This window comes from Salvia miltiorrhiza, chromosome 1 (genome assembly GCF_028751815.1).
Source record: "Salvia miltiorrhiza cultivar Shanhuang (shh) chromosome 1, IMPLAD_Smil_shh, whole genome shotgun sequence".
NCBI lineage: Eukaryota > Viridiplantae > Streptophyta > Magnoliopsida > Lamiales > Lamiaceae > Salvia > Salvia miltiorrhiza.
This window is the reverse complement of record NC_080387.1, coordinates 46,936,888-47,007,338: the sequence shown is the minus strand read 5'-3', so window position 1 is coordinate 47,007,338 and position 70,451 is coordinate 46,936,888. Positions and strand designations below refer to the sequence as shown.

Here is a 70,451-nt window from a genome sequence, read left to right as displayed (position 1 = left end):
GGTAATTTTCTTTCTTGCGAAAATGCTGGGAGTATTTTGAGGAATGTTTAATGAATTTGTTATCTTATAACATTCGGGGCTTGGGGAGTGTTGCGAAGCAGAGAGATGTTACTGATTTGGTGAAAGGGCAGAAGATCGATTTTTGTTGCTTACAGGAGACAAAGATGGAGGTGTTTAGGGACTTGTTCTGTAAATCTTGGTGGGGGTCTAATTATACAGACATAGCGATTAGGAATTCGGAGGGAAGGGCTGGAGGAATTGTTTGCTTGTGGAATAGGGAGGTGTTCGAAGCCTCTAGTACGTGGGATTTACCGGGGGCGGTGGTGGTGAATGGGAGGTACAAGGAGGGTGATATCTTATGTTGCATCATCAATGTGTACGCACCAGTCGGCTCAGGGGAAAAGCGGATCTTGTGGGATGCCTTAAGCTCAATTGTGGAACAAAATACGGATAGGAGTGTCTGTATCTTGGGAGACTTTAACTCAGTTAGGAGGAAGGATGAACGTGTGGGCAGTGGGGAGGCGTTTGGAGTGGCTGATGCAAGAAGTTTTGAAGAATTTATCCGGGGGAACGATCTGGAGGAAATTAAAACTCAAGGTCGGAAATTTACCTGGTACAAACCAAATGGAAAGTGCAAGAGTAAGATTGATCGCTTCCTCGTTAATGAGAATTGGCTGGCTGCTTGGGAAGGGACGTCGGCACGAGGACTTCAACGTTCAATTTCGGATCATTGTCCGATTATTCTCACTACAAGATCGGAAGATTGGGGACCAAGACCTTTTCGATTCCTCAATGCATGGGTGAATCATTCGGAGTTCGAGGAGATGGTCAAGCAGGTGTGGACGGTGACTAATGTGGGGGGATGGAGTTTTTTTGTGGTTAAGGAGAAATTGAAGAAAGTCAAAGAGGCCTTGAAGGTGTGGAATCAGACTTCTTTCGGTGACATTGACTACAAAATCCAAGAACTTCAGAAGGAACTTCAAGAGAAGGATAAGGTGGACGAGCAGAGAGGTCTTGAAGAATCAGAGGTGATTAGGAGAAATGATATTCAAGCCCTGCTCTCCCTTCAACTCAAGAATAAGCAGATGATGCTGCAACAGAAAGCCAAACTTAAATGGCTCAAAGAATGAGACACAAATTCGGGTTTTTTCCATAGGGCAATTCGTGGGAGACGGATTAAAAACGAGATTGGCGGAATGCTCTTTGAAAACTCATGGATATCTAAACCGGAAGAGGTTAAAGCAAGAGTGAGAAATCATTTTGAAGTTTTTTTCAAAAGGAAAGAACGACAGATGCCTGATTTCCCCTTGGACTTCATGAGGAGGAGAATTTCAAATGAAGAGAGGCATTGGCTGATCAGGGATTTTCATCTGGACGAGATTAAAGAAGCAGTGTGGAGTTGTTGTGGAGACAAGAGTCCGGGACCCGATGGATTTAACTTCACATTCTGGAGAGCGGCGTGGCACGTGGTTAAAGAGGACTTACTCCAGGTTTTGAAAGAATTTCACGAAAATGGGAACATACCGAAAGGTGGTAACGCCTCTTTTATTGTTTTGATTCCGAAGAAAGAAGGGGCTGGGTCGATCGATGATTTTCGCCCAATTTCTCTTATCACCAGCATGTATAAAATTGTGGCTAAAATCCTGGCTGACAGATTGAAGAGGGTTATGGGGTCGATCATTTCTGATAATCAAAGTGCGTTTGTCAAGGGTCGCTTCATCCTAGGTGGGGTGGTTATCCTGAATGAAGCTATTTTTGAGGCAAAAAAGAAGAGAGTGGGCCGTATTTTCTTCAAGATTGACTTCGCAAAAGCATACGACTCTGTGCAATGGGATTTCTTGGATATGCTTCTCAGTCGACTTAACTTTGACGGACTTTGGAGGAAGTGGATTAAAGGGAGTCTGGAATCTGGAACGGCAAGTGTATTGGTGAACGGGTCATCGACGGGAGACTTCAAAATGGAGAGAGGTTTGAGACAGGGTGACCCGTTGTCACCTTTCCTTTTCCTTATCGTGGCAGAAGGCCTCAACGAGTTCATTGAAAGAGCAGCGGAGAGGCAGCTCCTGGTTCCGGCGAAGATTGGCAAGGACAAAGTGCCCATTTCACATCTGCAGTACGCGGACGATACTATCTTCTTGTTGGAGGCAGATGACAGAAATATGGAGAGCGTGAAGAAACTCCTGATTCTCTTCCAGTTTGTCTCGGGTTTAGCGGTAAATTTTGACAAAAGTTGTCTTCTGACAGTGGGAGTGGATGACGCAGTTGAGAGGAGATGGGCATCGCTCCTCATGTGCAAGATCGGATCCTTTCCGTGCAACTACTTGGGTACTAAAGTGGGGGGGCGCAGCAATGGTGTTGGAGATTGGAAGTTTTTGGTTGAAAAAGTTTCAAACAAAGTGGCAAGCTGGAAGAAGAGACATCTTTCGCTGGCAGGACGAATTACTCTAGTCAAGTCGGTGTTGCAATCCATCCCGGTTTATCAATTATCCCTCGCTTTCATACCTAAAGCGGTGATTAAGGAACTTAATTCACTGTTCTCAAAATTTTTGTGGGGAGGAGGTACACAGACGTGCGGTATCACCTGGTTTAAGTGGAATGCCTTGTGCCTCAACAAGGATTCAGGAGGTCTGGGGTTTCGGAATATTGATTGGTTTAATCAGGTGCTGTTAAGTAAGTGGCTCTGGAGGTTTTTGGGGGAGGGGAAAGCTCTGTGGGTAAGGGTGATCAAATCGCTTTATGGGGAGCTAGTGTGGGGGGAAGGGGGAGAATGTTCGGTGGCGGGAAGAGGTGGACAGAAAGGGTGGTGGCAAAAAATTGTAGATAAGGGAGGAGGAATGAGAGATCGGTGGTTCATCAATAATTTGAGGCGAAGAATTGGGGATGGGCTTGAGATCAGCTTCTGGGAGGATGTGTGGGTGGTAGACAAACCCCTTAAGTTTGTGTTTCCGAGATTGTATAATTTGAGCCTAAACAAGAAAAGGCTGGTTGGTGAAAGCGGGTTTTGGGAGGGAGGGTCGCGGGTATGGAGGTTGGAGTGGAGGAGGGAGTTAAGGGAGAGGGAGAAAGGGCTTGAGGAGGATCTCCGGTTGGTGATTGCTGATTTTGTTCCTTGTGTAGGTGTAAAAGACGGATGGAACTGGAAGGCGACACCAGATGGATGCTTCACAATCAAGTCGGCATATGAAATTGTGGCAAAAACAAGAATGGAGCAACAAGTTTTACCTTTGGAGATGGCAAAGGTTTGGAAGGCCTCAACACCAAATAAAGCCAAGGTGACGGCATGGAGATGTCTTAGAAACAGATTGGCAACATGTGATAATTTGAGTAGAAGAAATGTTCAGATCAGCGTGGAGGAGAGATGGTGCAATGCATGTGTTTCTAGTGAGGAAACGACGGAACACCTGTTCCTCCATTGTCCGAAAGCAGCGGCGGTGTGGGACCAGATCTTTCAATGGCTCGACATCAAAACGGCAAATCCGAGAGGTATCTTTCAACACTTCATTTCTTTCATTGCGGCTGGAAAAAAGAAGAGAGAAAGAAGACTGCTTAAAGCTTTGTGGGTTGGAACAGTGTGGTTGCTCTGGGAAAGCAGGAATGGTAGTCGTTTTCAGGACAAGGCTTGGGATATTGATAGACTTGTATTACAGATTAAGGGGAGACTTTGGAGTTGGAACGAGGCCTACAAAATAGTGGAGTTAGGAATTCCTTTTACTTCTTGGTGTTCCAAAAACTTCAAACTTGTTTTATTGTTTTGATTGGCATTCCTGATGCCTTGATCCCTTTTCTTTCAATAAAAGTTTTACTTTACTGATCAAAAAAAAAAAGTAAACCCAAATTTGAAAGTAATTTTAAAATAGTGTGTTCAAAAAAAATATAATTAAAATACTAATAATGGGCCCATCTCTAGAAATTTATTGATTCTAGAAAAAGAAATTAGTAATTACTTGAAGGTGGTTTTGAAATTTCTCCCAACTTGATAACTACGAGACCTAAGTACTACGTATTAGAGTGCATTTACTTTGATGAATAAATTTATTATTGAAAAATGAGGGATAATAAAAATTTATGTTTTTAAATGTCTCATTTCTTTTCCAATATTTGATACAAAAGAGAAGTTCAACATTTTTCCTTCATTATTTTCACTTTAAGGATGAATAAAAATTAATAAAAAATAAAGTGAATACATTTATTGTGGACGAACGAAAAAATTAATAAAAAATTAATTGTGGACGAACGGAAAAAACAAATTAGAAATATTTTTTGTGGACGGAAGGAGTATAAAATTGTAAAAATTAACTATCCATTTTTAAACTTGTTTTTCAAGGAATATTATTATTATTATTATTAGGCGGATAAGTTGAAATCATAGTACAAATATACCATTTAGAGCACAGCGGATGTAAGAATTCAACTCACACAGGCTTAAAATTAAGAAGTGGCCCAAAAAATTTAGAAGAAAAAAAATTGTTACGTTATATTTGCTCTGGAATTTTTTTAAGGGGATATTGCTACATTTCAATCTTTGGAGTTTATACTTTCACATCTTTCCAAACCCAATACACACTTTCGTGGAATTTCTTTCATTTTTTTTTTGGAAGCAGAATTTCTTACTTACATTTCTATTTTGTAATAGTGACAGGATAGTGTGATCTTTATTTATGAGTGTATTTGGATTGTTCCAATTTGTACAAATAACTTGCAAAACTACACGATTATTTGTGGAGCCCATAATCTCTTGCTTAATTGAACTAAGAGACATGAAAATGACCTTGGATTGTTTTTTTTTTTTTTGGGTAAGGAATGACCTTGGATTGTTGAATGTAAATAAATATTCCATAGGCTTATTCTGGTTTAAAGGACTAAAAAGTATTGTCACCTCAAAAGTTAGATTTTTATTTTAGCCATCTTAGCTTTGCTAAGGGGGCATCCATAATTAATCATGAAATAAATTAACTTTGAAAAAGACGGATACTCGAATAATACCACATATAAATCATTACGTATGTGAATTGGCACATTAAATATGTGTCGGCTGTAGCATTACCGATAAATTAATTAATTAATAATCTTATACCCCTAAAAAATAATTTATAAAATTAGGTCCGACTGTGTGCTAAATATAGAATGAAAATAGGAGTAATGTATGCTGCCTTTTTAATTTTATTTTATTCAACGAAATATTGATCGAATTCTACAGTGGTGTGTTACAGTCGCTGCCCCATCTACCTCGCCTTCTCCATTGAATCCACTCCAATTCCATCACACCTCCTTGATTTTGCCTCTTTCCTATGCCGATGTGATGTGCACACCAAGAAATGGGGCACCAGCATAACAGCCACCACCACCACCACCCCACGGCCACCGATGGCGGCGGCGGCGGCCTGTCGCAGCGCGTCAACAGCCCGAGATTCTCCGGCCCGATGACCCGCCGTGCCCACTCTTTCAAGCGAAACAACAGCAATAGTAATAGCAACAACAACAGCAATAACGGCAATAACAATAATAACAACTCCTCGCACAACACTCAGAGCAGCAGCAATAACAGCGCCAGCCATCAGCATGAGGTCATCGACCTCAATCTCAACTCCCCCAGATCTGAATCACCGGTTTCCGGCGAGGGGGCGGAATCGCTGCGCCCGGCCCACGTCAGCAGCGTGGCGCAGAGGGTGCATTTGAGGAAGAAGATTTCGTCTCTGAGCGTGGATTTGGGAGGATTTGGGCTCGAATTGAAAGGCAAGAGGAAGTTGGGGCAGTGGATGTTTCTCATGTTTTGCGGGATGTGTTTGTTTCTGGGTGTTTTCAAGATTTGTGCGACGGGATGGTTTGGATCTGCCATCGATAGACTTGGAAACAATCAGGTAGATTCTTAAAGTGGAACTATCAACTTGTTCTTTGTTTCTTTGTCGGTGTCATTTTATGGTTGATATTTTGTGGGAGATAATATAGCATTGATGATGATTTTCGTAGAATCCGAATGAGGTCGTTTTCTCTTCAAATTCAGCTTCGGCTTGTAGCTACTTTATAGGCATATTGATTCATTTTTGCTTGATTTGGGTTCTTTAGCGTCAGTGTGGTAAAAGACTCGTGGCATCGAATGTAAAAACTAGAAAGGATGCATCTAGCTTCGTAGCTTTCGGGTTGTGCTTGTTTGACTTCACTGATGATGTATCACTGAATATGTATTTCTTACTAAATGATTAAAATCGGCATGCCACCTGAAAAAAGCTTAGAGAAAATGGAAACTAAGTGCTTTCCGGTTGATAGGTCATTCTTGTACATAAACGGTATATGGATCCATAAATGGGTGATGACGAAGATATATGTTTCTTCATGGGGATGACATTTCCTTCTGTCTTTTCAATTATTCCCACTTGAGTAAAGTCCTTTTAAGTGAATGCTTTGTTATGAAATAATGTAGGTGGTTTTTTACAGCTGAGCAGAACTGTCATTGTTATTAATACTTTGATAAAAGTGTGGAAAATTGTTTGAGAGACCATTCGGAAAATCCGGTTTGTTAGGGCAGTTATGCTGATTTTAGCTAAGAAGGTAGCTCAAATCAAGTTCCAGATTATCTCAAACAACGAAATCGTGATGCATCATGCATCTTTTTGATATAGTTGATATTTAACTTTCACCTCTTCATCTAATTTGTAGTTTAGCTCAAAGGCAAACATCAATAGTTAATGAGTTTGTATTCATGATAATCACAGTAATTTGGTTATGGAAACTGCTGAAATTCTTCAAGGTATTTTGTCTTCATTTTACTAATTCTTTATCATAGCAAAGATGCACCTTCCTAGCTAAGACTGTCTTACATTATGGTCAAATTTTGTATGTCTTAGTTAACACAACACACATGAATATTTGTTCCCTCTTTGAAGTGTCATAATTTTCTTTCAAGTCCCATACATAAATCCTTTTCTGCTAGAATACCATAATCATAAATAGAATTTGATGGATGTGATGCTTTCCTGTAGAGGAGAGTGTCTATACCCTACTTAAGCCTGTATGTGGAATTTTTCTTTTTATTCGTATTACTTTGTTGCCTTACTTATGTTAGAAAATTATGCTGCCTGTGATCCTTTTCTGTAACTCTACCAGGACATGTATGACTCCACGACAACTCATTTTAGTAAACAAGATGAAGGCACTCACACATTTAGATACGTGGATAAAGAAAATGATCATGGGAGGAGAGAAGTTGAAGTCGAACGAACTGTAACAATGATGGCTTCAGGTGTAGTTGATGGTCATGATAGAATGGCTGATGTAAGTCTAAAGCTCTATATATCCCTTTTAATTTAGGGTTGATACTAAAGAATACAGCAGATTTTTCCGTCTTTTTAATGGGACTATGTTTTCCAGCATTTAGAGATATGGTCTGATCCTGATAGTGAGAATTTTACTCGATGCCTTGATCGACCAAAAAGTCACAAAAGTAAGTCATGTGTAGATTGTTACTGATCTTGCGTGCATTTTTTTACCCTGTCACCTGTTTCACTCGATTTCATTCTTTATATTTTATTTTTTGGACAGAGCTGGATTCCAGGACAAATGGCTACCTCCTGATAAATGCAAATGGCGGGCTAAACCAGATGAGATTTGGGGTCTGGTTGTTATAAATTTTCATGATTTAGTGTGTCCCTTTGAAAGATTCTGTTCTCTTTAATCTGATGAACAGATAATTTTAGAGTGCAGATCTGTGATATGGTTGCTGTTGCTAAAATATTGAAGGCCACGCTCGTCCTTCCATCTCTTGATCACTCTTCATATTGGGCTGATGAGAGGTGATCTTCTGTTTTTTTGCCGTTGATGATGTATTATTATGAGTCCTGTTTCTTTATCTAGAATAATAAAATCTACTTTCTCTGTTAGACAAACAATTTCTTTCTTCCAGCAATTTTTTCTATACTTGTAAGAAATTAACACATTTTAAACGAGCTGCAGAAAGTATACTAGTTTTGCAATAATGCAATCAATACTCTTTTGAAAATGCTTTAGTTCATTGTGACTTCATAGCTATATAATTATGAAATTTCTCTGTTGTGGTGTCCAGTGGTTTCAAAGATCTATTTGACTGGCAATACTTCATCGAGTCACTACAAGGTGATGTCCATGTAGTTGATGCATTGCCATCTGAATATGCTGGAATTGAGCCTTTCTCAAAAACTCCAATATCTTGGTCAAAGGTACGAAACTATAATATTGTTGTCTGCCATGATAGCCTGTCGTGTGGCTGCATTTTCTTGTGGTAGATTTTCTCTTAAGATACGATAAAGCAAGTAATTTAGAAAAGTTCTGCTATTAATTAGCATTTAGAGATGTGATTTTCATGTGAAGCTTGAATTGGGATAGCCTGCTGAGATCCATTCTTGCAGTTTCCGTCACATGTGAAGAAAGGGGAAAAAGAAAAAACAATACAAAAGTGACATTTAAGCTGAGATTTTGTTAGAAATGATAGTTTTCATGCCAAAAAGAAAGTTGGAAATTTAAGCCTCCCAAGTTATACCTAGACCTGTTAAGATTTTGTCTACAAAGCTCATTTTCACCAAGAGGGACTCCATAACATAAAACAGAAATTTTATGAATGGAAAATTACTTCTAGTGTGCTGCAATTGGCAATCCTGGTCTGGATCTCAATAATCCTCTGCCAATCTAAACATCGCTTTCTTTTTCTGATTCTTGGGCTGTTTTCTGCACTTAAAAGGTGGATTCATGATGGAACCTTGCAGATTTGAGATCCTCATATGCGAACTTATACATTTTATTTCTCTAAAAACAGGTTAGCTACTATAAATTAGATGTCCTTCCACTCTTGAAGCAGCATAAAGTGATATACTTTACTCATAGTGATTCCCGGCTGGCCAACAATGGAATACCCCCTTCTATCCAGAAGTTAAGATGCCATGTAAATTACAGAGCACTAAAGTATTCTGCTCCAATTGAGGATCTGGGGAAAATTTTGGTATCAAGAATGCGACAAGATGACAGTCCATATCTTGCACTCCATCTGAGGTTTGAAGTGGCTATTTATGACATTATGTTGAAACTTATAATGTTATTTTTCCAGTTTTAACTTTAGTCTGACACGCAAGTTAAAACTCTTCATAATTTTCTATCTTAAAACTAAGTCTTTTTGACTGAGCTGAAACTTGTTTTAGCTCACTACTAATTTAGAGCGAAACTCGAAAGCAACATAATCTAAGATGAGAGTCCTGGTTACTTTTACAAGTAACTGACTCAAGTTGTCGTGAATACTTCTGTTAGGTTTTCACTACGGAATTTCCTGTATCCTAGATTTAATGAGTAAGCAAAAGGCTTTGCAATGTTAAAGTTCTTTTTGTTAGAGTACCTTTGGTCGTCCTTTGTATAGTATATGCATTTATGATTTAGGGATATTAGTATGCCACTCAGATTCTTACTGCCAGATTTGATTTTGAGCTTTTAATTAATTTTCTTGCAGATATGAGAAGGACATGCTGGCTTTTACAGGATGCAGCCATAATTTGACCAGTGAAGAAGATGATGAACTCCGGCAAATGAGGAATGAGGTCAGCCATTGGAAGGAGAAAGATATCGATGGTGCCGAAAGAAGAAAGCTCGGTGGCTGCCCCTTGACTCCAAGGGAGACTGCGCTCTTGCTTAAAGCACTAGGCTTCCCATCGAGCACCAGGATCTACTTGGTGGCCGGTGAAGCTTTTGGCAATGGAAGTATGGAATATCTTAATGAAAACTTCCCCAATATCTTTTCCCACTCGTCTCTCGCAACAGAGGAGGAGCTAAACCCATTCAGGAATCACCAGAACATGTTGGCTGGTCTGGATTATGCCGTTGCTCTTGAGAGTGATGTCTTCGTTTATACTTATGATGGGAATATGGCAAAGGCGGTACAAGGTCACAGACGATTTGAAGGTTTCAAGAAGACTATTAATCCAGACAGGTATCTCCAAAACCTCTCATCATTCAAACAATCTGTATCTGTAGTGAAACCCTTCACGAATCATCTACGTTCCTCTCTATCAGGATGAATTTCGTAAAACTGGTTGATAAGTTGGATGAGGGAAACATTACTTGGAAGAAGTTCAAGTCCAAAGTGAAAAAGCTTCACGAGGAACGAACTGGCGGGCCGTATATGAGGGAGCCGGGCGAGTTCCCAAAGCTGGAAGAAAGTTTTTATGCAAATCCCCTCCCTGGCTGCATCTGTGAGAGAAAATCCTCGAGGTAGAAAAAGCTCGAATGGGTCAAGTTTTTTGCTGCTCCAAATGCCGGCTTTCTCCACGAGGGAAATTCAAGGAATCAAGAATTGGACTGAATCTCTAATGGGGGCGCTGTCGACAACTTAATATACAAGAGACTGGGTTGCTGCAGGTTGGTCAACTATTCTAATTGAGTTTATGGACCAAGAGCCATATAGATGCATTTAATTGATTGCAAACTTTCCACTGATTTCTTACAAGCAAAATCTCAAGTTGAACAATTCTTACACCATATTTGTTGTAATATCATGTGGGAATAGGGATCAAATACTTATGATATTATAAATTACACAAATTGAGTATAATGTTATTTTAGATTATACTACTTCTCTTATTTCTTTCTTGGATCAAATACTTATTGTACTAATAAACTACTCCCTCCGTCCCATTATTAATGGCCTGTATTCCTTTTTGAGCCGTCCCAAGTAACATGGCCTGTTTCCCTTTTGGGCCATAATTAAGGCTTAATTAAATTTCTTAATCAATTCACTTTTACACTCTCTCTTCCCTACCCAGTCATTTTACTCTCTCTCTTCCCCACCCACCGTCTATCTCTCTCTTTTCCACACCCATCGGCTCTCTCTTTCTCCTCGTCTCTCCCACCCTTCCCTCTCGCGGCCATCCGCCGGCGCCATTCGCCATCACTTCCATCTTCCTTCCTCCGCCGTCGCATCTAAAGATTTCTCCAGATCCGTTCACCGTCCGTCCATATCCATGCGCCGCCTCCACCACCTTCAACCCTTCACACCGCCTCTGTCTCCCCCAACCGCACCGCTACTTCCAGCACCGTGTCCAGTTCCTCACCACGCCAATCCGTCCGCTATTAATCCCATTCGAGTCAAACCCTAGCAGCGGCGCGACGCTAGATCTATCCGCCTTCCCCCTTATTCAAGGGAAAGAAGAAATGTTGTTGATATATTTGTAGCAGAAATGTTGCAGAAAAGTTTAGTTTTGACGCTCGATTTATAGAATTGATTATCCAAAGTTGTAGGTTTTCTCTAGTTAGGCGCAAACTGCAATGGGATACCTTTGTTGATTGGTAGGAATTTCTTGTTTGTCTTTTTTTTTTTTGCTTTTTTTGTAGAATGAGGAGGTTAAAAGTTATGTTCAGACCTCTGTTTTTTTTCTTACTTTGGAGATTTTGAGGTTTGATTTTTGAAATTTTGTGGATTTGAGGACTTTGAAATTTGGTTTTTTGGGGAAGTTGCCGGCGCTGGATTTGGTGAAGTCGCCGGCGCTGGAGACGGTGGATTTTCGGCGATGTTGAACTGTCTGTTGAATTTAGCTCGAGGGGATGAAGATAGTTAATTAACAACAACACTAAACATCTAATTCCCTTTATTCTACTCTTCTTAATCTCCGTGCCGAAAAGTAACGTGCCATAAATAATGGGACGGAGGGAGTAATAATCAAGTCAAGTTATTGCGTTTTCTACAGAACACAACTCCTGGCGCCTGTTTCAATTTGTGTGTATCCTTTATCGAGGTAATTAATTGTTAAATGTTTCGTATGGTTCATAGTGGGGCTGAGCGAAGTATCTGAAAATTGAATAGCCCAATTGAACCAAATCAAAATACTGAACACAAAAATGTGGGTATAATCGGGTGTATCATATAATTAGGTTGATCCGCATCTTGACCCAAATCGTGTAAATGATATTATTCGATTATACAAACGACACTGCCTATAATTGACACTATTCGATTATATAAATGCCAGTGTAACATTTTAAAATGTTATAGTGTCATTTTCAATCTTATAGTGTCATTTAAAATATTATATTGACATTTATAATTTTATAGTATCAATTACAAGAAGTGTTATTTATATTTCTGAATAGTGTCAATTATACACAGTATCATTTACAATGTTATAGTTTCATTTATACGCAGTATCATTTGTATAACAGAATAATGTCAATTACATGCAGTGTCATTTGTATAATTGAATAATGTCATTTGCATGATTTGAGTCAAGCTGCGGATTTGGATCAAAATGTGGATCAGGGTCTGAGTGCTATCTGATGAAGCATCATCTAACAAAATTTATAAGTATTGTGGGGAAATAGAGTTTTAACCTGAGTATCGATGATAAGAAAAATCGGTGATACTCAAAGAACTAAAACGTCAGAAAGTAAGAACACATCTCAGAAGTCTATCTCTCCAAGTAAAAGTTTTATATATATTCTTATCTCCCTTACAAAAATGAATACAATGCGCTATTTATACGACATATACAAAGGGGTAAAGTAGTAACTTTCATGAATGTTCACGTACACATCATGGTGTCTAACTAACTATATCTTTCAAGAGCACTAATAATTAACTAATTGGTCAGCTTTTGTCGGGCGTCAATATCTTTCCAAGATTGATCTCCGGTCGTCGTGGTTAGATCAGCGCTAGCATGACCCAGCTCTTGGCGGCCATGTTGCTCCTTATCTCCATGTATGTAGTCAGTCAGCGTTGGCGTCTCTTCCTTTTCGTTTATCATTGCAATATCCATATCTTTCTTTTGGGAACCTACTCTTTCGTTGATTTCTTCCAACATTAGCGATATCTTTGAGTCTCTTAAATTCCCTCTCATCATCTTCAAGTCCTTTGGAACCCAGCGCTGGCCTTGCACTCTCCAGGGTCCAGCGATGCCCTTAATCTCCCCATGGATTGCTACTGCTCCCAAGTTCTCCTGCGATATATTCATATGTATAAAGAAATATTTTTTTTTATCAGTAAAATAAAACTTTTATTGAAAGAAAGGGATCAAGGCATCAGGAATGCCAATCAAAACAACAAATTAAGTTTGAAGTCCTTGGAACACCATGAAGTAAAAGGAATTCCTAACTCCACAATTTTGTAAGCCTCGTTCCAACTCCATAATCTCCCCTTAATCTGTAAGACAAGTCCATCAAGATTCCAAGCCTTGTCCTGAAAACGACTACCATTCCTGCTTTCCCAGAGCAACTACACAGTTCCCACCCACAAAGCTTTGAGCAATCTCCGATCTCTCTTCTTTTTTCCAGCCGCAATGAAAGAAATGAAGTGTTGAAAGATACCTCTCGGGTTTGCCGTTTTGATGTCAAGCCATTGGAAAATCTGATCCCAAACCGTCGCAGCTTTTGGGCAATGAAGAAACAGGTGTTCCGTCGTCTCCTCACTAGAAACACAGGCGTTGCACCATCTCTCCTCCACGCTGATCTGAACATTTCTTCTCCTCAGATTATCGCATGTTGCCAATCTATTTCTAAGACATCTCCATGCCGTCACCTTGGCTTTATTTGGTGTTGGGGCCTTCCAAACCTTTGCCATCTCCAAAGGTAAAGCTTGTTGCTCCTCTCTTGTTTTTTCCACAAGATCATATGCCGACTTGGTTGTGAAACGTCCATCTGGTGTTGCCTTCCAACTCCATCCATCTGTTGAACCTACACAAGGAGCAAAATCAGCAATCACCATCCGGAGTTCCTCCACCTGCCCTTTCTCCCTCTCCCTTAACTCCCTCCTCCACTCCACCGCCCACATCCACGTCCCTCCCTCCCAAAACCCGCTCTCACCAACCAGCCTTTTCTTGTTCAAGCTCAAGTTAAACAGTCTGGGAAACACAAACTTAAGGGGTTTGTCAGCCGCCCACACATCCTCCCAGAAACTGGTCTCCAACCCATCCCCAATTCTTCGCCTCAAATTATTGATGAACCATCGATCTCTCCTCCCTCCTCCCTTATCCACAATTTTCTGCCACCACCCTTTCTGTCCTCCTCTACCCGCCACCGAACATTCCCCCCCTTCCCCCACACTAGCTTCCCATAAAGCGATTTAATCACCCTTGCCCACAGAGCTTTCCCCTCCCCCAAAAACCTCCAAAGCCACTTACTTAACAGCACCTGATTAAACCATTCGAGATTCCGAAACCCCAGACCTCCTGATTTCCTGTTGAAACACAAGGCATTCCACTTAAACCAAGTAATACCCCCCCTCTGTGATCCTCCTCCCCACAAAAAGTTGGAGAACAGTGAATTAAGTTCCTTAATCACCGCTTTATAATTAATTAATCTTTAAAAAGGTATTGTCAGCGTTGATGCATATTTCACTCCCCATCACTGTCAGTTCGGTTGTACCCAAGACCACCTCAATATTGAATGCCATTCAGTTCAAAAAAAAAATCTTCCAAAAAAAAATCTTCAAACTTTGATTGATTCGGTTCGGATTGGTTTCAAAGCCGAGCAAAACAGAAATTCGAATAGTACGTATAATATTTATTTTATTTAAATAATTTGATTCTAATTCTAACTTTACAGGATTCGATCTTTATGTTTTACATAAATGGGATGAAAAAATATGGCATGTAAAATTATATTTTCTGATAATAATCAAATTTCAGGTAATTTGGTTTGAATGTTTTGGACAATTCGATTATGTTGAGTTTTTCTTTTTCTTTTTTAAAAGAAAGTAATTGGATTAATTATAATTTATAGCCTGAACTTCCAGTTAATTTCGATTTGTAGTCTCAACTTTGATTTAGTTTTTGTATGTCATGAACTTTGCTCATTTAAAATTTTGCGGAAACGCCACAATCACATCGAAGTTGTGACAGTAGATGTTCTTTGTCGAAATTACGCTTAAAACGATAATCAATCTTCACAAAACTAGAGTCTCATAATGTGTTTCATACTAAATGAGATTTCCAAATGCAAATATCTCATCGTCATCAGACAACTGTTGTGGTGGGAATTGTGCCAAAAATTGGCATCGTAGCACTACTTATAGGCGCGATTTTGACCACACTAGTGATCTGACAACGATGAGTTACTTACTGTTGGAAATATCCTCATTTTATAATATATTAGGCTTCAGTTTCTCCTATAGTATAGAATACATTATGTTCTTGTTTCACGACGATTGATCATCGTTTAAAGTGTAATTTTAGCAAAGAACATCTATTGTCACAACTATAGTATGATTGTGGAATTTTCAATATCAAAAACATTTTAAACAGATCATAATCAAACAATTTCTCAAAGTTTGAATCATATAAATAATAAAGTGAAACTGAGCTACAAAATGAAATATGCTAAAAGTTAGGGCTATAAACTACAATAAATCGAAACTTACATATTCGATTCGATTCGATTTCAATAAATAAAAAAAAAGATCTGAAGCTTACCCTAAACTCATAGATATAGAGGCGTAAATTCAGTACGCATAGGGTACCCAACCTGAAAAAATCGAGTACCCGACCCCAATCTAACTTAAATCACACCACCCGATCCCGACCCAGTTTAGTTAGTCAGGTACCCTTACACCCGATTCGGGCAAACCTAGCCCATTTCCTAAGCCTACTCCAATACACCTTTTTAAACCAATCAAGTACCATAAATAAACAAAAATCTCTAAACAAACACAAAATCTCAGATTCAAGTGAACCATAATTGTAAAAGTTGGTGAGAAAGAGAAAGTAAAAGTTAAACTAGTTTGAAAATAGTTGGACATGAGCTCCACTGTTTCTAGCTCTGTAAAATAGACTCAACAATGTCACCAAGAGCTGCAAGCTCTGCCTTCTCAATCAATCCAAATTCCTGCATTACATCAAATCACACAATGACTCGGTTAAGCCGGAAGAGGGACATGACTACTCGAGAATATGCATCAGAGTCATGTATAAACCTTACCGATGTAAAGAGCACGAAATGCTTGAAGCAAGTGTTGAGATGAGCTTCTTCTTCCAGGCTCACAATCCTCTGGAAATGCGAGTGGTAGATATGGGCATACACACGGAACAGCCGCTTCAATATTGTCTTCACGACATCATGAAAGTTGGGCGGAAATGGCACTCCTGCAGCCAAGAAACGACGTTTCAGCATGATTTCGAATAGAGCAAGGCAGTGAGCAACAGATGTACAGTGTAACATGCCGAGTACTCACCCAGCTTTTGAGGAAAAATGGACTCATCATCAAGCTGAACTTCGATCCAATCCATTAAATACTCAACGTATTTTGGAGCAGAAACGACAATGGGTTTCTTTATGGTGACTCCATCAGCCCATCTGTACTCGTACCTGTAGAAAAATGAAAAAAGTTGCAGTGTGTGTATGTCTTCAGTCGTTGCCTAAACAGGCGACATATCTCTACATTTGGTGATCAATTTGCCAACATATTTCAATCCCTTATACTGCTGAGAAACTGAAAAATCCTGAGATGCTTTAATAAATCTTGCTGCCATTTATTAAGGAATATATCCTTAACATTGAACACGACGAAATGGAATACGGAATACTTGGATAATGATGTTATAGTAAACACTTTATGCTATAACATATTAATGTGTAGAAGTTCAAAACAATAGAAAGTAATGGTGTGTATCAGCAGCATGAATTATTCATTGATTTATGGAAAATCAGCAGAAAACTCTGCTATATATGCCCATTATATTCTGCATCTACAATTGAGATTTGAGAATGAGATCATCTATAAAAGCAAAAAAGAAATAACAGTTTATTAAAGCAGAGTTATTCATTAGATTTTTAAGGAAAGATCTGAGATTTAAGATAATCATCCCTTCAACGGCATTCTCATTACACGTGTACGCACAAATAGAGAGATTCCTTTCACTCCAATCGTACGTGTCGTGAAATGAAGCCTCTACGCGCTGCGTTTCTTCATTTTTCATTGTCTTATCTTCAGTTAAGTTTAAATCATCATAGTAAAGAACAGACATACTTTGGCCCTGCTGACATTATTGGACAAGTTGTCGGCGTGCAGAATTCAGTTAAGGTGCCATACAGAATGGTCACTTGGTTGAAAAAGTCGACAGCTGCATAAAGAGACAAACCAAGTGTGCGGAGTCAGTTACAACGAAGATCACGAGCTATGCTTTGTCGTTTACACATAAATACCGTTACTAGATAATCCCAGTTCGACCAAAATTATGATTGGTTACATGAAAAAGAACAAGAATCTACTGACAAATATAGCAAGTGTAGATATATAACAATAGGTTCTTAACTTGCCACTCTCAATGGAGGAAAGCAAGATGTCAATTTGCAAACGACAGCATGATCCAGTTCCGTTACTACTCATATACTCGATTTGCTCGTGCTAAAACAACTACAAGACGACAAGTTCCAATGCAACAAATTGATAAAGAGTGAAATCCATTTAATACCTGACCATCACTAACCAAAAAATCAATAACATTTACTTAACTATTCACCATTGGAATGATTCTTTCACATGCCTTATTGTCATTAGGTTTTAGCAACTATTGCCACTTTCCTTTTCTTCCTTCCCTTTCCTTTCCTCGCCTTTACTAATCGAAACTAATTGGTCTACTTTCTAAGCATCGGAGACTCAACAACAGATCCATCAATCCTTAATTCATCAGATACAGAACTAGAAAAGAATCAATTAGCGACGTGCATAAGAAAATCATTGAAGCAAGAAATCTTACTATTTACTGCCCACCACTCATTAATATCCTCTCCTGGGGGAAGCCTTACAGCTTCCCTCAAGTTGCCACTGCCCAAGGTCGAATCGATATGCTTCCTGAGCTGCAGACTCTACATGATCACGCACATTTTCATCAAATCAAAAACCTTAATAAATATTTCCCATTTTATGAAATAATTAGCCACTTCATCCAAGTGATGAAACAGCTTCTATCAGTTTTAGCTACCTTAATTCCAGAAGGAGAACCTTTTCTCGAGCGAAAAGTCTTCTGGCTTCTGCAGACATGTAATCTTTTATCAACATTCATATTCAAAAGAAGTAAAATTAATTTTGTGTATCATAACACAATCATCTTGAGATTTAACTCCAATCAAGATTTTTTGTAAATCTATGGCAATACCAGAGCAATATACATTGACTTAAATTCATCAAATTGATGCAAATTAAGATAATTGAGAAAGATTTAATACCTCCCAAAAAAAAAGAAAAACTTTTTATTGACAACGACTGCTCTATAAATTGAAACACAGCTGTAGCAAGAAGTAAGCATCCACATTCACAAAAACATAACCTATAACACAAGTTTGGTGTATGAAATCAAGAATTAATTAAAGTAATGAACATGCATGCAGAGGGATTAAGAGTGTAAAAAAGACAAGAATAAAAGAGAAGTAATTTCCTTCCAAGGCCGAATAGACTCATGATTAAGCAGAAATTGGTGAAATTAGGGGTAAGAGTGATGAGTAGAGGGGTTTAGTTGTAGAAGGGTTTTGCATGTTTTCTTATCTGGAAAATATATATACACGCATGAAGAGGGGTGGGACTGACAGACTGGCATTGAAGAGTTCAGGTTGCTGCCAAACTCCTCTCTCTCTCTCTCTCTCTCTCTCTGCATAAATACAGATCCAGGTAAGCGAGGGCTCATAGGTAAGAAGTGTGGGTAAAAGCAGACAACTTCTTTGGCAGATTCTCTTACTCATTTCTGACTGAAAGTCTCTGCCCAGGAATCCATATCCAACATCGGATTTTGCCTTTTCTTTCTCTCACCATTCTTGTTTGAATTAGTATTATTCTTATATGAGATGGAATTTTTTCTATTATTGGCTTTCCTAGCTTTCAATTATTAATTCCCCAATTCCCCCAAGTCAAAAAAAAAAAAAAAAAAAGCTTCCAATTATTAACCTAAAATTTAATAACTAGCAAGGTAGCGTTCAATCCTGCTTCTTCGACAACTATGACTCTTGTTATAAATATGGATACTAGTAAGTGGCCCGTCGAGTTTCGACGGGGATCTATTATTACATAATTTTGTGATATTTTATTCTATTAAAATAGAGTACTGAATAAATTATTTTAAATTAAAAAAATGTTTTTCCTTTGTCCCGACTATATTGAGACCTTTTCTTTGAGTACGAAAATTTAAAAAACAGTGTTTGTGTGTAGATGAAAAAGTAAAAAGATGAATAAATAGTAAATTTTTTGTCAAATAAAAAAATATCTTAAGATATGTGAGACGCCCAAAAAGTAAAGTGTCTCAAGATAGGTGGGACGGATGAAGTAATGCTTATTTAAAATTGATCTAAATTAGATTTCTTATTATCGACCCACAAAATTTAAGAGAGAAACTGCTACGTTTATTTGAAATTTACTTAAGTTAGATGTTTGTAGTAGCAAAACAAATACTCATAGGGATTTGCCTTATCTGAAACCTAGCTAATAGTAAATTTTGTGAAATCAGATGTGCTCATCATCATTCTAGCAATAAGAAACTTCTTGCCCATGTTTTTTTCTAAAATTTGTTTGCCTTTAATTATGTGTTCTCCAAGTTGAATATTAGATGTACTAATATTCATTGCGTCAAGCTATGTGTTTTCCATTATAGCTGTAATGTTTCATTTCGTATAAGAATATCTTCTCACAATGTCACATTAGATTCTTCATCACCAAGACTTTACCGACAATACCGTCACCTACTTTAAGTATCTATTGTACAAATTCTTTAGTTTCTTCTGCTTTTCAAACCAGAAACGTTTGCCTGATTTTTTATGAAAAAAATTATGTATAATATGTATATGTAATGTATTTTCAAAATCAAAATGTACAGTTATCAAATGATTAAACAATCACTAATATTTAAATATAATATTAAATATTATTAATTATACAAATATTTAATTTTTGTAGTTAACACAATCCAATCCATCTTACTATTTTCTTGGATGTTGCACTTTTTAAATTTTAAAATACGTAGTAAAAGAAAAAAAAAACTTGATCACTACTTAATATTAAAATAAAATTCATGGTAATTGGGATAAAAATAATATGGATAAATTATGCATGCTAATATAATTTTATTAAATTATATATTGAGAATAAGAATAAAATACCATGTTCTTAGTTAACTTGAGAACTTGATGTGTATTTCAAAGTTGAGATGAAGTTAAGGAGGCATAGATAATGTTATGCACCAAAGCAGGTTTCAATACACAAATTGTAAAGCTATTATTACTGGCTCTTTATTTTCACTTAAACTATTTTCCATAAACATTTTGAGTTCATCGGCATATTATTCCCACAATACGCAAGTTACTCGTGTGCCGCTACTATAATTAACAACATAACTAAACACAAAATAAATTAAAAAAAAAAAACTAAATCATTATTCAACGAATTTAACCTTGCCATGTTTCATTCTACACAATCTATGTTAATTATTTCGATCTTGTCCTTCCCAAAAATATTTTCACATGAATGTAATTTAAATTCAAATTCATGAATATGATATAAGCAAAATATGTAACAAAACCATAAATGTTTTTATGTAATACTCCCTCCGTCCCTAAAATAACTTCCTCTTTTTCCATTTTGGGACGTCCCCCAAATAACTTCATCTTTCTTTCTTTCCATTTTTGGACACCTACCCCACCACTAATAATACTTTATTTATTCTTATTTTTCACTTTTCACCACTCTCAATACTAATTATAACACTTTTCACAACTTCCAATAATAATTATATCACTTTTTCTCCACTATCAATACACTTTACAACTTTTTATTAAAACTCGTGCCGTCCCCAAAGAGGAAGCCATTTCAGGAACAGAGGGAGTATATTATATTTATCCAATACAAATTTGGGATCATGTGATTGGATATTTCTAAAATGAATGAAAACAAATTCATTCTCAACAATATTTGGGCGTTCAATTGATTTAAAAACAATTTTTCAGGCTAAAACTGATCTTCCACTCATGATTGACTTTTGCATACTGGAAGTTAGGCTTGTTTTCGAGTACTTAGAAGTTCTTAATAACTCTTATGTATCTCTCTTTGAGAAATTCATGAAACTTTCTCTTGAACCCTATTGAGACGGGGTACTTGGATTATGTTGCTCTACATGAAAAAAAAATCATGTTTATTTATTTATAGGTTGTATAATTTGAAAAATAATGTTAAGACTTACCCATCTCATCAATCACAATTATTTTCAATGCTTTCTTACCCTACTTTTCTTTCTAAACCTATAAGTATAAAATTCTGATACCCACATTTTTTTTATTATTTTTTAAATGACATTTAAATGGATAACTTCATTATTTTTCGATATTTTCTATATTTAAAATAAGTATAGATAACCAATATGTTAAATCAATTATCAAATCCACACAAGAGATACATACATATCTACATGTAACAATGTAGATACAAACGTCTCATACATGAATATGCGTGTAAGTTTATAATGTCTTGTGTTGATTCTTATGTGTTCAAATTATTATGATCATTCTTTGTGTAAATAGATAATTTTTCTTTTAATAAATTATAATAAAAATAAAAAATTGATAAACATATAAATGAATAATCTGAAAAAATAAAATAATATTTTTTTTAATAATTAATATATTATGTTAAATTTATTTTAAGCAAAATGATTATATGCATAAAAAGAAACAAAATCGAAAATGTGTGTAAGTAAATTTGAAAACTCCACCCATTAAGACGTAAACAATTATTTTGTAATTAGGGTATATAATTTTTCAAACTCCAAATTTTAGTATAATAAACATTAATTATATTATATTAATCTAATTATTTTATGATGCATTTAATATAAGTAATGAAATAACACTACAAAAAAAGCGCTGATTACCGACGGCTAAATGCCGTCGGTAAAAAAAGACGGCCGCCGGTAAATAGTGTTACCGGCGGCGATAACGGCGGCAATCTCCCGCCGCTAAACGGTTCGTCGGCAACGACAATAACGGCGGCGAACATCCGCCGTCGGCAGTTAACGGCGGCGCTGCCGCCGGAATTGTCGCCGTTAAACGGCGGAGCCTAGCCGGAGAAATAGCGGCGGCAGACACCGCCGCTAGTTACCGAGGGCTATCTTGCCGTCGGTAGAGAGCCACCGGAGTCCGGCTGACCCTGCCGGAAAACTACCGACGGCGAGTACCGCCGCTAACTAGCGGCGGCGAATCGCCGTCGGTAAAAATCTACCGCCGGCCGGTGGTTCACGCCGGAGGATGGCCGGGTATTTACCGAGGGGAAATTGCCGTCGGTAACTACCGACGGCGTTTTGCCCACGGTAATAGTTTTTATTTTATTTTTTTATTTTATTTTATTTTATTTTATTTATTTATTTATTTATTTATTTTATTGTATATTGTATATCCACAATTTATTTCCGTATTTATACGGTATTGCATACTTTAGACGAACTTCCCAGTCGGCGACCCGACTTCCCAGTGGGTCACCCATCTTGCTTGTGCTATGTGTCAAGCACGCTTAACTTTGAAATTCTTTTCGAGTGATCACCAGTACAGAACACTCGTATTATTGATATATCTACATCTATTAATTCATTTAAATGCTATATACTCACTCATATAATTATAATCTTTGAATATGTGGAGATAATACCTTAAATATGTTGTTAATTAGTGAGCGAGTTCGTTTCGGTCCTTATTTTTATCGTCGGTAAAATATTTAATTAATATTTAATAATTAATTAATTAATTAATTAATTATTATTTTTTTTTTTTAACATTAATACACCAAAAGTGTTTTAATTTGGTTATTATAATGTGATTTGAATTTATTTGTTTATGTTAAATGCAATCATCATCATCATTGCCATAAATATATAAAACATTTATAGTTTTAATAATTAAAGCACTTGAAATATATAGTTCAATAAAACATAAATTTGAAAAGAAAGTGCAAATGTAATTTTGTTTGAAAACATAAACATAAGTCTAAGCATCATCATCATCATCATCATCGGCATCAGGGTGTGGAGGTGGCGGAGCCTTATACATCATCATAAACGCCTCCAATTGAGCCACGCGGTCCTGCATCTGTTGGCGTTCTGCTTGCTCTGCCGCCATGCGCTCCTCTATCTGTTGGCGTTGTGCTTGCTCTGCCGCCAATCGCTCCTCCAGCGTGGAGATCCGTGTCTCATAAAGCTGCTGAGACACCGCAGAAGTGCCCGTGCTGCGGATAGACCCCCTACTAGCCTGACTCTGCCCGGCACTCCCGACGCCGTAGATCCGTGACCTATCAATTTGCACCACCTCCAAATACACCTCGTCTAGCCGCTCCTGTCGTCCTGTGGCAGCGGCCAGTCGATGAACCTCGGCCTAATACATACATAACAATGCATAATTGTTAGAAAATAAATACATTCACTAAATATTTGAATAAACTTAAACACTTACGTCAATTCTAGCATCTCTCTCCGACGTATAACTTCCGTCGGCGTACGTGTGGAGGCGGAGGAAGGTGGCATAGTTCGGTGCATCCTGGGGAGTACCAGGATCCAAGCTCTGTATATGCATTTATATAAGATAAATAAGTTATATTAGTCAATATATTAATTTAATTTATATACTTAATTATTTGTTAATTACATACCATATACTGCTGCAGGATACGAGTCGACTGGGACCCGCCCACGTGCCTACTGATCCCTGTACCCTCCCCATCGGGCTCGGACATCCGGTTGGCACGAGCTCGAGTTGAAACAGCCTCAACCTCGGGCTGATGCCAGTAATCCCGGAGTCCAGTCCAGAAATCGGGAGTCATCCAGACGGGCCTAGACATCTCTCTCCCTTGGCTGATACACTGCTTGAGAGTTGACTTGTAGTCGCTCATCATGTCGGAGTACCTTTTGCGGGCTTTTGTCTCCCACATGATCCTCACGTCATGCTCATCCTCGGGCTTCCACGTAAACTCTTTCTGTTGAAAGAAAGAGAATTAATTTAATATCAAACATTTTAACAATTTAATATGATATATTTATATGTATTATAAATTTAATTGTACCTGTAATTCATCAAAAAATTTATCCTTCATCGCCGGGGGCGTCAACTTCCATGTGTACCCGCCTGTGTTTTCAAACATCTTAAATGTGCACGTGCAAGCTTTGGACAGGCCAGTGGGCTCCAACAAAACACTGTGTACAAGTAATTTTGTCACTTAATCATGGTGTACGAGAAACAGTAATTTTAACTAATGTACTTACCCAGTCTCAGGATGCCTCTGAAATACCGTCCTCCCATCAGGTGCCTTAACCTCTCTCTCTCTGATAGCGGCAGCTGTAGGGCCCCTAGGCCTTCTAGCCCGTGAACTACTAGAAGCATTGGGAGTCTCGGGAGTCCCAGAAATATGCGTCCCAGACCCATCAGATGTATCTGCTGTAGCTTCTGGCGCATTAACGCCAGATTGCCTCCCAAATCCCAACAAACCTCGAGAGGTAGACATGATGCCTGTTGCATACAATTAAATTAACAAACGCTTTCACGAAACGTAACATTAACAGTAACTAACAAACATAACAAATTTGCAATCAAATTCAACCAAAATGTGCATTTACATTTATTCATAAGCATCACTACTATCATCATCACTATCGTTAGATGTCAACGGGGAATCATCGTCTTCTGCTTCATCGTCATCTTCAATCTCAACGACTCCACCGAGGGGATGAAGGAGAAGTGGTTGTTCAATGCCTACACTTGTGTGAGTAGGCATAATAGTAACCACTTCTTCTTGAAATGGTTGATCTAATGTTGATGTAGATGCTGCAGTAGACACTTCAACCTTAGATCTTGCGTTGACTTTGCATGCTGACCACCAATTTTTCTTTGATTGGTTCGTACTGGGATAGGGACAGTAAAACACTTGAACTACTTGACTCGCCAAAACAAAGGGATCATACTTCCTATATCTTCGTGTGTGGTTCAGTGAAACTAACTTGAAGTCTGTATCAATAGAAGTTCCCTGAGCCGACAAATCAAACCATTCACAGTTGAACAAGACTGTCTGCTTAATTGGATACCCCGGATACTCCAGCACGCAAACCTCTTGCAGACGCCCATAAAAGTCTAGCACATCTCTATCACTACCATAGACCGAACCTTTTATGCAAACGCCACTGTTCACAGTCGCACTCTCTCTATCATGATCAGTTGTGTGAAACCTGTAGCCATTCACGAAATAGCCGGAGTATGTTTCAATCTCCCTTAATGGTCCAGCTGCAAGCGACCTAATATAAGGGTTCAACTCGTCGTTACAAGGACGACAAACCTGTTTCACACAAATATCATTTAAGTTTGCTAGCCAATTTTAGAGTAAGTAAATGTATATTTAACATAAATTTATCGTCTCTTACGTAATGGTTAAACCACAGAATAAACTCGTTGTGAAACGCGACTTCAAACTCTGCATCAGTCATGTAAGGATTTGCATATCGTTTTTCCTCCTTGAAGATCCTTGGATACAAAGAATCAAATAAATATGTTAACACCTATATATGATGAACACTTCTTATACGTAAATTGAACGAGAATACTCACTTGCTATATGTCTCTGCAACCTCTGCACAATTGCTCAAAATATACATGTGTGCAGCATGCCATTCGCGCTCATCCATGTATCTCTTCGTCCCTCGGCCAAGTGAACGCCCAATAGGTTTGAATATGGCGAGACAAAGAGGATCATCATTTTCAGCAACGGGCATCTCAATATTGCGAGGCAAAGTTGTCCACTTTGTAGATATTTGATCTTCAAAGTAAAACGAAGAGAAGGTTGACATTTCTGCATGTAAGTATGCATTGGCGATGGACGCCTCAACCTTGGCTTTGTTCTTTATATGATTTTTTAATGTCCTCAAATATCTTTCAAAAGGATACATCCACCGATATTGCACTGGACCAGCCAATCGTGCCTCATCTGCCAAATGAACTGGTAGGTGCTCCATTGAATCAAATAAACTAGGCGGGAAGATACGCTCAAGTTTGCAAAGAGTAACAGCTATCTTCTCACTCAGTATTCTCATGTCATATATGGCCACGTTGCGGGATGTTAATTCTCTGAAGAAGAAACTTAACTCTGTAATTGCCTCCCAAACATTCTTAGGAAGAAGTTCTTTAAATGCAACAGGCAGAAGGATTTGCATGAACACGTGACAGTCGTGACTTTTCATGTTGTGCATCTTCAGGGCGTTCATGTCAACGCATCTACTAATATTTGACACGTACCCATCGGGAAACTTAAGACTCTTGATCCATTGGAGTAAGATCTTCTTCTCTTCCCTGTCAAGCGTATAACATGCTTTCGGATACCCTCGAGTTCCATCCACTTTCTTCAACTCTTTCCGCTTGCAGAAGGTGTTCAATTCTTCTCTAGATTTTTCTGTATCTTTTGTCTTCCCCTTCACATTCAGGACAGTATTAAACACGTTATCAAACACATCTTTTCTTTTTCCGTATCTTTAGATCCCAAAATATGCTTTTCTTTTTCCACCCTACATCTTGATATTTGGCGAGTTGAGCGTTCCTGCCATCGAAGTCTTCGGTAACCTTCACGAAGCCTAACCCCTCGATTTGATTCAAGATTTGTATTCCTGATCTTTGTTCTGGTGGACCAACATTGCATGTCTTATTCCTCAAGAATGAAGTTTTGTTTCTCCTAAACACATGGTTAGGAGGTAAGAACTTCCGATGATTATCAAACCACGATTGTTTTCCACTCATCGGCAAAGTGAATGCTTCTGTATTCTCCATGCAATGTGGACATGCCAATTTCCCAGCTGTACCCCACCCAGACAACATAGCGTACGCTGGAAAATCACTGATAGTCCATATCAGAGCTGCTCGCATCTGGAAATTTTGCTTCAACGATATGTCGTAAGTGTTCACACCAACCTCCCACAGAGATTTTAACTCGTGTATCAATGGCTGTAAGAATACGTCCAACTTCATCTTTGGGTTTGATGGGCCAGGCACGAGGACTGTGAGGAACATGAATTGTTCTTTCATGCACAACCACGGAGGCAGGTTATACGGCGTGACAATAACTGGCCAAGAAGAATATTGACGCCCTGATTGTGCAAATGGGGCAAAACCATCTGTAGAGAGGCCCAACCTCACATTTCTAATCTCATCGGCGAATCCAGGAAAGACTGAATTCAAATGTTTCCATGCCGGAGAGTCGGCCGGGTGGCGCATTATCCCATCGTCTGTGGAGGTCGCATGCCACCGCATATGTTCAGCAGTTGCAGGAGATGCAAACAATCTCTGCAATCGGGGCGTCAAGGGAAAATAGTGCATCTGTTTAGCGGGCACTTGTTTCTTTCTGCGACTCCCAGATGCACGCAAGCTGTCCTTATATCGTGATTGGTCACAGAACATACAACTATGTAGCTCACTAGTTTCCCCCCAATACAACATGCAGTTATTAACACAGCAATCGATCTTCTCTACTGGCAAACCCAAACCACGTAGATTTCTTTTCGTACTATAGAAGTCTTCTGGACAGTTGTTACCCTCTGGTAAAGCAGCTTTCATCATCGAAGACATCTGATTGTAAGTCCTCTCTGACATGTGGCTTTCAGTCTTTATGCTCATGAATTGAGTCATCCAACTTAATTGTGAGTACGTGTCACATCCTGCGTACAATGGAGTATCCGCTGCATCCAACATATTATAAATCTGTTGAGCGTCATTATTGGGCGGCTGCTCCAGATTTGGAGGATCTTGATAATTACTAGGTCCAGCATGGTCATGCACCATCCTTTCGTAGTTATTATATAATCCATCATCCTCATTCATTATAGCATGTTCTCTCGGCATAGACAGCGGTGCTTCCCCGTGACAAACCCAAACTTTGTAATTCAGGACAAATCCACGCCTACTAACATGTTCTCTGACCGTAGGTACATCTAAATACGCTTGATTCTTGCACTTCTTACACGGGCACCTAATGTTACCTTGTCCATCTGTGTACGCCGTTTGATTGAACGCCCACTCAAGGAAAAACTCAAGCCCCGTTTCAAATGCGGTACGATCATTGTATCTCGCGTACATCCACGTACGATTATCACTCATTCTTGCAAATTCTAATTGAAAAAAACAAATAAAACATAATAAATTACTTGAAATCTAACAAAATTTCGACAGCATAACCCCACTATCCTAACTACCAAGTGCTCGACTCTACCAGCAACTATAGTGACCATAGTGGTCCTAATTTACTAAGCCTATACTAGGTCTACCCGACCCCCCAATGTCGAAGCAATAATACAATACAAATAAAAGCAATAAAAATCATGGTAATTAAATTAAAAACAATCATTTGTAGGGAGAAGATCCTTAAGAAATAATCAATTTCTATCCCAAAGGGAGAAGATCCTTAAGAAATTGATTAAATCTATCCCACAATATATATATATATATATAATAATATAACATTTCATAAACACATAGCACATAACATTGAATTTAACAAAATTATCCAACATATATAAATTATTCTAACAAACAATTACTTAAACTAATTGATTAAAATTAATATAATTTAAAATTAATCATGCTTCATAATTTAAAATTTAACTAACAACATCATATATTAAATGGATTAATATAATTTAAAATTAATCATGCTTCATATAATTTAATTATAAACAAAATCTATTATAAATTAATTAACTATATATAACAAATAATTAAATCTATTTAATTAATATATAATTAAATACATAAATAAATTCATAATTAAATAATTAAATAAATAAATTAGAGAGCGTACGGTGGTGGTTTCCGGTGGGTGTCGTGAAGAAGGCGGTGAAACGAGGTCGTCGAACTACAATAAATAATATAAGTGAAATTATATAATTATATATATATAATTAAAATTAATTAGATATATATATATATATATATAGATCTAGAGAGAGAGAGAGAGAGAGAGAGAGAGATACCTGCTGGGTCGGCGGCGGTCGGCGGCGGCGGAGGCGGCGGCGAAGGAAGAGCAGCAGCAGCAGGGGAGGGGCTGGGGGGGTAGTTTCTGTTCGCGTGGGGGGGTTGGTTGCGGCGCAGATACTGAAAAAATGGGCAAACCCGCTGCCCTATATTTTAAAGGTTACCGACGGCAAATGCCGCCGCTATATAGCGGCGGGGATTTTGCCGCCGCTAAGTCTATAAATTTAATTAAATAATGCGTATTTTAACATTAACGACGGCGACGCCGCCGTTACATACCGGCGGCGAGTTTGCCGTCGGTAACTGGCCGGTAATTTCGAAATTTCGGGTCGCCTGCAATGCCGCCGCCTTGCCGCCGTTATCTACCGACGGCAAAATCGCCGCCAGTAGTTTTCGCCGGTAAATACGCGCTTTTTTGTAGTGTAAGTCATGGGACTCGTATGTTCTTATGAGTAGTTGCCTGGAGTACTACACTTGTCCAATGATATTTATCTGTTGACTATTGTTATTATATATTATGCATTCGATATATATGTATAAAATAATTGTGAATATTTTAATGGGTGAAGTTTGGTTAGGGGTGGATATTGATTAGAGATTAAAAAAAAAAGGAAAAAAAATAAGAATAATGAGAATTGAGGAAAATTAGAATGAAGTGATTATACAACGCCACGTAGGATCGGATTTATTTTACTTTTATATATATATAGATTACCTCATGTCATTGTTACAAATATCCGGACCTAGTTGCAAAGTCAAAAACGGAATATATATATATATATATATATAGGGAGATGTTCAAATAAGAACCACTAATAAAATAAGAACGGAGAACCATTTTAAGCCATTCGATCATCAAGATCTACGGTGGATGCATCATCTTGGTGGATGGATGCAGGTGCTGGGTTCGAATCCTGAAGGGAGCAAAAAAATTATTTTTTTCGGATGCATTAAATTTAATAGCGGATGCATTAATTTGTATAGCAGATGCAGTAATTTTATTGGTTCTTATGTTCTCACGATAATTGTGGTTCTCACTATAACCGCACCCTCTATATATATATATATATATATATATATATATATATATATATATATATATATATATAAAGGTAAAGTTCCCATAAAAATTGTATCTTCTTAAAAATTGAATATTTGTTGCATTTGATCTGAATTAAATTGATTCAAATAGCATCACTCATAAAAAAAAATGATAATAAAGAAGAAGAAAAAGGCGATTTTCAAAATCTTGCAAATTACTACTTCTTCTATCCACGATATCGTTTTCACTTTTACAATTTTGGTCAATCCACAATATCATTTTCTCTTTCATTTATAATAATATGGTCCACAAACTCCACTCACAATAATAATGAGATTTAAATTTCACCCACAATAATACTCACTATTATCATTTTCTTACAATTAATATCGTTCACGAAGTGAAAATGATATTATAGACGAAGGGATGTAGTATATTTACCACTCCTAAAATTACTAGTAATTCCTTAGCTGATGAATGAAGGCACTGTTTTCAAAATTGTCCCTGAATTTTCAAGAAATTCGGAGCCTAGGTTTATGGGTTTATTCCAAGGGAAGAGAATGTCTTGAAGTCGGTCTCGTTGTTAGAATGACATTAATACGTCGCATGCTAATTTCCCTATTAATTTATCAATTTTTTTAAGAGCTTACGTACAAGTCGACTCACGAGCTTGGAATTAAGTGACGTTCTTACTACATTCATTTCTTACTTCATTTATCTACAAAAAAAAAATTAAAAATTAAAAATAAACATGAATTTTAATAAAATTATTAAATTTATTATAAATAAAATAAAAATATAATTTATAGAGATAATATTAGTATAAAAAATAGAATAAATATATATTATTAGTTAAAAAATAAAATAAAAATAAAATATATAATTAAATATAAGAGAAAATATATGTTGTGATGATTCACAGAAGTAAAATGAGATTCATTTTTATGAAAAAAAGAAGAGATAAAAAAAAGAAGAGATAAAGTAGGATTTATCGTTGATGAAGGGAGTATTTAAAAAAAATTAAAAAAAAATAACTTCAATTTATCATGAACTCATGTTTTTGTTTTTTGGTGGGAACTCGTGTTGTACAGAGATGGTATATATTTATTTTGGACAATAAAATTAAGAAAATACGTAAATTAGTGAGATAATAATAAAAGATAATTTAAAATAATAAGTGAGACAATAATAATAGGACACAGATAGTACATATTTATTTAAAATTGAGGACATCTTAATTTTAAACTGCGTATGTACGTAGCATTACAAAGAGTTTGAATTGAACTGCTTTCTGAGATTAGATGCCTAAAGGACTTTCTTTTGTCTTAAGCAAGCATCCAATTAAAATAAACTCTTTATACTTCCATTCCATGTTAATAATTTGACTTCTTTTTAATATTCTACTTTGTGTTGATAAATTAATTTATTCTAACAATCAAGTTTAACGGTAGATTCGATATACTAACACGAGTAATCAATTAAAAATGTCGAGTGGATTTCATGTACATTTATATAACGATAGTGTGATATATATTCTAAATTCAAACTCTGATAAATGCAACAAATTATACGTATACGGTCTCAAGCAACCAATATTTACATATCTATGGTATTGAGATATTGATGAGAATTACAGCGATCACTTTTATTTTTGTACTACTTTCATTTCCTTCACTGACTTTTTTCTATACCGTAATCAATATTCTCAATTTTCATTTTATTGAGTTTATATCTTTTACACATGAGATGTAAATTTGTTTATATCTTTTTAAAAAGGGTTATTAGCGCCTAAAGGGGTAGTTTGATTTTACACATAAAAAAAAATACATGAACTTTAATGTTGTAGCAATTTTATCACAAATTTAAATATTAATTAGATATTCGAACTCCATAAAAATCTTATCATTTACGGGTTTAGAGATGTCTTAGAGCATCCACAGCATATTTCTCAAAATTTTATTCCTAAAAATACTCCTAAAGTCTTTCCTAAATTATTTGCACACAACAGCTCTCCTATTTTTCATTATCTATTTTATAAATTTAGGATTAGATTTAAGGGGGTGTAAATTTAGGATTAGATTTGAGGGGGTGTAAATTTTTTTGTGGGCCCAACTTAATTTAGGTGATATGTTGGATGATCATTTTATCTCACTTTTTATTATTTTAGCTCAAATTTAAAGTTATGATTACTTTTGAGAGATCTGTTGTGGATGCTCTTAAATGATATCTTTTAGAGATGTCCTATACGATGTCACAAATTCAATTTTTGCTCAAATTGAAGCTGACGTGGCAAGTCGAAATGTCGACGTGTATTAATCGAACGTTTTAAAAAATGGCATCGTATAAAACATCGCTAAAAGTAATCGTAAGATTTTTATTAAAGTTCATGTACTTTTTTACACCTTTCAAAGTTCATGTTTAAAACCAAACTACCCTCAAAGTTAGTGTATTTAGGCGCCAATAACCTTTTTAAAAATACATGCACTATATATTTATATCCTAACCACTTATAACTTTTCCTATTTCTTCAGTATAGTCACTTGCTTTTTATTTATATATATAAAAAAATTAATGCGTAAATGCACATATTGGTCTCACTTTACTGAGATTTATATTGTATATTTGAATAAATTTTTAAATTAAATATGTTCTCGTTTTAGAATATATATTTTTTTTATCATTTACAAAAAATTACTTCCTCCATCCACACATTTTTAGTGGATACCAGTTTTAATAAAATTAATGGTGATTTTTATATAGTAGAGAAAGAGTCCTACCATTTTTTTGAAATGAGTAAGGATGATTTTTTTGTAAATAAGAGCATCCTTAGTGATAGAGCCCATTTGGGGACTCTAAGAGTGTGGTCTTTGTTGGGATGGATCCAACAATCACGAATTAAGACGTCAGGTACGTTTGGATTGGCGGGCACTAATTGGGATGGATCCAACAATCACGAATTAGGATGTCAGGTACGTCCGGATCAATGAGCACTAGCAACCTGAAACCACAAACACGTTATAGTCCTTCTAGGAACACATGTGAGTGTGTCAATGGAAGGGCCTCTGACGCTCAAGTAAGTCCAACAATATTAGAATCCGTAAAGATAATAGTAAAACGTAAAATTAATTGAATAGTAGTTTAGGGTTGAGGTAGTCGATCTGGCTGGTAGGACTAGTTAGCCTGACAAGTCAGGGTGGATCCGAACTTCAGAACGTGAGAGCGTGGAGGCGGATTGATTGAGCAAGAGAGAATCGTGTAGAGTATGTGTGCAAGATGAGTTGATAAGAGTATGAATGATTGAATGGGTCGTGTGACCTAGTCGGGTTATTTATCATGTGCCCATGGTGGCTAGGGTTGCTTCTGAACTTAAGTTCAACCCTAACTGCTCTGAATTTTCTGGAAAGGATATCCCACGAACTTGTATGTCTCCAATGGGCCCGAGTTTGGACTTATCGATACGAATCAAGTCTGACCCGTTTGATTGGGTCGTCCCTACTTAAGAGTCATCTCTGCACATCAATGAGCTCTAAAATTTTCATTTTCATTTCATTCAAAATAACTTTTTCAATTTTAAAATCTAATATTACATTAATTAAAATAAAATAATAAAAATTATTATAACAACTAAATATGGTTGGATCGGACTAAATCTGAGTCCAAATGTGTTTGATCAAATCAATTACATTTTAATTTTTTTTTAGTGTGGTGTGTGCATAGCACGTGCCCAATAAATTAGCCTTCGGCCCGGGTGCGAGGACAAGGCGCGATAGCAGAGGAGAGGGGAGTGAAGGGCGGGGCTCAAGCTGCATGTAAGAGCCTCGCTGTGGATGGTCTAAAAGGTATTTGTAAGGATACAAGATAAGAAAAAATATGTAGACTGTGTTCTAATAAGGAAAGTGCTATATTTTTTGTGAACGTCAAAAATGACAAAAATGTCATACGAGGCAAGCTGACAAGTGACAACTACATCCATTTAAAAACTCAGCTCTCACCAAAAACCTATTTTTTTCATGCTTCAATGGCAGACTGCCCTACATATTTTACTGATATCAATATACATACATATATGCCCACGCACAACATCAGACAAGAATTATGACTTCCTATTTTCACAACTCAAAACAAGAATTCCAAGGGTCGGGCTTCATTTGGGAGGGGCCTAATATAATGAGCCAACCACTTTGGGAAATAAAAATAATTAATACACATAATTAATTGTTTGCTTGGAAAATCCTTGCGACGTACAACACTACTGCCACCGACAATGTGTGTATAATTCAACACAATTTTCTGTCTTCTCAAGCATCAAAATATATAAAGGACAAAATGTCATCATATGCAAATATATTTTTTAATTATCACCTTAAATAAAGGTCTTGCTGATGAATTGAATATTATTTTTTGGGTTAATAGTGTTTTATGTCCCGAACTTTCAGCATTTTTCATAAAATGTGCCGAACTTTCATTTTTTCCTAAAAAATCCCGAACTTTCAACTTTTTCCATAAAATGTCATGCTATACAAAATTTGGTGACAGAAAGATAACTTATCTCGCGCGGATGAAATATTTTGAAAATCTTCATTGTTGAAAAACCATATTAGGAACCACTGTTGGTGGAAAATGTTGAAATTTCGGGATTTTTTGTCACCTTTCTATCATCGAATTTTGTATAGCGGGATATTTTATGGAAAAAGTTGAAAGTTCGGGACTTTTTAGGAAAAAATAAAATTTCGGGACATTTTATAGAAAATGCTGAAAGTTCGGGACGTAAAACACTATTGACCCTATTTTTTTTTATAATTCTTAGATAATGGATTGAATTTTTCAAAAATCAACTGTATTGTTAGACAGGAAAAAGAATTAGACAATAATAATAGGGCCCGGCCCAGTAAGTATTGAGCCGGGCCGAATAAAGATTTCTTATCATCTGATAATTTGGGCCTGAAGATCGGCCTAGCCCAATAGCGTTAAACAACTGAACCGAAATAAATAAGATTCGGTTTCTGATTTTCTTTTAATTTACGATTGCTTGTTCAGTAATTCCTAATTGTTGGTAAGAATTTGTAGAAAGCTTTCGCCTAATTCTTTCTGGGGTGAGAAATTATTAGTTAGATGTTTTCAATATAGCCCACCGCGGCGCTGACTAAAAGTCCTATCAAAATAAAATATAGCTAGCCCATAAGGTTTTTTTTTATTATTATTATTATTTTTGAAAAGACTGGAAACTAATCCTTATAAATGAAAGTAATAACACTGAACTAAATTGCTCGTTGTCCAATTATTTCTTTTGTAGGAATGATATTGTGACAGACTTTAGCAGAACTAGAATGTCAAATACCAATTCTAGAAACATTATCTTCGAAAATGTTTCTATACTAATTATTGGGTTAATGATGTTGTAATATCTTCTTTATCCAGCAATCCCAAATATACAGAGAAGAGAGAAAAGGAGAGAAAGATAACAGAGAACGGTATTATGTATATATGTAACTACAGAATCTCTGTTCCATCATATATATATATATATATATATATATATATATATATATATAAGTAATGTACAATAATAGTAAATAATAATATTTATAATAGATTTTACTCATTAAAAAAAAAGATACTATATATTTATTATAAAATTAAAATTTTAAAAAATTATATATTTTGAGCTTGAAAGAACAAAGTGTCCTAATTTAATAGATTTGAATCTTCATTGGGTGTTCTATATTACTCAAATTGCATACTTTGCTCGACATGCTCGACTCAAATATATCGAACAATGGTGATAAATGTACTAATGCTCGACCATTGCGAGTCGAGTAGTCGAACATCTTGTACGATGCAAGGGTAAAAAAGTCCAAACTGAGTAGTATAATTTATATACTTTACAAAAAACAAGTATATTTTAGGTTTTGTGTTTCAAAATCAGTAGATATGATTTTCACCCTTAATTTTTGTGGCTGTAAAGAGGAACAGAAAGGCTTGTGTACAATCTTTCTTAAATGTGATGTATAGAATTACCGTTTCTTTCTTAAATGTCTCAAAATTTGATGGTAATTTTATATCGTATATCAATAGTTTTAGATTCGAATGCAGACTGCGAAATCTGGAGTTTTAGATGTGATTATTGCATATTTAGTTTGATTATGAAAATAGAGGCCGCGGTGAATTCCAACAATCAAAATAGGTAGTGGGGGAGTTTGAAGAAAAGCATGGAAGAAATCAACATATAACAGCTGAGGAAACAAGATTAGAACGAAAAATGAGGCAAATTGAAGGAAAAGAAATGAAGAAAAAGACGAGCGAAAGCGATGAACAATGAAAACCCTAACAAGTTAAGGAAGAAGTAAATCAATTGGTGCCGCCGAGCACGGCCTTGAGCTTCTTAATCTGCGCGACGTCGAGGAATGTGGTCTTGGCGATGAGCTCGGTAGGTAAATCGTTCTTGAAGAGGGCGAAGTCAGTGATCTGGAGGCCGGGGTTCTGGGTGCCGAAGCTCACGTAGGCGAGGGCGGGCCCCTTGCCGGAGTTGAACTGGAAGTGGAGCAACCCCTGCGGGAACACCATGATGTCGCCCTTGTTTAGGGTTTTCAGGTACACGGTGTTGGCGAAGGAGGAGATGAATCCGGCGCAGATGGTGCCCTCGATCACCACCAGGATCTCCGAGCCGGCCGGGTGGGTGTGCATGGGGATCACGCCGCCCACGGCCAGGTCCAGCCGCGCGATCGATATGCCCAGCCCGTTCACGCCGGGGAACTGCGCGTCGAAGGCGGGGCCCACGGCGGCGCCGATGATGTTGGTGGTGTTGCCGGGGGCGGCCAGCCCGCTGTAGGCGAAGTCCTTCTCGGTGACTTTCTTCTTGCAGGGGTAGCCGGAGGGGGTGGCCGGGAGGGAGAGGTCCGCCACGCAGAAGTCCTGCACGAGGGCGTCCGTGGCGGCGGCCAGGAGGAGGAGGGAGAGGATGGTGAGCTGCATTCTGGATTTTCTTCTTAGTTTTTTATGGTAAGTTTTGGTGGGAGTGTGGGAGTGTTTATAGGGTTTAGATAGATAGAATGTGTGAGGATGGATATCGTGGGGATAATCCTATATTCCTATTGGATGAGAGAGAGAGAGAGAGAGAGACGAGATATTTTACCATGCAAAAGAAGACGAGGTATGGGCTGTGATGCATGTGATATTGCTTCGATCTTTTCTTCACAACAAAACAAAAACCCTCTTTTGCTGTTGTATGATCCAAACATGAGGAACTTTATGCCCATGTAAAATTCAAAGATTCTAGATTTTTCTTCATCACATTCATGCGCTAGCTAATCAATTACCGCGCGCTACTAGCTAGCTTCCAGATATATAGCTCTTCAAATTATATATCCAATGTTATAATTGGAGTGTGTACATAATATATATCTTCTAATAAGTAATATGGAACGAAAGATATATGAATTAAATAGCGTATGTTTGGTAAGCCTTATAAATTAATCTGGGTAGCTAAATAATTTGGAATTATATATGCGTTTTGTATCTCGGATTATGGTTCGGAATAAAATCAATGTCATCTCTTATTTCATTATTTCTCTTTCAAAAATAACGTGACCTTACCGTTGAGATAAATTATATATATATATATATATATATAGAGAAGGGTTCAACAGAGAAGCTAAATATTGTGGAGAATAGAGAATTCGTAAAATAAAAACGAACAGATCTATAATTTTAATGAACAGATGAATGTACCGCATGAACAACAATTTGACCCGGGTTCGAATCCTGCTGGTGGCGAGTTTTTCTATATTTTTACTAAATACGTCTGTTCATTAGTTATGTTGATCTGTTCGTAAAATATATAGATTTGTTCATGATGAATAAAAAGATAATTCTCTGTTGAACTCAACCATATATATATATATATAGGGGGCCGCTCCAATGAGACCCCCTAATTTTAGTGAGATCTAGGGCACGATTTTGTGCGTTTATTTTATCAATACTATGGCTGATATTGTATCTGGAGGGTGATTTTTTTTTTTGCAGGGTTCGAATCCTAGAGGGAGCAGAATATTTTTAATTTTGTTATTCATCAGTATATACTGCATTGTTCATCAGTATATACGGCTCTGTTCATCAGTATATATGTCTTATTCATTACGAATTTTTTAAATTTTATTTTTTATCAGTATATACATCTTGTTTATTAGATATATGTTTTGTTCATTAGTAGTATATGTCTTATTCATTGTACTCATGTTACACGAAAAATAGGGGGTCTCATTGGAGCGCGCCCCTATATATATATATATCTTAATGATACAGTAAATATTCAAGTGTATGTCGTTGATGTTTAGACATACTATATATTATCGAGTTGTCGCGCGAGTGTCTCAATTGTTATATATTAATGAAATGAAATCGATCGATGGTATACGCACAAACAAAAAATATGCACTATATAAAGAATTTCTTAAAATCATGAGTGAAGTATGCGAGTTAATTAATTAGGATAAACAATTCTAGCAAGTGTTGGTGATATACTGATACCTTGCAAGTAGAAGATAACAAAGAAAACAACTGATCCTAACTGTTTTGTTCGTATTAAGTGTTCCGCATATTAGACTAAAATTTACGTATATCACAATAATCAAATTGTCCACTAATTAATAACAATTCTAGAAGTAAATTAAGTTTAGATTTGCAATTATACATGCTTTAACACCTCCTTTTGTTTTGTAAATTAAATTCCATACCCATGACCGCGACTTTCTCCTCATACACACAAAATGCAATGTATATACAATTTTTATTATGAACAATTAATACAATACATTCACGACATTACACCCCTAATCGATCAAATTGTTGGGCAGCGTGGAGGAGACAGAATTTTCATCTGATGCATCAATTTCCAGAAGGAATGAATATACAATTTTATTTACTCCGTTCATCATTTTTTGCCGTATAATAACACGGGTTTTAAGAATTTGGTGGAATATATTGTGAGTGAAATGAAAAACTTATTTAAAATGAAATGAGTCAATAATTGGGGAACGAACTAAAATGGTAAAACGGATCAAAAATTGATGAACGGAGTAAATATATATATAGGGTGCATGTGGTTCTAGAGAGAACTACATTATTTGCGAGAACGGGAGAACCATCAAATCTAATGCATCCACTGTAAAAATTAATGCATTCGCTGTTAAAATTAATGCACTAAAAAAATAAAAATAAAATGCTCCCTTCAGGATTCGAACCCAGGATCTGCATTCATCCAACAAGATGATGCATCCACCGTAGATCTTGATGATCGAATGGCTGAAAATGGTTCCCCGGTCTTCTTTTATTTATGGTTCTTTCTTGAACCTCTCCCTATATATATATATATATATATATATATATATATATATATATACATTGACGTAGCTAGAGGGGGGGCAGTGGGGGCACTGGGCCCCCCTAGAAATTTCAAAAACACTAGGGGTATTTTAGTAATTTTATATTTAATATTAAATAAATACATAAATATTCTTATTTTAGTAATAATCCCAATTTTTCTCTACATAAAGGAGATAAGCTATTGAACGATTGTAAAACTAGTGTTTTAAGGGTGCGTTTACTTCAGTTGAAAAAAAAATATTGGAAAATGATAGATACGAAAAGGTGAGAAAATATTTTTCTCCTTTTTTTTATCATATGTTTTGCTAGAGATGAAAAGATGATAAAATGTTGAAAAATATTTTCACACCCATACTTAGGATAATAGTATCCAATATTGGAGAGAAAATGAGTGAAAAGGGGATGCCCGATAAAATATTGCACACTGGCCAGAGAAAATTTTCCATCATAGTAAATATGTGAAAATGATGGAAAATGGATGAAAATATATTTTTTCTCTGTTTTTCCATCAAAATAAGTGTAATTGGTAATAAAAATGAATAAGTGATTAGATGTTTTTTACTTATATTTATTCCATATTAGAAAATTAAAATAAATTTAGCTGGTTACGAAGAGAGTATTTGGCCCCCCCTAACTAAAAAGTCTGGCTACGTCACTGTATATATATGATATAAATTAATCCGATTGGTACTTTTACTTCAACTTTTTATCCTCTAAACGTATTTGAAGGGGTGGAAAGAAAAGAATATGAGCATGTGAGGGTGGTCCACGACATAAAAATGATGACATGAGAATTTAAAAAGTGAGCGTTTGTATAATACAGACATTTGATCTCTGCAAGTCATGAGATTTTGTCGTGGTAAGGTTAATCATAAAGGGCAATGTGTGGAGCTTATTGCTTCCCTATCTTCTAGGGCATTTCAGATGAATCGTATACAAAAATTTTTAAAAAAATGTTGATGTATGTATATACATATAAAGTATATATACTATTAATGGAAGCTTTATACATGGGTGTCTTCACTTTTTATCCTTTTAAATAGAAAGATAGTAATATAATTTGGGGTGGTAAAATGGTTTTGATTTTTTTATTTTAACCGTGATCAAATCAAATTTTTGATTAATCGATTAACCGATAACTGAAATTTACGAATTTGATTCGATTATCAATTTTAGCTTTGGTTGGAATTCAGTTAATCGATTTAACCGATAATCGATCCGTTGATTTCAGTTACGATTACGGATTTCGGCCAATTTTAACTACGGTTAATCAAAATTTTAGTTCAATTAACACCCCTAAATATAACTAGGTATATATAAATTTATCATTTGAATGGGAACCACATTTTTTGTATCTTATTTGTTTTGAATGATGATATATTTATTCACTCTCTATAAAGTGATATAGTATAAAATCACAACATCCTCTCTTAGGTATAAAATTATAGCTTGCCTAAAATTTTATCCGCTTGCTCAAATTTTTATTACTTCATCCGTCTATGATAAATACACCACTTTGCTTTTGGCATGATGAGTTTTAAAATGTAAGTGGAGTTGATAGTGGAATAAATGTCTCACTTTAAATGTGAGTGGAGTGGTATGGATCCTGCTACTAAAAATTGATGTGGCATATTTTTTGCGGACAGACGGAAAAAAAATTGTGGCATAATTTTCGTGGACGAAAGGAATATGTCAAAGTAAACAAGATATAAGGTGATAAATAGAGTTTATCTTTTCTTTATATCTCAAACCAAACACACATGAAACTAAAAATTGCTAGTTTGTGTGTGTGTGTTGGCCTAGCGATAAAATGGTTAATGTTTAAGGCCAAAGGTCTTGGATTCGAGTCCACCGTGGTGCAACCTATAAATTTCTTTATTTAATACTGTTAATCTATCAAAAAAAAATGCTAGTTTGTTGGCTTAGTAGTAACGTGGTTAAGCAGAGATCATGGGTTTCAATTCACCGTGATCCAGTCTTTAAATTTGTTTATTTACTTCTTAATAATAATAATAATAATAATAATAATAATAATAATAATAATAATAATAATAATAATAATAATAATAATAATAATAATAATAATAATAATAATAATAATAATAATAATAATAATAATAATAATAATAATAATAATAATAATAATAATAATAATAATAATAATAATAATTGCTAGTTTGTTAGAATTGGCTTATGATTTATAGTGTGGGCTCTATTTAAAGTAGACGAGGAAGGTTCACTGCCAATTATCTCATTTCGACAAATTAATCGACATAAAAGTCATTGAGGATATCGTTTAGTTCAAGATTAATCATCGTTATTGAAAGGCAAAAATCAATATGAATCTCTTTCAAAAGGTGATAACAACCACTTTTTTAACGATTTCAGAGAAAACTTTCTGAGTTGCTTGGAGGTAAACTTTCTGAGTGGGAGAGAGAATTGAGGTCGGACTATTCTCTTCAATTTGGTATTTTCTATATTGCTATTTTACTATCTATCTTTTTCCAGAGCTCTTCCTTATGTGATTAATCAAATATCCAAATTTCAAAGAAAACTTTTTATGAGAAGCTAAAAGCTTGGGGGATATTGGAGTTAATTAGAAATGCAAATTTTTTTAATTCGATTCTTATATGTAAATGAGTATAGCGATGGTCGAGAGAGAATGAGTCTTTTTGGTGAAATTTCTTAAATCTAGATACGAGTAATCTTAATTGTTACAAAAAAAAAAAAAAACTCTTTGGTGACGTGATTTGATTGATTTAATTCATGGTGATGAAGGTGACATCTTTTTCAATAATCTATTTTTTGTGTTAGGAAATGAGGGTGTTTGTTTCAAAGATAAATTTCCTTCTATCTATCATTTATCTTCTTAAAAATCTCGGTTAGTTAAAGATGTGAGGGTTGATTATTGATGATTAATTCTTGGTCTTGGTCCTTTAGTTGGAGACGAATTTTTAATACTAATAAACTGCTTGAGTTTCTGGGCTTTTGGAACTGTATTTGCAGGTATAAAGTTTCGACAAATATGGTTGATTCCTCGAGGTGGAAATGCTCTACGGATGGACTATTTTCAACCCGTTCATTGTACGACTCTCTCACCTCTGTTGATCCGTTTGCTGCTTCAGCTTCACTTTTACCAAAGGTGTGGTAGAAGTCAATTCTAGTTAAGTTGTCTGTTTTTTGCTGAAAACTTCTCCAAAATAGGATTCCTACTAAAGAAAACTTAATCAAACAAAGTACTTTCCTCATCCCATTAAAAGTGGTTTGTATTCCACTTTGGTTGTCCCACTATAAGTGGCTTGTTCTGTAAACGATAAAGTTTAAATGTAAGCCCTATTACTTTTAATCACTTTATATTTTATCCTTATTTTACGTGCAATAAAGCAATTCGCAATTTTTAATGAGACGAAGAGAATATTTTATTCGATGTTGAACCTTCGTCTTACGTTCTATTCTCGGGAAGCCCCAAAATTGGCTCACACTTGATGTTTGATTGCCTCTTCGCATCTCAGTTCTCAAGTATGAGCCACATGTGAGAGGTAAATTACATTTGAAAAAGTCAAATGTTGACACGCTCAACTTCAAAATTATTGGTAAAATTCGAATTTAAGAACACTAACCTTTCCGTGAATACAACCTTTTTGATAAAGACTGTTTTTTTTTTCCCCTCTCTTGTGAATTTCTTGTGAGAATGTGACCCAAGAGGATCTTTTTCTCATAAGCTTTTAAAATAAGGCCTAACCCATCAAATTCAGCGCCCAATCTGTGGGTTCGTGTATAAGGGCCCAAACCTTATCTACTTTAGCTAGGGTATTATTTTTGGGTAATTTTAAACTTAGCCTCCACTAAAATTAATAATAAAAATAACATTAAATATACTATTATATCTTTATAACTCCAATTTAAAATTTAAAATAAAAAATAACAATTAAACCCTAAGAACACTACAAAAAAACGCACGATTACCGACGGCATTTTACCGTCGGTAATAAGACACGGCCGCCGGTGATAAAGGTTACCGGCGGCGTCGCCGTCGCTAACCGGCTCGTCGGTAATGCCATTACCGACGGCGATCGGCCGCCGCCGGCATTTCCGCCGTTAAATACCGCCGTTGAACGGCGGAGAGTTGCCGGAAAATTACCGACGGCAAATGCCGTCGGTAATTAGCGGCGGCGAGATCACCGTCGGTAATTTCCACCGGACGGTGGTGGCGCACACGCCGGAGTTGTTCAAGGTATTACCGAGGGCAAAATGCCGTCGGTAATTACCGACGGCATTACCGACGGCATTTGCCCTCGGTAATATTTTTTAATTTATTTTTTTTATTTTATTTATTTATTTTATTTATTTATTTTGTTTATTTATTTATTTTATTGTATATCCACAATTTATTTCGGTATTTATACAGTATTGCATAATTTAGACGAACTTCTCAGTCGGTCACCCATCTTAGTTGTGCTCTAAGTCAAGCACGCTTAACCTTGAAGTTCTTTTCGAATGGTCACCAGTACAGAACACTCGTATTATTGATATATATATAGTATCTATTAATTCATTTAAAGTCTACTTCAATATACAATATCATATATATTCATAACCTTAGAATATGTCGAGATGATATACAAAAAATGTTGTTAATTACGGATTGGGCTCGTTTCCGTTCTTATTTTTATGTCGGAAAAATATTTATTAATTAATTTATTATTAATTTTTGATTTTTTTTTTATCAATCTAGTTTATACACCATTCATAACCTTAGTGTTGATTGATGAGTGAATCACTAATCAAATTAGCATTCTTAAGTTATAATTATAAGATTCTTACTAAGAATCTTGAATTCTTAGTAATAATCTTGGATTAGTGATGATTGATGAGTGAATCACTAATCAAATTAGCATTCTTAAGTTATAATTATAAGATTCTTACTAAGAATCTTGAATTCTTAGTAATAATCTTGGATTAGTGATGATTGATGAGTGAATCACTAATCAAATTAGCATTCTTAAGTTATAATTATAAGATTCTTACTAAGAATCTTGAATTCTTAGTAATAATCTTGGATTAGTGATGATTGATGAGTGAATCACTAATCAAATTAGCATTCTTAAGTTATAATTATAAGATTCTTACTAATAATCTTGAATTCTTAGTAATAATCTTGGATTAGTGATGATTGATGAGTGAATCACTAATCAAATTAGCATTCTTAAGTTATAATTATAAGATTCTTACTAAGAATCTTGAATTCTTAGTAATAATCTTGGATTAGTGATGATTGATGAGTGAATCACTGATCAAATTAGCATTCTTAAGTTATAATTATAAGATTCTTACTAAGAATCTTGAATTCTTAGTAATAATCTTGGATTAGTGATGATTGATGAGTGAATCACTGATCAAATTAGCATTCTTAAGTTATAATTATAAGATTCTTACTAAGAATCTTGAATTCTTAGTAATAATCTTGGATTAGTGATGATTGATGAGTGAATCACTAATCAAATTAGCATTCTTAAGTTATAATTATAAGATTCTTACTAAGAATCTTGAATTCTTAGTAATAATCTTGGATTAGTGATGATTGATGAGTGAATCACTAATCAAATTAGCATTCTTAAGTTATAATTATAAGATTCTTACTAAGAATCTTGAATTCTTAGTAATAATCTTGGATTGGTGATGATTGATGAGTGAATCACTAATCAAATTAACATTCTTAAGTTATAATTATAAGTTTCTTACTAAGAATCTTAGATTAGTAATAATAAATGTTTAAATTTTCACTTGTATTTCAATATATATTTGATTTTAATGTTTTTGTATTTTTATCTTTGATCAATTTATTAGATGATAAATGAAAAAAAAAATGAAAAAAAATAAAAAAAAAATAAAAAAAAAATAAAAAAAAATACCGACGGCATTTGCCGTCGGTAATTAGCGGCGGAAAAATGCCGTCGGTAATTTTGGCCGGACGGCGGTGGTGCTATCGCCGGATGTCACCGGCGGTGGTGATTAGCGACGGCCCGTTTTGCCGTCGGTAATGCGCCGGTAATGCGGGTCGCCTTTTTTGCCGCCGCCGTGCCGTCGGTAATTGCCGGCGGCGGCGCCGCCATCGGTAGTTTTCGTCGCTATTTACGCGTTTTTTTGTAGTGGAAATACAGCCCCCAAAACAGAAGAACATGTTGGAAGGAATGGAAGAAGGAAGAAATCACAACACTCTTATATTTTAAGTTTTTTCTTTTTTTGTGATTGATTTCAGACTAAAAATTTGAGTAGGAAAGAAAATCGTGTTTGCTTGAACTTGTAGATTTCTGCTTTATATCGTCATAACTGTCATTACTTTCTACAACATAATATATATTTGTAAGAAATAGATCAACAAAATTACAGGTCATGTATTTTAAGAATTTTGATTTTAGAGATAGTCATCCATGGACTCAATCGAACTGTTATAATCCTATAGATATATACTCTAACTGGATAAACCAAAGTGCCAGAATTGTAGGAATCAATACAAAAGCATTTGAATTCCAGCAAAAACAAGAAATTAGGTACTATGATCCAGAATAATTAATCGTTTCTTTGGAGCATGATTGTTCTTCCTTGTGAATTGTGATTGATTTATTTCTTCCTCCCTCTTCCAAAGTTTTTCAAAAAAAATTTGAGTATTTTAGGGCTATACTGATGAATATTATTTAGGATTTATTTTGTTACTTTAATTATTAAAAAATTAATTTGAGGGTATTATTATTATTATTATACAATACGTAGATACTCGTCATACTAATCTGCGACACCTCCATTCGCGAGTTGCCGAACTGCAACCGTACATTTTTGTATCAGTGTAAAGATTGTTCTCCCAATAGCGTCTTCATGATGTTGTAAGTAAGGATTGGACTCTACCGTATTCGCGATGTGCAAGAACAAGTGTAGGCACATACGAAAATTTTGCTGAAAAAATGATTCGCCAAATACCGGATCAAGGGCGAAGTAGTCCCAATAAAGTCGTTCACCATCGGTTTCACAATCGCGATGAATGTATGCTTTTTTATTTTCTCTTTTTTTGAAGGGCTATCGAACCGTACATGACTCGTTATTTCTATAAAATTACTCACAAGTTACATGAAATAAAGGCCGGGTTGAACGTTGGGACCCGCATGTGAGACATTTTTTAAATGATTGTTTAGTACCTTACATAAAAAATGATGTACTATTTGTAAATGTTACTAATAAAGTTACTATACAGAGGTTCCAAAATATGAAAAATATGAGAGATATAATATAATTTATGAAACATTATTTATTTTATTTTTATGACTTATTATGTAATTTAAATGCATTATAATTATTTTAATTATTACTCCCTCCGTCCACGATAAATGTGGTTTTTTTGTCATTTTCGTCCGTCCACAATAAGTATGATCTTCCTATTTTAGAATGTACTTTATACTTTATCCATATCACACTAATATTAAAAAAAAAACTCTCACAAATAATTTATTTATTATCTAATATATCAATTTAACAGAAACCTTTATCCACTTTTTTCCTTTATCCATTTTATATACGTCTCCCAATATTTTCTTAAAATTTGTGTCCTCACATGCACATGTAAGGAGTATTATTTATTTTTAATTTAAATATTAATTTTATTAAAAAAAAATGGACCCCTTGGATTAAAATTCAGGCTCCGTCACGTCTCATAAATCATAATGCCAGTTTCCAACAGAATTGTAGGATTGAATAGTATGGTGAATTGGTGATCAATCAAATTCAGTTCAATTGCTTTTAATTTGCTTCTTTTTTATCTATTCAAATTGAAAATCATAGCTATAAAATTTTCCACTAAACAACACAAATTGACCAGGTATATTATCTGTCCACAAACATTGCGCGCAGACTTAACCATAAAATTTCAGTTGCAAACGTAAGCAATGAACCTGTATATTATTCTTACATTAAAATCTCCCAGTCTCTTCATCGTAGAAAGAGCATGAATCTGTGTGTGAATCCACCATGTTCGATTACATCCTTTTCATGCTCCGCCGCGAAGAGGAAAGACAAGAAACACGATCCCACTTACCGAAACAAGACACCAAGAAGCCTCCCTTTCCGGAAATCACACCCAACCCCACTCTTGATCCAGCGAAAACTCCACCCCCAATCGAAGAAACAGGCGTTAGAAAACGTTATAAGCGAGTTAGAATCCTCGGCTGAAAATGGCATGAAATTCAACGATCCCCAGATTTTTGCATCCCTTTTGGAGTCTTGTTACCAGTTGGAAGCCGTTGATTGCGGTGTTAGAGTTCACAAGCTTATCCCTGAGAAGCTATTGCGCAGGAACGTGGGGATCGCGTCGAAGCTTTTAAGATTATACGCGTGTAGTGGGCAACTGGAGAAAGCCCACGAGATGTTCGACGAAATGCCTGACCGTAACTCCTCGGCTTTCCAGTGGAACTCGCTTATTTCTGGGTATGCTGAGATGGGCCTATATGAAGATGCATTAGCGTTGTTCTTTCAGATGGTGGAGGAGGGAGTTCGGCCCGACGAGTACACTTTTCCGAGGGCTTTGAAAGCGTGCGGAGGAGTTGGAATGATTCGGGTTGGGGAAGAAGTTCATCGCTGGGTGATTCGCTCTGGTTTTGGAAACAACACCTTTGTTTTGAATGCTCTTGTCGATATGTATGCTAAATGTGGTGACATTGTTAGAGCTAGGAAGGTTTTTGATGGCATTAAGGGAAAGGAGTTGGTTTCTTGGAATTCAATGATTATTGGATATGTTAGGCATGGTTTGGTAATGGAAGCACTCTCTCTACTACGCCGGATGATAGTTGAGGGAACTGAGCCAGACGGTGTCACTCTGTCCGCAGTTATGACAAGCGTGCTGCTCGAGAAAATTGGAAGAGAAATTCATGGATGGGTTGTCCGTAGAGGGATGGAGTGGAACTTATCCGTGTGCAACTCATTGATGGTTTTCTACTCGAACCAGAATGATTTGGAGAAGGCGAAATGGCTGTTTGAGTGTATGCCGGATAGGGATGTGGTTTCGTGGAATTCAATAATTTCAGCTCACTCTAAGGATCCGGTAGCCCTGGAGTATTTTGACCGGATGATGGAGTGTGATGCCTCGCCGGATGGCATCACATTCGTGTCCTTATTGTCCGCGTGCGCTCACTCAGGAATGGTTAGGGATGGAGAGAGATTGTTTCGGATGATGGTGGAGAAGTATGAGATGAGTCCGAGTATGGAGCATTATGCATGTATGGTGAATCTTTATGGAAGAACGGGCTTGCTTGATGAAGCGTATGAGTTTATAGCGAAGAGAATGGAGATGGAGGCTGGGCCGACTGTGTGGGGAGCGTTGCTCTATGGTTGTTACCTTCATGGTAACGTTGAGCTCGGGGAGAGAGCTGCAAACCATCTGTTCGAGTTGGAGCCGGATGGTGAGCATAATTTCCAACTCCTGATTAAGATTTATCAGAAAGCTGGATGTTTTGAGGATGCAGAAAGAGTAAGAGGTGTGATGATGGAAAGAGGCCTTGAACTGTAGATCATGTGCTCGTATGTGAAGTTTCATTTGGTGATGGATCGAGAGTGTGCTTCCATGAAAACTTGATTCCACAACTTCAAAGATCAAGTTCATCTGAAGGTGGCATGTTCAAACTATAGAGCAGCAGAAAAATAAGGTACCTCGTGTGCAGAACATCTGTAGATATTTCGTGTTTTTTTTTTCTTCTGAATTTTGTGTTAAAGGAAGGCTTTCAAACTCGAGGCAAGAATCATGCCTGCTGCAAGAATATGGCACGTGTATCGATTAGTTGCTTTGATAGTAGAAGCGGTGTTGTGATGCATGTTTAATTGCTTCCATCTTTGTTTTACTAAAACAGTGATTGATGGAAAGGTAGGGGGCATATTCAAATGAATTATTCTAGTGTAAAAGAGAATTCTATATAATTTTTAATATATTTTCAGGCAAGAAAATTTACATTAAATTGTCCAGATTAGCATGTTGTCGTCTTCCCAATTTGGCCACCTGCTATTCCAGCTTCAAAGTCGTACTTTTTCTTTAAATGCATCTTACTCTTTTGATTCATGTAAATTGAAGTAGTTCGTGATCAGTGCCTGCATGTCATGAATCTGAACTAACATGACAAACGCGCGCGCGCACACATACACACACCTGTAAGTCTGTAACACAATAGATGTGATCTTGAAGAAGTGCTATTATATGGAAAAACACAAATTGTGCTCAATGATGGAAGAGAGTAACACCAGCTGCTATTAGGGTTTACAACATAAAATTACACATTTTCTCATCTACTCACACTGATACAGAAGCTCCAGCAGTAATAACATTACATTTCAAAGCCGCGATATGGTTGCAGGTTTTTCAGCATTAGATTGCAGGAAGGGGTAGTCGGTATATCCCACAACGGGATCGTGAGTATAGAACGTAGCCCTCACATACTTGTTTAAAGGTGCGTTGAGCTTCAGTCTCTCGACCAAATCCGGGTTTGAAATGAAGAGCCGGCCGTAGGCCACCAAGTCAGCATCCCCCACCGCCACTGCTTCAATACCTAGCTGCCTGGTGAACCCACCACTACAAATGAATGTTCCTTGATATGCATTTCGCCAAGTTCTCAACAGCTGTGCCTCCTCCTCTTCGCTGCCAGGCCTGCCCGACTCTGTCTGCCCATAGGCTGTGTATCGTGGCTGAGTGATGTGTAGATAGGCGAGTTTGGAACCACAGGCAAACTGCAGTTTGTTGAGTCTCTCAATCACAGCTAGTCCTAGGCTGTGTGGATTGGAGTCCATTGCATCAAGATGGTCGATTGCAGGTGATATTCTGACGCCTACTCGATCAGCACCAATAGCAAAAACAACAGCTTCAACTACCTGTATAATGAATTTGCAGCGGTTTTGGAGGGATCCACCGTACTCATCTGTCCGCTCGTTGATCCCATCCTTCATAAATTGATCGAGGAGGTAACCGTGAGCTCCGTGGATCTCAATGCCATCAAATCCTGTTCACTCCGCGCAGGTTAGTATGCAGTGGGAATTTTAAGCAAGTCAAGAAACATTACACATTGATTGTCAAGAATCATTCATCATCCTCTCATTCCTGTCAAGGCATACTTTTCTAAATTTCATAATGTTTTGTTGCTTGCTCTTTGATGGATAACCGAAATTCGAAGTATTGTTTGTTTTTTCTGAACTCCATGCACATTGACCATCATAATTAGTAGTAATAAATATAGCTACTTAAAGAAAGATCAATCTCTTCACTGCAAGATAAATAGGACTTCACAAAATTCTTTCATCTCTTGCTCTATTTCTGCCTTCTATAAATCCTTGACATGGTATGCGACGAGTAGTGTTTATTGGCCCAAAATAATTGAACAAGAAGAAAGAACTATAACAAACAAACTCACAATGCCATCAACCAAACATCTCAAATAACTTTTGGGATAAAGCTGCAACAATCAGACAACACCTACGCAAATCAGAATGTTTATGTTGCAACTTCTTATAACTGCAATTCAGATATATGACTCCAAAAATATCATCTAACAAGCATGCAACAGTTTCATCTCACAATAAGACAATGCAAACTGATCAAGCATGGTCATATATAAGCCTTAATAGGGTCATGTCGTGAAGCTTGACATGCAACAAGGCAATTGAAAAACTCAGTTCGGTATGCATTCTTGCAATCATAATTGATCATGTATTATTCTAAAGTCAAGTTCATGATGTGTGCATGCATGTATAAATTTGACAGACCTGCTTCAATGGCGTTTATGGCCGACTGGCGATATTGGTGTACGAGCTCAGGCAATTCGTGAGTTTCCAATTTGCGGGGCTTGGGATAAATCTCGTATTTCCCGTTGGGAAGTAGCACTCTCCACCTTTTGGATATCGGCTTGTCCGTTGAGGAGATTGGCTCAATACCACCAGGCTGAAGTTCTGTTAATACCATATATAGAGCTCATTAGATTTTGAAACAGCAATATATGCGTAGAGAAACGCTTCTTAAGTGCTACGACCATCATCAACACTCCACCAATAAAAATGGCTGTTGATGCTAAGGCAACAAGATTCGGGATCCGAACTTGCATTTTCTTTAAGCATATGCTATAAAAAATTACCAAACTCTCCAATGACATAAATCTAACACAGATAAACGCCAAAGATAAAATGAGAAATCATGCTTTCGAGGGGAAATTTGCAAAATTAGTCCCATAATGGAAGGGACGTTACCGGAATAGTCCCTTTTTCTAAACTAGCATTATGGTACATCCGACACACCTCAAAGTATTGGATTTAAACAATATATATGTTGTAAAAATGCATAAATCCTATCATAAATTACCAAACGATCCTATTAGATTATAAAAATATATCTTATAATATTTAAAATCAATATATAGTAAATTACCAACTATCCTTAAAATTCAAAATAAGGATGGAATAGATATATAACTAAACTTTGTAAAAATAAACACTTCTATAATATTAGTGATATTCGAGTACGGGTTAACCGAAACTGAAAATTCGATTATCCGTACCGAAATTTGCCAACAACCTCTAACGGTTAGAGTCTAACCGAATAATAATAATAATAATAATAATAATAATAATAATAATAATAACCGTTACCGTTAGCCGTTAGCATACCTGGATGCGAAGCTCGACCGACATGCCAGAGCTGACAGAAGATAACAGCGCCCTTAGCATGCACCCTCTCCACCACCGGCTTCCACGCCTCCACTTGCTCCTTGTTGAAGATGCCCGGCACGTGCGGGAACCTGTTGTGAGTCGCAATATCCACCCATCAAATTGAAAATGGAAACAATTATTTACTCCACTAACATTACCAATCAGACCAATCAAAAAACAGAGGGTTGTATGTAGGCCCCCACAGCTCCTTTTGATTCGAATAATTGAATTCGATGAATTGACGAGATTACCCTGCGGAATAGGGGGAGATCATGGTGCCCTCCGTGATCAGAAATCCGCCGTCCGTGGCTCTCTGCTCGTAGTACTCAGCTAGGGCGGAATTAGGCATGGCGTTCAGCGCTCTGCATCGAGTCATCGGCGCCAAAACCACCCTAAAACATCAATTCAGATCAAAATCATAAATCTCATCAGATTTCATCCAACTATTTACACAACCAGCCACGCTTCGATCCGATTTAATTTTGGGGAGCAGTATGAGAAATTACAAAGAATAAGTAGAGAAAAGTAAGGGACCTGTGTGAGAGATTGTACTGGCCCATCTTGTAAGGGGAGAAGAGAGACGGCTTCGTTTCCGCCATGGCTGCTTTACTGAGAGATGATTGCTGCAATTTCTACGTGATCGCCAATCACTATTTAAAGGAGGGCGGTGTACGCGTGGACGGTGAAGTTAGGGGAGGAGGAGGACGGTGATCTTGATCGGGGGCGGAGGAGGATAATGAATAATGAATACTAGTGGGGTGGAGTAGGCCAAATAAATTACTGCATTTTGAATTTAGCATTGGTATTGCGCACGATTTTCATATGCAAACTAGTAAAGTAATTGGTGGGCGATTCCATTTGTCTGTGGTCAACAGTTCGTCATCCATCTGGATGCAAATTATTGCTCCAAGCTGATTTAAAGGCTATCTATACTTATATTAAAAATGGAATTTTCAATTTGAAATCAATTTTAAATTAATTTTAAAATTGAATGGCAATTTTATAGTTATAATAAAATTGAAGATTTATGTTTAACCTATATATTTTTTTTCTTATTTTTATTTTCTTTAACTTTTTATTTATTGTTACATTTCTTTCCAAAATTGTGAAATTCGATTAATTATAAAATAGTATTTAATATGCATATCAAATTAAAGATCACGATAAGAGCTTTAATATGATATATTTTATGAAAATATTTGATTTAAAATGTAAAAATTAAATTTGTTTAAATATTAAAGTTTTATAAATTTCTCTCTCCTCTCTCATCCTTTTTGAATAAATATATTTTTAATTTTTTTTAATTAGTGTTTTATTTTTAATTTTTTTAACTTATTTTTTTTTTGTTTTTCATAATTAAGATCAAATTTTATAATTGAAATTCTTTTATATTTTCAATATCCAATTCAAATATATTCAATTAAAATTAATTTTTATTATACTTATAAGTATAATAATTAAATTAGCATTAATTTTATATAAATAGAAAAATAAAAAATATTTTTCCGTGCATTGCATGGGATGCAAATGCTAGTATTATATAAACGTGGACGTAATTTTAAGATTCAAATTAAATCGATAATGATTTGGATTGTGTTCAATTTTTCATCTTCTTACTTGAAAAATAATTTTATCTATATATGATAGGCCTACAAGGCTCTTGTAGCGTGATTTAAACCAGAGATTTTCTAAATGGCCGGGATTAAGAAATGATCCAAAATTAGTTCTAGTCTGCAAAACCCATAGGCCCAAGTCTTCAAAAATTAATGGGCTAAAGCTGAAATATTGGTTCCAAAATTCGTTTATCGTAGATTTGTGTCCGGATAATTTTTACTCATAATTCTTATTCAATTCACTATAGTCCCTTGTTTAAAACAATAACAATAACAATAACAATAACAATAACAAATAATATAAATTTATTATTTTATTCTATAATCCAAAACTTTCAAATTATATATCTTTTTATAGATTAACAGTATTAAATGAAAAAATTTAAAGGTCACACCACTATAGATTCAAACTCAAGACCTTTGGCTAAGTATTAGTCATTCTACCGCTTGGCCAACGCACACGCTTAAATATCTATTTTTGGTCTTGCATATGGAGGTGGAGGAAAAGAAGTTTTCGTCACATTCGTCATCAGTCATCACAGTGAACTCAAACCCAAAATTTTTTATCATAGACATTAAAGCTTCAATATACTCTCATTTTTTTTGATAAATTAACAGTATTAAATAAAGAAATTTAAAAACCACATCATAGGGGACTCGAACCCAAAACCTTTGACCTTAGACATTAACCTCCTACAACTTGACCAACACATACCAGTGTACTCTCCTTATGCATCCTATCCTATGATGGACAAATAGTTCCACATTCAGCTTCCAAGTGTGGCTCTCTAACTCATAAATCTTATGGAAGTAGTTCGTAGTACTATTTCAAATGCATAATTATGATCCAATCGGGTCAAAAAAGGAATAGTAGCTAAGACTTAGAAAACAGAAAACAGAAAACAGATACATGCAAATTTTGTAGTGTTTGGTTAGAGATTTCGCCGGCAGCAGGAGAAGGATTAACGTCAACTAATCAATGTCGTTGTCAGGGCGGGGCCGGGGAAACATAGGCCCTGTGCGAATTCTGAAATTTGGACCCTCTATTCATAATTAAAAATAAATGTATTATAAAAATATTTGATTAAACAATATATTTTTTTATCAAATTACTTAGCAAATATATAAAAAACTATGTCATTCACACTTTTAAAGAAATTTGCTCTACTAACAAGTTTTAAAGAAATTACCTTGATAATCTCTAGAATTGAAAAATTACTGAAAGAAAAGATAAGATGAAAGAAAAATATTTGAATAAACAATACTCCCTCTGTCCCAAGAATTTACTTAATAAATAAAAAAATATGTCATTCACTTACAAAGTGTTGATCTACTTAAATTTTTTAAAGAAAATATCTTGCTTTTAATCTTTAGAAAAAATGAAAAATTGCTAAAAGAAAAAAGAAGCTGAAAAAAAATTAGAAAATAATAGCGTGCCTCGTGCTGCCATGACAAATAAATTGCAAAAATAATAAGAAATGAAAAATCGCTAAAGGAAAAAAGAAGCTGAAAAAAAAATCGCAAAAAATTGCTACAAGTAGGATTCGATCACAGATAAACAAAGTCCAAAAAATGGCCCTTCGGCCTTCCCCACTGCGCTACCTTACAAAATTTAATGATTCTATAGGTTTTATTTAATATATACATAATATATATATAGATCTATATTTTTGGGGCCCCTATTTTTTCGGGGCCCTGTGCGATCGACCACCTCGCACTCCCCCAGAACCACCCCTGTGACGTTGTCGTTGGAAGATTATAATTAGCTATTTGATTTGGAGGTACGAGTTATAAGGTAAAATAATACATTCATAATCATAATTATTATTTTAAATAAAAGACTATAAGGTTATGAATAAAATTGATCTTTTTGTCTGTGTGCGTTGTTGACTTGTTGTCACCTTAAATGAGGGGATTAAAGTCATCACAAGCACAAAGCACGTTGCTGTATTTTATTTTAAAAATATTCCGAACATAATTTAAAAGGGTTAATAGCCGAAAAATACATGAACTTTCACGAAATTTGCAAATTGCACATGAACTTCAAAAATAGCCTCAAAATACATGACCTTTTAATTTTATTGCAATTTGCACATGGCGGAAGTTTCGACCACTCTTATGTTTGACCGGCGATTACGTGGCATTACGAGTGGCATTTTTTACACGGTGGCAAGCCACATGTTCAAAACAACGTCGTTTCGATGTTTGTGTTCCATTTTAAACAAAGTCTGATTTTAATCAACGCCGCCGCCGCCGCCTCCTCCTTCTTCCCCGGCGGCCCTCTTCCTTCTTTCCCGGCGAAGGACGCCGCCTCCTCCTTCGCTCTCTCTCGTCCATCGTAGACCGCGTAGTTGTCATCGACGACATCGCTGATGTCGTCCGTCGTCCAAGACGCCGCCTCCATACCTGATGTCGAGTCCTACACTTGCCACAACATCTTAGCTTTCTCCATCTTCTTGTATTTCAGGGAGGGCTTAGAAACTCCATTTCTGAGTCTCAAATCGCGGCCCTCGCGAGTCTCTCCACCGCCAATACCAAACCCCCGACGACCTTCTCCGACCCACAGATTTGCAGCGGCCTTGCAAATTTATAGATTTGCGCCGCCTCCAGTCCATCGAAACGTCGTTTGAGCCTCCGATTTCCTTGCCGCGCTAGTCGTCGGAGCGTCGTTTGAGGAAATCGAAGGAAGAAGGTGCAGACGACGGGAAGAGGTCTTGGGATTTTTACCCTTTTAGTTTGTTTTTTTTTTTTTTAAATTTATACTCACTCGAAACGACGTCGTTTTGAATGCCGGTGAGTCCACGTCTGAAAATTCTGGTGCCACGTCAACACCGATCAAGGTGGTGGCCAAAGCGTGTGCAAATTGCAACAAAATTAAAAGGTCATGTGTTCTGAGGCTATTTTTGAAGCTCATGTGCAATTTGCAAATTTCGTGAAAGTTCGTGTATTTTCGGCTATTAACCCAATTTAAAATAAGCATTTGAATTTAGGCCGAACCAAAATAACTCATAACATCTACTATAAATAACATTTACTATTTGCCAGATTAATACGATATTGAAGTCATACCCTTAATAATCTCAATTCTCAATTGAGCTTAATTACTATCGTGCCTTTTTTTGAAGAACTATAAACTGTTACTATTATACATTTTTGGTGCCTCAACTTAATCGAAATATTACTCACAATTAAAATAATTTTATTTTTTAGGTTGGAGATGGACGACAGACCTAGAATCCTTGAGCCCTAATAATTTGATTATTGGGGGCCCAAGCCCAACAACGATAAACAAAACCCTAGATCTCTCCCCTCTATATATATATGGCTGCAATTCAATAACCACCGTAGCCTTCTCGATTTAGTACTTCTGCTCTCGTCGTTTAAATCCTTCTTACGTTTCTCATCGTTTTCATTATTTCTTTCTTTTATTTGATTGTATATTTATTTAATTTTGATTGAGTTATCCGTAAAATTGTAAAATCGCTGTGACGACTTGGAAATTCAAGCTCAACAGACCGGATTGCAGGTTTCTCTCTACAGAGATGTTACTTGCATGTCGATAATCCCGCTGAACTGAGCGATTAAAATCCATTTCACTTTCCATTTTTTCTCGTCTTTATAGTTCTCAAGTTTATATTAATTTCTGTACAATTTTTATTATTTTGATTTTTATGTTATTTTGGAGGATTTGTTTACTGTGAGGATAGAAAAGCTCCCTCTTCTGAAATTTGTTGAGGATGCTTGCCGGCAGAATCGAACCAATTACTTAATTGCCACCGCTGAGTGAACGAATCCATTTCCGATTTGAGATCGTATTTCTTTTTTCAATTTTAAAATCATTTTCTTTAATTTTGTTAAATTCACATTGCTTTGATGAGGATGAAGCAATATTGAAATTTCCAACACTTGGACTGAAATAGAGAAGATCTCATCATCTCTAGTGATGCAGAAAATTTGCTACTGAATCATTGTTTTGCGTTATTACTGTTTAGAACAATAAAGCTTTCTCCCACTTTTTGAGTTTAATCATTGGACATTTATTTATGGGTCAAAATTTAAAATACCCACCTTCATAACTTATCTATCAAAAATACCCACTTTCACAAAACCCCTATCAACCATATCCAACTCATCATTCATGCCAAAACTACCCCTCAACAAATCCTCAACAAATCCATCATTAAACCATTTTATGTTCAAATTATCATAATTCAATTAAGACATAATCAGGCCCAACATGCTTCCGTACAACTTCTAAATAATTCAAATCATAAATCAACAGTATACCTTTTGTCGACGGGTCACCTTCCGGAGCTAAAATCGCGTTTTACGGACTTCTTGCCTCCTCGGCCTTCGTCCAACCACACACTCGCAAGTGATGGTTGCAACCTTCTCCCTTCACTGTGTTCCGGCTTTCGCCGAATGGTCACCTTCAGGAATCAGTTTCCCTCCTTCACTGTGTGTCGACTCCAAATATTTTTGTTGAAAAATGAAAAGAAAATATTTTTACTAAACCGGAATAGTTGGACAAAAACTAAGTGTTTATAGAGGAATTATATAATAATTAATATTATTTCATAAAAACTCCCCAATGGAGGAGACTAACTTGTTTTAGCTACTCATAGTAGCTAATCCTTGTGTACATAAAATAAAAGAAACTAAAACTAAAAACGAAAACTTAAAAACAAGAATTTAAAATTACAAAGATAGGTTCTGAAGAGAGAGTGTGTGTAGTGTGAGAAAGTTGTGGAAATTTTTCGATGATTTTCTTCTCCCCAGCACTTGTGTTTATATAGAGGTTTGAGTCCCTCTATTATTGCTCGGTTGGTGGCCTCGGATTCCATCTTCGTGGCCAGCTTGCTTGAGTATGACATTCACCTTCTTCTGTCGGCCTTGATTGCCGACACTGGTTAGTGGCATCACATGATGCTGGACCCTTGCCTTATCGTCTTGTGATAATGCTGGTAGGGGCCGGCTGCTTTTCTCTCCACCCACTTTTGTCCTGGAGCTTTTGGTGAGTGGTCCTCCTGTTCATCCACCCACTTTTGTCGTTTCTTTTGTGGGTGCGATCCTCGCTGTGAATCACATGATTCACATTGCTTTGTCGGCCACCTTACTTTTTTGGTGCCCGAGGAGTTCTTCCCTTTGGAGTCTGACTTTCGTCGTGCTCATCAGACCGGAACCTCCTTCTGTCAGGTTTCGGGAGGAAACCTTTGCCGAATTCAGGTTCTTTCTGCAACGAACATTGGTCGCAGACTCTTTCGATCCAATGGCTTACATGAGCCATATTGCAGAATTTGCGGCGAGTCTCCTTGCTCCCCGCTATCTTGTTTCCCCAGATAGTTTGCCTCTTGTTCTCGAAAGATTGTTCGGCAAACTGAGTTGTGGTTCCTGTCATTGTGTTGACTAGGAACGTTCCCAGATCTGAGCTCTGAAAGAACTTAAATCTGGACTTCATTTTGTCCATCTCTGTGAGACAGACCCATAGCCCCCATGCTCGCCTCGTGGAGATTTGATCCTCCGTGAATGTTGAGACGATTGCGGCATTAAACTCAGGAACTTTGATCCGGTTCAAGGCTCCTGTATCTGGTCTCCGAAGCTTGATGAAATGGAAGGCTTCGTAGACTCCTTTGCCCACTGGCTCTGGAGCTGCACTGAAGAAGTACAATTCCAGAACATCTCCCCTTTTTAGGGACTCGTTGTTCTCCCATGTGTCGAACACCGTTTTCTGGATCCATTTGGGTAGACCCTTGATTTCGGTGAATGCCGGGGAAGTGGTATAAACTGAAGCTAATGCCCCAAATTCATACCATTCTTTAACATCGTTTGGATTGGCTCCTGGCGTGAACCAAACCCTTGGATATTTTCCTGCAACATCAACCCGGCAATTTCCCGGATTAATGCCCCTTCTCGTAAGAAGTTTCTCCCACCTGTCTTGATAATTCTGCCAAGAAGGAGAAGAAATAATAAGATTAGTATCAACCTTAACTTGGCCTGTCATGGGCCTAAGGCTGATCTCTCCCTCTTTTACCCCAGAGGTGGAGGGTTGACATGTTGATTCAGGGAGTGACCCCTTAACAACATCTTTTCCTCGAGCGTCCGGCTGTGAAGCCATTCTCTCAGGACTTGGGCTAGGGGTACTTGAATCCCCTGCTACAGGTAATCCGCCCTGTACGGAAAGCATTGCTTTAGCCCGATTTTCACGGACTGCGCGCAAGAGCGGCTTTTCAGTTGCTTCCTGAAGATTGAACATCTTCATGAAACAGACATCGATTTGGCTAGATACTTTGGCTTCGTCAGCCGCTTGTATCTTTCCTGCTTGTTTAGTATGCAGCACACATCTGTGCCACTCTTGTTGTAGCAGCTCTAGACTTTCAAAGAGCTGCCCCTGTATTGCCTCGATGGCCTCCGCTTCAGGGAGCTCCATCCCTTGTAAGGAAATCTGCAAGAACATTCTGATCAGATTTCAAAACGACAATATCATAATCATAATATTGACATTCGGCTTGCCATCTAAGCAATCTAGATTTTTCAGGCTTAGATTCAATCTTTTTTGTTAAGAAAGCTTTAACGTTAGTGTTATCTACTTTCAAAACAAATTTCTTAGCAAGTAAGAAAAGCGGCCATTTTTTAAACGCCTTTCGCACTGCAAAGAATTCCTTCTCGTTGATGTGCCATCGCACAGCTTCGTCGTCGGAGAAAAGACCGCTACAGTATCTGCAAGGTTCTTCTCCATAAGGAGTGATCTTTGTAAGCACTGCTGCCCACCAGAAATCACTTGCGTCGGTGTAGAGGATCAAGTCATCCTCGTCTTGTGGTATTGAAAGTTTCGGGAGATTTTTACAAATCTCTTTTAACTTCTTCATACCCTCCCGATGTTCTTCTCTCCATATGAATGGAACATCTTTCTTCAGTAATGGACTGAAGACTTTCCGGTGCTCTGCAAGATTTTTGATAAACGTTCCTGCAAAGTTAACAACTCCGAGAAAGCTTTGGAGCTGCTTCTTTTCTTTGAGATCTTCTGGAAATCCCTGGATTTTTTCCACAATATGATCTTGTAGAATTATCCCAGATTCATCGATCTCGATCCCCAGAAACTCCATCTTCTGGGTGGCTATGACTGCCTTCTTTTCTGACAGCACTAGTCCTTCTTGTTGACAAACATCCGCAAAGATCTCCAGATGCCTGACATGTTCATGAATGTTTTTTGATGCAATAAGGATGTCATCAATATAAACAAACATAAACGAAGAATAATCTTTGAAGAGATTATCCATCTTCCTTTGGAATATCTGAGGCGCGTTGGCTAACCCCATTGGCATGACATTCCAGACATAATGTCCCTGTGGAGTTGAGAAGGCTGTGAACTTCTTGCTCCTTTCCTCCATGCGAATCTGGTAAAAACCTGACTTGCAATCGAACTTTGAGAATACCTTTGCACTTCGGATACAGTTAATGAGGTGTTCTCTGCTTGGGATGAAGTATCCGTCAAACTCAAGAATGTCATTAATTCATTTGTAATTAATAACCAATCTTGGTTTTCCTCGCTTGATCTCCCCATGATTTCTTACCAGAAATCCAGGACTGCTATAAGGCGACTTCCCTGGTTCGATCAGCTTCAAATCAAGGTGTTCCTTGATTATGCTCCTCATATCCTGTTGATCTTGAGTGTTCATCAGGATAGGTCTGAACCTAACGAACTCATGCTCCTTTCCAGTTTTAACTTTCAAGGTTGCTCTGAGCTGGTTCTTGTCCCACCATGCCAAAGGATCCTCGTGGTAACACTTCTGGATTCTCCTTTTGACGTCGGCAATGGACACCTGTTCTTCTTCCTTGATATCTTGGTGTGATATCAGGGAGACTTTGAGGATTTGAATTTCCTCTTCGGAGAGATTTGGGAATCCCTCAGTTCTGCATTTGAGCAAAACTTCTCCGAATCTCCGTTGATCCTTCATTTGGGGTCGCCGGAGTCTGCCATCATCACCACGCTTGCTGCGGAATTTGATTGGCATTGAACGATGAAAAGCTCCATTGAGCCTTTGCACAATGATTTTGTGATCACAATTGGTTGTGAACACTAGCCTCCTGGCTTCATTGTCCTGTATGTACCTCTTGAAGCTTTGCAGAAAATTATTGCCGAATAATATATCTGCTCCGGTATCATGGAAATAAATTGGTGGAGTCTTGACCTTGTACCAAGGTGTCTGTCCTGCTCCGCCGATTAATATTTCCGTTTGCTTTACTCCCTTTGATAGAAGCAAAATCTTTTTGGAGAAATCCCTTCCTGCAATTCGAGGTAGATCTTCTTCCACTTCTGCTGGAAAGACTCCTCGTTTTGCTGTACAGATTCCTGCTCCCGAATCCACATAAGCAGCAAAATATTCTGCTTTGAATTTCTCGTATAACATCCCAACAGAGATGTATATTGAGAATGGACTTGTCATTAGATCATCAACCTTTGACGCCCGATTGTGATCTCCATTCTTCCTGATTTCCATGACCATGGTTTATATTTGTCAAGGAAATCTCGTCCTAAGATCAGGACATCTGCCTCTTGTCCGGCTTGGCCTTCGGTCTGGATTTCAAAACCTCCAACCTCCAGAGTTCCGATGTATCGGTTGTCACCTGGATTTGCCAAATAATACAACGAACTACAAGGAAACTGATTTTCCCTGCTTGTTGTATCAAATTTTGTGGAAACTTGTCTCCATCCTTCGGGACATTTGAGTTTAACCCTCATGTCTGGAGCTGGTGTTTCCTGGATCGCCATTCTCTCAAATGATTGAGAGAAACTTCTTGTAATAGACCCTGAAGTCAGTCTATTTCCCTGGAATGATAGCCTCGGTGCTCCCAGTCTGAGACTTTGAGTATGGCTTAGCACCGTCTTGTCTCCAATATCGATGTCGATTTCTCCGATCTGAGGAATCTCCACTCGATTTGGTTTGACTGCCTTGGCTACCTCCTTGAATATTTCTGGAATCTCAATAAATTCTTTTCCCAGAAATAATTCCGTGTGATGAGAATTTGATAGGGCATACGAGACTTGATAAGTCAGTGAATATGGCCTATTCCCATCTGTCAACAGCTCCTTCTTTTTGTAATCCTGATAGAGGGTCAGGGCTCTGCTGAAGGATGAATCCTGTAGATTATAAGCGATCTGTGGATAGAACTCGGTTATAATCGTCTTGGCATAGAGATTGCCTGAAAAGGCTCCCAGAACTGATGCTCTAGTATCTCTGATTCTTTTGTCGCAAAGTGCAACATCAATTGGTTGGTCTGTCCCTGGGGATAGGGATGATTTGATCACCAACTGAATTGCTCCAATATGAATCCATTTCATCGTACTTGCGACTTCTGGCTTCATTTTCTTAAGATCCTGCCTAATATCTTCAGCAGGAACCAGCTGGATTTCCACCTGATTACTTGTAATCTCCATTGGAAGCGCCATTTCTCGGTTTGTGACACCAAAATAGACATGATGCTTCCTCTTTGATGGTATCAAGCTATTAAAAACTCGATTCAATCTTCCATTGGAAAACCCTTGGTATGTTTGTACCTCTCCAGTTTCCCGGTTGAGTTTTCTTACGAGCTTCTTCACCACTTCTTCCTGTGGAATCAAAAAATGGCTAGTAAATCCATTCTGATCCTCCTTCTGGGTGTGGTGGACCTCGTGTTCCTCTTTAGTCTGACTCGTCTCCGGTTGATCCATCGGACAGTCCCGAATTTTCAGAACTAAAGACTTCTTCTTGCTCATATATACTCTCATCAGAGGATATATCTTCAAATTGATACACGGGTATCAATTTCTGTTGGTAGATTGCGTCTTCGATATCCGGTGTGGATTCGAATCTCCTTATCTGCCTTTTCTCGTTGTCTGGGCAATTGGTTGAAATATGCCCCTGTGCACCGCACGACCAGCAGTTGCAATCCTTAAAACTTTCATTTGCTTTGGCTTGAGTGCGCCTGAAAGTTTTTCTCGCCGGGATTCTCTTTTGATTTGAGAATCGGTTTCTGGATGGTCCGCTCCGTTGGCCTGACTTGTAGGAGCGTGCCTTCTGTCTGGTCCACATAGTTCTTGGCTTCCAAGAACTCCTTCGGGACTTCTTTTCATAGGGTTGATACCTATGTTTCTTTCGGCTCCTCCTTTGATACAGCAACTCGGCACCAATCTCTGTTGGAAGATCAATGTTGTCGCACATCAATGGGGATTTCTTGTTGAGTCTTCTCAATTTCTTGAGATTCCTTAAGTCCGCCGCCTTCTGGCACCATTCAGACAACTTCTTGTGGACGTAAGACATCCTTCTTGAGGCACTATCAAGAGGATATTCTCCTGGTGACACGTATTCGTTGATGAGCATCTCCCTCCATGGACTCGGAAATTTTGTAAAAAAGAGGTCCTTGGCGGTTGTATCATCAACTACCCCCATATGAACATATAGGGTATAAAGACGTAGAAATTCATCAAGAGCTTTTGGCTCTAGCACCACTAATCTTAGATTGTATAATGCCTGATGATATTTCTTGCGTTTCTCCTCTGCGGATCCTTCGAAAAAACCCATGCCCAAGAAATGGATCTTTATTTGTTTAGTAGCCTCCTTAATGATGTCATAAGGTTTTGTGCTAGTAAACAGTTCTTCCCTTACTGAGATGTTGATTTTCTCCCAGTATTGTTTTGCCATTCCTGCCAAACTGGCTTCGAAGATTTTGGCAAACTCCTTTTTATCGTATTCAATTGTGGTGACTACGATATTCAAAGCTGAAGCCCACTCATCGATGAGATCCTCCCAATCTTTGAAACTGGCTTCGTCGAGGTTGAGAATCAATCCATATGGATGGATTGGTTCAAGTGTGGCCTTCCCTACAGGAGTATCCCGCATCTGTGGCCTGCGTCTTTTGGTTCGTTGGTAGTGGCTTGCATCGTCTGAAGCTCCACCCCTTTTTGACGAACTTTCTTCTTGAGGCTCGTTTTTGGGCACCTCATCTCCTTGGTTCATCTTTAGATCAACCATATTGAGGTTAGCAAAAGATTCTGCTAACTCCTGTAGATCTTCTAATCCGATTCTGTCAAGGCTATTCATGATATTTGCCTTTCATGATTCGGATTATATCCTTTGGCTGCAACTCCTTGGGTGCTGCATCAAATATAGGGGGATTCGTCGGGTCGTTGGACCATTGCTTCCGAATTCTTCCGGAACATGGTTTTCGCCTTTCGATCTCCTCCATTTTCTTTTGGATATCACGCAAGAGGGTTAGTATTTCCTCTTGTTTGAGTGATATTCTGCTCAGCTCCATCGGTAGATCGTATAGCTTGACGCCATAATATTCCACCGTCTTTTGGATCTCCCGCAAGTTGACGTTGTCGGAAGAACTTGGCTCGATCTTTTGGTAGCCTGGAAAAGCTACTCCCGCCTTGTCTTTTGGTTCCATCAATCGTGGGACTGATGGGCCTCGTCTCTGGTTCGTTCAATCGCCGTTCTTATCCCGACGATTCCCATGAGAGTCTCATGGTATGATTGGATACCCGTGATGATATCACGAATAATTTCTGCATCTTCTCCTCGCCGAATATTCGTCACGAGGGCTCGATTATTCCAGTTGAGATCGTCTATAAGACGAGTCGTTTCTCTCTCCAAATCTTGAAGAGATTTCCTGTACACAATACATCTCGGACATTCGTCCGGATCCATAATTTCTAATGGAGTCTCCTCCCACATGGGTTAATCATAAAAATAAATTAAAAATTATATAATTCCTCTATAAAAACCCGCTCTGATACCATTTTGAGAAGCGCGGGATCAATTTGAACAATTACCAATTTTAATCATTTTTGCTTAACAGTACGTGGCGTTGTCTCACAGTCCAGACCCAGTTTACCGAAGTAACCTATTGGGCACGAGGAAAGTTTCCAGCCGATATACTAGTCAAGCTTAATTAGGCAAAAGATGGGAGATAAAGAGAAATTAATTATAAGGGTAGAAATGGTATTTCACTATGAAGTGGGTATTTTTCATAGATGTTTTATATAGGTGGGTAGATTTGATAGATGTATTATAAAAGTGGGTATTAAAAACCATTTGCCCTTTATTTTAATGTTGTCTTATTTACAAATTTAAAATGTGAATTTCCTATATTATAGAAATGAAATTATAAAGATATAGACGCAAAAGGATAATAAGAAATGAAAATAATTTGAAGAATCAATGATCGGAATGTATAGACAAGAAAATATGGTATCGCCGTATCGGAAATGCACAAAAAGCAAATTATAAATCGAAAGATGAAAGGGTACATAAATACAAGAAAATAGAAAATATTTTTATCTAAACAAATTGTATGTGACGTTGCTAATAAAAAGGTAATTTGAAACATTTAAAACAAGGTTACAATTTTTGTTGATGGAGATACTGAAAATCAAACCATTTACCTCTTATCCTGAATTATGTTTGTTTTTTCCCTTGAATTGATTAGGAACAGAGGATGAACTACTCGGATTCCCCTTCAAGACATTGTGGGTGATGCAAAAACCGAGTTTCTGATGTTTTCTGCAATTAAATTAAATTTTGTTTGGTTTTTCATTGAACCCTTTTTAATTTTTTGTTGGAAGTGTTGGCTTGGTACAGCCCATCTTTTGTAGTCGTATTTTATTTGTATCTATAATCTTGATTGCCTATGTCAGAGAGTGCTCCATAGCATATGTCATTTTTAATTTGAGTGCTCCATGCTGCGATAATCTATAATCTATCTGAGTGGATGGATATATATATATATATAATATATATATATATATAAGTTGGATAAGTAAATGTAGAAATTTAAACTGGATTTCATCTTTTCTTCAAATTTGAATAGCTATAGTGGAGTATTTATGTTGGAGGCTACATGTGTAAAATCATATTTTTTAATATTTTTATTATTTTCCTTTAATGTGGGCTATGTAATGTAGGGGAAATTTTGGACTATGAGTAGAATTACATTTTCAGATTTGATTAAATATATTTAAGATAAAATGTGTAATTCTCAAATTCAATTGTTTTTAAAAATTCGACAGTTCTCAAATTCAATTTACAAAAAAAAAAAACTCGACAATTAGTTGAATAATGTTGAATTTTTCTTCAACGTAATTTTTTTCTTTGTTGTAAAATTAGTTGAATAATCTGAAATACTCTTAACCAAATAACTTGATAGAACTGACTCGAAATTGAATGGGTTATCTTGATTTTCTAATGGACTATAGCTATTAAAGAAGTGTGTAGGTTTTGGGTTATCCTTGTTTATAACTCTAACCCAAGCTCAAGGCTTCGATTAATTCATTGAATAACCCAAAATATACATTTAGATTTGTGGGCCGTGCAGGCACAACTAGCAACTTATAAATAATGAACTTGCATAAATTTGTACGTGTTTGTAGCTATACAGAGACACACCTTTGTCTTTGTGGCTCGTTTATTGTGAGTAATAAAGGTGTATCTATTACTATATCTAATATCTTATTTATTTATTTATGAATAAAGGCTATTTATACAACAAATGTTCCGTTATTGTGATTCACTGATTCTATATACAATCTGTAAGGATGGGATACTAGATGACATAATTATAACACATGAATTTGTTATTAGATTAAAGTATCCCTAATCACATGAATTTTAAAAATCATAATGACAATTTAGGAATTGAAATTATATACCATAATTTTAATACATCATATCAATCAATAGATTAAATAGCACATATATTCTAAGTAATTGAACTTAATTATCTGTTTTCGAAATAAAATACATGTGAGTTATAGAGTACACATAAAAAAAAGATAACTAACATGATTTTATTAGCTAATAGTTTACTTGGATTATGATTGTTCAAAATTTTATTTCATTTATCGAGATGGATGACAACTTCAGAATCTGGAGCCCCTAAACACTTGGATTATTTTGGTAAGAGTAAATCCCATCATTACACTAATTGTGTTTCACTTTTCTTTGAGTGGAATGACTTGCACTTTTCATCTTGATGCCGTCCAACACTCCAAGCATTGCTCGTGGGATAATTATTTCACCTAAACGGTAAATTTTCAATTTCAACTATTATAATCAAGTTAATTTTGTTATTAATTCACAAGATGTAATGATTTAAAGTGTGATGACGAACAAAGTAAACACTTGAAACAAGAAAATTGTCCCGAGTTAATTGTAAATAAAAAATCACCATTTATAAACCAATTTACAATTACAATATCATTTCAAAGTGTTACAAATACAAATACACAATCTAGTGATTTATACCAATTGGGAACACCCCAAATTTTCAACTATCTGAATTATGACGTGCCATTTTTTTATTCATGTGGGCTGATTTTTTTTACGCAGACGTCACATGAAGATTCGACAAATTCGATTGTAGGAAATTAAATTGATGATGATCTCATTTCTAACAAATTAATGAGTTGTGCATTTTATTTTATTTCTGTAACACTTCAAAAGTTGTAATTACAAATTGGGTGATTTTACTTGTAATTAATCATAAATATTCTGATATCGTTGTGATGACATTCGATACATGAATGAACTACTATACATGTAGTGTAATATTGAGAAAACGCAATTGTCTTAGTTTATATTTTGCATTATATATTTAATCTACCAAACTTTGGATAAACACTAGAAAAATGTGGTCTAGAAACATTGAATCAATATTTTCTTTAGTTTTTTTTGGCGAGCGATGTTGAGCCATAGAAGGCAATAAACATAGATTTTGTGGTAAAGCAACAAACCACATGATGAGGAAAGAGGGAATACAAACTCTGTTATAATAGTCTTTATCTAATATGATGCACACCTATTTCATGCTCTTCTTTTTGGGACAAAGCATGGTCCCTTAGTCCATATCTATTTGATCTCAATAATTACATCACTACAAAAATTTATTAATAGTTTTGTTTTTGTAATGTTAATTTAACCAAACATTGATTGATTGAATTATTGACTTTACTCTTTATATCTAAATGAAGCGGGCACGGAATTAATGGATAACTCGACATGTATTAAGGTGGGGGCATATATACTTAAATTTAATGACTCTTTATGGAGTATAGTTCAATTTAAATTATGGTCTTTACCAAAAAACATACATTTGTCCGAGCGATATGTCACACTAGCTAATTAACTGAATTATGAGACCATTAATTAATCCTGGGCTCAAAATTTAAACTAACATTTAAATTAGGTCTAGTACGTCCTTTCAAGTGTGTCATGCGTTATTCTTTAATATTTAATCGTATGATGTTGTTGTAAAATAATTTTTTTATTTCTAAAGATAGTTTAATTATACCATGACCACGATCACTGAAACTTTGTGTATTCCTTCTCTCTATTTAGGGTGAGAGACTATTAAATGAATTCCATTATCGCCATCCCCAAATTATAACATAAGATATTTTAATTTCCAATCGGACGCTATATTAATATAAAAAAGTATAGCTCTTAATGCATAGTGTTGGATGATATACATATGGACAAATTAAATTTAATTCATCTTCTCTTTATGTACCACTAATATGTTAGATGATAGTATATAATTACACAAAAGATATGTTTGAAATATTTGAAAAGAGAGACGAAATAATACTGAAATGAGTGAACTGAATTACTACTAGGTTTGTCCAACAAGCCTACAATGTATGACTGGATTTGAGTGTATTGAACGATAATCAATTATCAAAATTTCTGGCTCTCAAAAAAAGAAAATTATCAAATTTTCTCAAGAGAAACTACATAGTACTAGATTACTAATAATTTTATTTCATAGTATCATTTTGCTACATTACCTATCCATTCATTTTTGCATGAAATTTACAAGATAAAGTGACGGTCACCAACCTAAATGTAGAAGCACAATTAACTACCATTATCTTCTCGTTTTCTCAAAAAAAAAAAGTACCATGTTCTAGTAAGAAATATAGAAATAATTAATTATTTCTTTATTATACAAGAGACGGAAAATATAACAAGACATAACAATAATGGATGATCATTCTAACGTTCTCATCAGTTTTGAATGCCAACACTGGCTAAGGAATCGCAAAAAGGGCAGAAAGGGGTATGCGGCTCTTAAACTCGATATGAGCAAAAGGCATACGACAGGGTGGAGTGGGATTACCTGGAGGCAATCTTGAGAAGAATGGAGTTTCCGGATGCAATGTGTTCTCTTATCATGCGTTGCGTCCGATGACAGCCTCATCTTTTTCAGTGCAGAGGAAAGAGAAGCCATGGCGGTGAAAGAGATTTTGCATAAATACCAAAAGGCCTCCGGACAGTTGATTAATTGTAATAAATCCTCTATCACTTTTAGTCCAAACACCAGAAGGGAAGATCAAGATGCTGTGATTTGTGTGCTGGATGTTAAGAAAGGAGCTGGGATATATAAGTACTTGGGTCTGCCCTCGTTTTCTTTGCGTCACAAACGTATCCAGTTCGAATACCTTAAAGACCGTGTGGAAAAAAAGATTCAAGCATGGAACCAACGCGTTTTCTCGGCGGGCGGCAAGGAAGTCTTAATCAAATCAGTGGCGCAAGCGGTGCCTACATACGCCATGCAATGCTTTCGTATTCCGGAGTCGTTATGTGATGATATGCACAAAATTTGCGCTGCTTTCTGGTGGGGTGATAAGGAAAAGAATAGATGGATGCATTGGACTAGATGGGAGCACCTCTGCAAACCGAAAGAGAACGGTGGTATGGGATTCAGGA

General features: G+C 36.6%; 7 protein-coding genes, 1 long non-coding RNA gene and 3 other non-coding genes across 19 annotated transcripts; 5 read left to right on the top strand and 6 right to left on the bottom strand.

Annotated features, from left to right (window-relative positions):
• Positions 1-5,093: 5,093 nt before the first annotated feature.
• LOC130987549 (O-fucosyltransferase 35) lies at positions 5,094-10,581 on the top strand. Its single transcript, XM_057911113.1, has 9 exons — positions 5,094-5,858; positions 7,102-7,269; positions 7,366-7,438; positions 7,537-7,607; positions 7,699-7,787; positions 8,057-8,189; positions 8,783-9,015; positions 9,464-9,940; positions 10,024-10,581. Exons 1-9 carry the CDS (start codon positions 5,316-5,318, stop codon positions 10,223-10,225), a joined length of 1,989 nt encoding a protein of 662 aa, XP_057767096.1. The 5' UTR covers positions 5,094-5,315; the 3' UTR covers positions 10,226-10,581.
• A 4,673-nt stretch (positions 10,582-15,254) lies between these two features.
• Positions 15,255-18,823, bottom strand: LOC130987500 (MOB kinase activator-like 1A). Of its 9 annotated transcripts, none has more exons than XM_057911093.1 (8): positions 18,666-18,823; positions 18,518-18,566; positions 17,916-17,964; positions 17,691-17,799; positions 16,961-17,054; positions 16,166-16,299; positions 15,913-16,076; positions 15,255-15,819 (listed from the first exon to the last, which is right to left on the bottom strand). In XM_057911093.1, the coding sequence occupies exons 1-8, from the start codon at positions 18,667-18,669 to the stop codon at positions 15,748-15,750; spliced, it is 675 nt and encodes a 224-aa protein (XP_057767076.1). In that variant the 5' UTR covers positions 18,670-18,823; the 3' UTR covers positions 15,255-15,747. The 9 variants fall into 9 exon arrangements, with proteins under 9 accessions (XP_057767076.1, XP_057767070.1, XP_057767028.1 ...); XM_057911087.1 differs by having other exon boundaries at positions 18,518-18,578; positions 18,666-18,767; XM_057911045.1 differs by having other exon boundaries at positions 18,518-18,574; positions 18,666-18,754.
• A 4,006-nt stretch (positions 18,824-22,829) lies between these two features.
• Positions 22,830-23,756, bottom strand: LOC130987492 (uncharacterized). Its single transcript, XM_057911025.1, has 3 exons — positions 23,603-23,756; positions 23,407-23,514; positions 22,830-23,328 (listed from the first exon to the last, which is right to left on the bottom strand). The coding sequence occupies exons 1-3, from the start codon at positions 23,684-23,686 to the stop codon at positions 22,945-22,947; spliced, it is 576 nt and encodes a 191-aa protein (XP_057767008.1). The 5' UTR covers positions 23,687-23,756; the 3' UTR covers positions 22,830-22,944.
• A 561-nt stretch (positions 23,757-24,317) lies between these two features.
• On the bottom strand, positions 24,318-26,435 carry LOC130987482 (uncharacterized). The gene is made up of 4 exons (XM_057911017.1): positions 25,546-26,435; positions 25,362-25,461; positions 24,564-25,276; positions 24,318-24,456 (listed from the first exon to the last, which is right to left on the bottom strand). The coding sequence occupies exons 1-3, from the start codon at positions 26,196-26,198 to the stop codon at positions 24,566-24,568; spliced, it is 1,464 nt and encodes a 487-aa protein (XP_057767000.1). The 5' UTR covers positions 26,199-26,435; the 3' UTR covers positions 24,318-24,456; positions 24,564-24,565.
• Positions 26,436-27,786: 1,351 nt separating this feature from the next.
• LOC130987497 (uncharacterized) lies at positions 27,787-29,324 on the bottom strand. Its single transcript, XR_009089777.1, has 3 exons — positions 28,950-29,324; positions 28,778-28,831; positions 27,787-28,088 (listed from the first exon to the last, which is right to left on the bottom strand). It is a non-coding gene; the product is annotated as an uncharacterized LOC130987497 (long non-coding RNA).
• Positions 29,325-36,188: 6,864 nt separating this feature from the next.
• LOC130987472 (auxin-binding protein ABP20-like) lies at positions 36,189-37,206 on the bottom strand. The gene has a single exon (XM_057911009.1). It carries the CDS (start codon positions 36,962-36,964, stop codon positions 36,341-36,343), a length of 624 nt encoding a protein of 207 aa, XP_057766992.1. The 5' UTR covers positions 36,965-37,206; the 3' UTR covers positions 36,189-36,340.
• Positions 37,207-47,111: 9,905 nt separating this feature from the next.
• On the top strand, positions 47,112-49,224 carry LOC130987455 (pentatricopeptide repeat-containing protein At4g25270, chloroplastic). Its single transcript, XM_057910990.1, has one exon. It carries the CDS (start codon positions 47,367-47,369, stop codon positions 48,921-48,923), a length of 1,557 nt encoding a protein of 518 aa, XP_057766973.1. The 5' UTR covers positions 47,112-47,366; the 3' UTR covers positions 48,924-49,224.
• A 354-nt stretch (positions 49,225-49,578) lies between these two features.
• LOC130987464 (12-oxophytodienoate reductase 3) lies at positions 49,579-53,001 on the bottom strand. Its single transcript, XM_057910997.1, has 5 exons — positions 52,628-53,001; positions 52,345-52,485; positions 52,052-52,182; positions 51,158-51,340; positions 49,579-50,397 (listed from the first exon to the last, which is right to left on the bottom strand). Exons 1-5 carry the CDS (start codon positions 52,690-52,692, stop codon positions 49,736-49,738), a joined length of 1,182 nt encoding a protein of 393 aa, XP_057766980.1. The 5' UTR covers positions 52,693-53,001; the 3' UTR covers positions 49,579-49,735.
• Positions 53,002-57,184: 4,183 nt separating this feature from the next.
• On the top strand, positions 57,185-57,289 carry LOC131007416 (small nucleolar RNA Z107/R87). Its single transcript, XR_009096118.1, has one exon. It is a non-coding gene; the product is annotated as a small nucleolar RNA Z107/R87 (small nucleolar RNA).
• Positions 57,290-57,393: 104 nt separating this feature from the next.
• On the top strand, positions 57,394-57,493 carry LOC131007468 (small nucleolar RNA R30/Z108). Its single transcript, XR_009096167.1, has one exon. It is a non-coding gene; the product is annotated as a small nucleolar RNA R30/Z108 (small nucleolar RNA).
• An 8,681-nt stretch (positions 57,494-66,174) lies between these two features.
• LOC131007413 (small nucleolar RNA snoR60) lies at positions 66,175-66,246 on the top strand. The gene has a single exon (XR_009096115.1). It is a non-coding gene; the product is annotated as a small nucleolar RNA snoR60 (small nucleolar RNA).
• The last annotated feature ends 4,205 nt before the right edge of the window (positions 66,247-70,451 follow it).

Bases quoted from the DNA above. Each gene is read 5' to 3' on its own strand.
- LOC130987482 (XM_057911017.1), bottom strand. From the start codon at position 26,198: ATGAACGCCCTGAAGATGCACAACATGAAAAGTCACGACTGTCACGTG. The intron at 25,462-25,545 runs GTGAGTATTCTC...TTTGTATCCAAG, and splicing joins GTTGCAGAGACATATAGCAA to GATCTTCAAGGAGGAAAAAC. The intron at 25,277-25,361 runs GTAAGAGACGAT...TGTGTGAAACAG, and splicing joins TTCTGTGGTTTAACCATTAC to GTTTGTCGTCCTTGTAACGA.
- LOC130987492 (XM_057911025.1), bottom strand. From the start codon at position 23,686: ATGTCCGAGCCCGATGGGGAGGGTACAGGGATCAGTAGGCACGTGGGC. The intron at 23,515-23,602 runs GTATGTAATTAA...ATGCATATACAG, and splicing joins GTATCCTGCAGCAGTATATG to AGCTTGGATCCTGGTACTCC. The intron at 23,329-23,406 runs GTAAGTGTTTAA...TGTATGTATTAG, and splicing joins AGAGAGATGCTAGAATTGAC to GCCGAGGTTCATCGACTGGC.
- LOC130987472 (XM_057911009.1), bottom strand. From the start codon at position 36,964: ATGCAGCTCACCATCCTCTCCCTCCTCCTCCTGGCCGCCGCCACGGAC.
- LOC130987549 (XM_057911113.1), top strand. From the start codon at position 5,316: ATGGGGCACCAGCATAACAGCCACCACCACCACCACCCCACGGCCACC. The intron at 7,270-7,365 runs GTAAGTCTAAAG...TATGTTTTCCAG, and splicing joins GTCATGATAGAATGGCTGAT to CATTTAGAGATATGGTCTGA. The intron at 9,941-10,023 runs GTATCTCCAAAA...CCTCTCTATCAG, and splicing joins AAGACTATTAATCCAGACAG to GATGAATTTCGTAAAACTGG.
- LOC130987464 (XM_057910997.1), bottom strand. From the start codon at position 52,692: ATGGCGGAAACGAAGCCGTCTCTCTTCTCCCCTTACAAGATGGGCCAG. The intron at 52,486-52,627 runs GTCCCTTACTTT...TTGATGTTTTAG, and splicing joins CAGTACAATCTCTCACACAG to GGTGGTTTTGGCGCCGATGA. The intron at 52,183-52,344 runs GTAATCTCGTCA...GACTCACAACAG, and splicing joins ATCTCCCCCTATTCCGCAGG to GTTCCCGCACGTGCCGGGCA.
- LOC130987500 (XM_057911041.1), bottom strand. From the start codon at position 18,669: ATGAGTAAGAGAATCTGCCAAAGAAGTTGTCTGCTTTTACCCACACTT. The intron at 17,965-18,517 runs GTCAGTCCCACC...ACATGTCTGCAG, and splicing joins GAACTCTTCAATGCCAGTCT to AAGCCAGAAGACTTTTCGCT. The intron at 17,800-17,915 runs GTAGCTAAAACT...GTGATCATGTAG, and splicing joins GTTCTCCTTCTGGAATTAAG to AGTCTGCAGCTCAGGAAGCA.
- LOC130987455 (XM_057910990.1), top strand. From the start codon at position 47,367: ATGAATCTGTGTGTGAATCCACCATGTTCGATTACATCCTTTTCATGC.